Raw genomic sequence first — 72,089 nt, forward strand, 5'->3', positions numbered from 1 at the left:
TAAATGTTATTTCTGTGTCTGTGTCTGTGTTTGTTTCGTCTCTTGGAACATATTCTGCCCGGGGACCCTATCTTTATCTGGGATGTCACGAAGCCCGATATGCTTCTAAGTCAATTCTAGAACATTACAATGGAAGAAGTGCTTCCAAAGAAATTATGAAAATAAAATGGAACATTGGTACTCAAAATTTTTAAATGTTGTACAAAATAGACTATTGCAGAAAAATGTCCTGTCTATCTACACGTAGAAATATGCAAGATAACATACTAGCAAACAAATCTTGAATATTAAAAACAGTACATAAAGACAAAAAGGAGTTTATGTTTAATACTTAAGAGTAATTTAACAGTAGGAAATTTCATGATAGTATTTATCATTTTCATGAAGATAAATAGAACAGTCACATGATTGTGTTCATAGATGCAAAAATGTCCATTTAGCAGAATTTAACATACAATACTCTTTATTTGAAACCATCAAAATGAGGAATTAAAAGATCTTTTCAAACTGACAAAACGGTCTTTTTCATTCTTATGAAAAACCTGAGAGAGATTAATACTATTTTCAGAAACAATACAAAAAAGCACAATATTCTATAAAAAGTCTATAGTGTTCATTGAATTTGCAGTGAGCTTTACTGAAGGCAATTGAAGGCATATGAAGAAACAAGAACAAATATGTAAGACTCAATTTGTATATGATATGATCATGTGTTTGGAAACACAGGTGAATTGGTAGAAAATACCTAATACAAACATAGTTCAGCAGACTAATTCAATATAATATTGATGCACAAAACAGTAGCCTTTCTAAGTATTATTGACAATTATCCATGAATATCAGGTGTGAAGAATACAATTAATGTATAACATACATTTTAAAAGTAAAAAAAAATTACCTATGAAGAAATATAATTAAAATTTTGCAGTCTATTTGAGGTAAAAAAATAAAGAATTCCAGAAATATATGAATGAAGACTTAAACAAATGAAAAGTTGCATCTTATTCTTAGATAGAAAAACTCAATAAGGTAAAGAAGTCATTTATCCTTAAACTCATTTCAGCTTTGTATTTGATTTCATAATAGATTATGTTAGTTTCTTTAAGTTAGCATTAAGTTTGCAAAGTCCACATGGAAGAACAAACACGTAAGAATAGCCAAAATCCCTGAGAAACACAATGAATGTGTCTGGTCCTATGATAAATTAAAACACATTACTAAATAAAATATTCCATAATTAGAGCAGTATGGTGTTGATGCAAGAATGGGCAAACAGACCAGGACAGTAGAAAATTCAGGAATCTAGCAAAGTGCATAAGACAAGATATGCAATAAAAACTACAGAAGGGGGAGCCTTTATTAATACTTGGTGTTTGGGAGCTGCATATTCCTAATAAAGGTGAACATGAATTCCTTCTTTACATGCTATAGTAAAATAAATGGCAAAGGAGAAATCTAAATGGCAAAAACCAAAATATACAAATAGTAGAAGAAAATATGGATAAATATTTTTATAAGTTGTCATAAATCTGGTATATGACTGAAACGAGAAAATGTTAATAAAAGATTGATAAAGCATATAATAGAAAGCAAGATTACTGTGTATAGCAGGAAGCACCATAAATCAAGTAAAAAGGAAAATGCCAAATTGGACATCTTTTGCAACTTATATAACAGACAAAAGGAGGCACACATCTGTTTGTTCTAGAAAACAAGAAAGCTCTCGAAACATGGTTTCATGGTATAAGGAAAAAGGAGGCAATGTGAAGGTTCCCTCACTGACCTAAGATGGGATAATTTGAGCTCAAAAAGAAACTTAGATGGCAGTGTATAAAATTTCATCAAAAACACAAAAAGTAATGTTAGGAAAATATCCACTTACAAGTTTTGTTTGTTTTCTGGAGCCACACGATCATTATTGTGACAACTGATAAAGAATCAAGGTTTTATCTTTCATTTCCTGATAGGCTAGTTTTTTTCTCTTTTGTTTACTCTGTTGCTAGATCTAGAATACCATGGCAGATCTTCCTGCCTCAGACTCTTGAGTAGCTGGGACTATAGTTTCACACCAGCACACCTTTTCTGTAGAAACAGTATCTTGCTATATTGCTCAGTTAGGTCTTGAACTCCTGGCCTCAAGCAATTCTGCCTCAGCCTCCCAAAATGTTACCATGCCAGGTGTTAGCCACCATGCCTGGCCCTAATAGGCTGATTTTAAATAGAATGATGAGCTCATGAGAAAATGCAATTCTTAATAGTAGAGTGAGAACTAATATATTTAAAGGATATAATAGAAAACTGCTATTTGGCAACCCTCAGTAAAATAAATGAAATTACAAAAATACTAATCAAAAAATGCTAAACAATTATATGAAAGAAACAAGCAGACATTACTTGGACCCATAGATCGACTTTAACATAAACAAATGCGGAAAAACCAGATGTGTATCCAAATGTGCTTTCTGAATCTAGCTGGGCTGGAAGCTTAAAATACAAAGAGACTTTGAGTGATTTCATACCAAAATCAAAAATATACTCCATTAGTAATATTATATTGATTACCTAGAAAAACAATATGTTAGATATATTTGGTTAAATAAATTATTACAATCAAATGCACGTGTTTCTTTGCCTTTTCTTTTATGTTGCTACTAGAAAGTTTAAAATGACACAGGTGGCTCATAATTTCTTTCTACTGGGCATTGCAGCCTGAGAGGATCACCTCCTTCTTTAAAATTTAGGCTGCCTCTTCAAAAGACCAGAGGCCAAGAAGGTTAGAAAATCTGAAATATAAAAATAATTTGGTCACACAGGGAAAACGACTTTTCACCGTTCACCCTGCCTTCAAGGGCTGAGTCTACACATAAACTCGCCATCAAATTGGTACTAACTGATCAACACTATGATGCTCACATGGTAGTCATATTCTCCAGGGATTATAGGGTTTGAGGGGGCAAACCCACAACTAATGGTCACAGACACGGTGAGCATTGTAGAGGGGAAGGGCATTCCTCTAAACCTCGCTTGGGTGAGGCAAAGACATAAAATGTAACCGGAAGATATTTGCACTTCAGTGTTCATTGCAGCATTATTCACAATGGCTAAAATGTGGAATAAGCTTAAGTGTTTATCAAGGGACGAATGGATGAGGAAGATGTGGTGTATGTAGACAATAGAATATTGTTTACCCATGAGAAGGAAGGAAATTTTGTCATTTGCAGAAACATGGATGGATGTGGAGGACATTGTTTTGGGTGAAGTAAACCAGGCACAGAAAGACAAGCGTTGCACTTTCACACTCATATATGGGACCTAAAATAAAAAAATTGATCTCAAGAAGGTAGTGAGTGGAATGGGGGCTACTAGAGATTAGTAAGTGTGGTGGGAAGGGGTAATGAAGAGGTGTTGGTGATGGGGTAATTTTGTTGAATAGAAGGAAAAAGTTCTGGTGTTCAATAGTGCAATGGGGCAACTGTAGTTAACAATAATTTATTATATTTCAGAATAGCTAGAAGCTTTCAAATACTCCCCACATAAAACAATGATAAATGTTTCAGGTGAATCATGTCCCAATTACCCTGATTTGATCATTGTATATGCTTGTATCAAAATATAACATGTACTCCATGAATATGTACAATTATTATGTATCAATAAAAAATTCATCAAAAATAAAAAATAAAAATAATTTTAAGGCCGGGCGCGGTGGCTCACGCCTGTAATCCTAGCACTCTGGGAGGCTGAGGCAGGCCGATCATTTGAGCTCAGGAGTTCCATTTGAGCTCAGGAGTTCCAGACCAGCCTGAGCAAGAGCGAGACCCCGTCTCTACTAAAAATAGAAAGAAATGATCTGGCCAACTAAAATATATATAGAAAAAAAAATTAGCCGGGCATGGTGGCTCATGCCTGTAGTCCCAGCTACTCGGGAGGCTGAGGCAGTAGGATCGCTTAAGCCCAGGAGTTTGAGGTTGCTGTGAGCTAGGCTGATGCCTCGGCACTCACTCTAGCCCGGGCAACGAAGCAAGACTCTGTCTCAAAAAAAAAAATAATAATAATAATTTTACTATACTGTTTCCTATTTTGAATATCATATATATTATACATAAATGGATATAACCATATCTACAAGGTTAAATGCAAACATCTTCAAGGAAGGGGCAGGTCCCAGCAGAGAGAGGAAGCTCTGGTCACAGCCATGAATGTGTGGGATCCCATCGCCTGTCACTCAGGGCCCAAAAGGGCGGGCTTGGGGCCTTATTCAGTGCGGGCCCCGCTGCGGGAACCGTCCGATCAGGCGGGCAGCGGAAGGGGCGGGGCCTTCCGCCATCTTGGCGGGGCCTGTTTCTCTTGCATCAGGCCGCCAAGCGTCCTCCGTGTGCGCTGCTCCTTCGCCATTGCCCCGGGAGGTCGGGGTGGCTCTGCTGCAGCTTCTCCTCTGGGGGTTCCTGGAAGGTCTCCGTGGAGGATGGCGGGACACCCCAGAACCCAGGAACTGGTGAGTGTGCGGGCCGGGTGTCCTGAGGGCGCGAGGGCTGGTTGGAACCCGCTGGAAGTGGCCGTGGCGGCCCTAGGCTCCCCACAGCCAGCCGCGTTGTCTGCGGCTCTGAGTCCCCGCTGGTACAGCTCGGTCCTCGGTCCCCTACAGCCAAAGGGTGGCGCTGGGCCTGGGCCGGCAGCCGGAGCCCGGGCGTCCCGTCCGTCCGCTGGGGCGTGTTTGGCCCCGCGGGAGCCTCGTGTGGGCAGGTCTGCGCCCGCGGCCCCGCGCCTTCCTCAGGGTGCGGTGAGGACGCAGGAGGGTCGTCCCGGGAGGATCGTCGCTCGGTGTGCGGGGGCTCGTGCGTGGGGGGAGCTACGGTCATTGGGTCCCCAGTCCTCCTAGCACTGAAAATTAAACTAAGGCGCTGTTAAAACATTAAAGAGTTTATAAGGGCAAACGGCAATTTATGAATCCGGAAGCAGCCAGCAATGGTTTGTGCCTTGGGGCCCCCTGGGGGCCTTGCAGGGAAGGCTTTTATAAGGTGCGTGAAGAAGGAAACCTAATTCAATAATTGGTTACAGTTTTGTAGTCATCTTTTTTGGACTATGACAATGGCTATTTTCTGGTTCTGTAATCAGAGGTGCTGTTGCATGTAACTAGTTCTTCGTGGTTGGTTAAGCCTGAATTTTGCTTCGCACTAAGGTAGTAATTTATGAAAAATACATTTGAGTTATATTTCTGTATTAGGTAGGAACTCAGGGCACTAGAGTCACTTCAGTCTAATTGTCTCCTATTTAGTTATTTTAAAAGTCCACAGAGGGACTATTTCCTATGTTTTTTAGATATATGGCACGCAGAATCTCAAAACCAACACTATGCCCCCATTGTTAACTCTTCTAGGGCTTACAGTAAAATCCTAAATTTCCAGTTCTTTCCCCAGATTCCCAAATGCCAGCTTCCCCTCACAATTAAAAAAATTATCAATTATTTTTTTTTGTGTGTTGTCCAAGGGGAAAGACTATTTTAATTGTTTATTATTATTTCACAAAAAAGTAATTGTCTTTTAAGAACATTTGTTTTCTCTTGCTGAAAATTTCAGATCAGAGAAAATCAGAGAATATTCACTTGACACCCCTTTGTAAAACCTCTTTGTGCCTCTCTTTTATCTTTCCTAGGCACAGACATCTTACCAGGATGTCTTTAGGTTGAGTTTCTTCTCTGGAGACTTTACAGGGTGACGTGTCCTTAGCCACCCTCCTGTTTTTTTCTGGTCATGGATTCCACAGCTATCTGAGGATGACCAAGGACACCCACAGAAGCCATGTGTCCTGGAGTGTCTAGTGAATATCATCAGCCCTGGGTCACCTCCTTGCACAGGACAGCCTGAGGTATGGGGCTGGAGCCTATGGGGACCAACTTGTTGGATGTCCTGGGGTTGAGAGAGTCTTCTGGTGTACCTTTCACCTGAAAAGCTAACCCCTTGAGACTTTAATATTTTCTCCTCCCAGCCCTAGTTTTCATTTCTTGGAGACACATTGGTGGCCAACCAATCAGTTGCTGGTTTTAAGGGAAAAAGACAAAAATGATTCCTGTTCTTTGGATTTTCTAACACTTGTGAGGGATAAAACTATCCCCAAGGACAAGAAAAACTCTCCCCAGTGAGCTGGTACAAGAACCTGCAAAACCAGTGGCACTTCAGGCACTCAGTGTGGTGCAGGAATGATGCAGTGGCTACTGGGAGGGTGGTCTTTGAGCACTATGGTGAGCAGGCTGAATGTGGGAGTGTGTCCCAAGTGATAGGATGGCCTGACTTGACACTTGAGTCAGACAGAACTGTGTTTCTGTCATCATTGCTCTTCCCTGGGTGTGTCACTTTGTTCACTCATTGCAACTTCGGTTTTTCATTAACAGTAAAATCAATTTTGGTAGTCCAGCTAGAAAAATAAAAAATACTTTCAGAGAGGTATGAAAGTGGTGAGTTTCAGAAAATAAAAACTACTCATATATTCCATTTGTTAAAAATTATTATTTACCTATTTTCTTTGCTAGAGTGAGTGTAGTAAGTTTCTCAGGTCTAGTTTTGGTTTGTTGTTTGTTTGTTTGTTTTAGCAGAGTTTCAATCTTTTGCACAGGCTAGAGAGGTCAGTGGCATGATTATAGCTCACTGCAGCCCTCAGTGACTAGGCTCAAACAATCCTCCTGCCTCGGCCTCCTTAATAGTAGAACTATAGGTATGTGGCATCATGCTGGATAATTTTTCAACATTTTTTTGTAGAGACAGGTCTCACTATGTTGCTCAGACTGGTCTCAAACACCTGGCCTGAGGCAATCCTCCCACCTTGGGCTCCCAAAATGGTAGAATTACAGGTGCGAGCCACCACTCACTCTGGCCTCACTGTGGTGGCTCTTATTTAGAGATATGTCTTATTTGGAGGTAATTTTCAATAGAATTTCAGGACTTTGTTTTGGGAATGCTACTCAGGGAAGGAAATAGTAAAAATCTCTTCCATTTCTGTTGCAGAAAAATTAATATATTTCCACAAGAAAGTGCAGCAGAAAAATTGGGGAATTACAAAGATTTACCCAGGCATCAGTTTCTCTCTTGTGCTTGGTGGAAAACTTGTGACAGTGGGTAATTCTGTTCTGTATCCTGTTAGCTGGATGTTGGAGTTCAATGATAAATGCTAGGAGATAGGATTTGGCAATTCCTAGAAGTATTCACACATGATTGTTTACAAAATGATTTTTACCATGAAGATAACAATTAAATGACCTGTTTATTTTCTGAAATGGCTAGATACTTTTGGTTTTCCTGTTAAGGTATAAAATTTAAATGCCTTACACTTTCTGTGATATTATAATAGATACACTCTTTGTTTCTCTCCATGACTCCTGGCTCTCACCTCCTGTAAGCCTTGGTATTTGCTAAATGACTAGAGCAATAAGAATTTCTTTTCTTTAAATATTTCGTCTTTTGTTTTTGGTTCCTGAAGGAGCTCCTGAATGATAAGGTAAAAGGCAGTCTTTTGTTATTCACAATAAGCCTTTCAAACCCACCTTAGCTTACATTCCTGTGTGGTTTGTTTTTTAAAGCCCCTAGAAACCACTGGATGGGAGGCTTGTTGACAAGGGAAGCAGCCATGTGCTTAGAGGGATGGAATTTTCAGTCTCACCCCCAACCTTTGGGCTGAAGGTTAAGTTGATTGAAAATGGCCTATTGTTAAGTTAGTTATGCCCATGAAATGAAACTTCAATTTAAAAAAAAAAAGGACAGGGTTTGGGCAGCTTCCAAACAGCTGAACACATGGTAGTTTCTGGAAGGTGATGAGCGTAGCAAGGACTCAAAAGCTCTGCACCCCTTCCCCCATAACTTGCTGTATGTATGTCTTCATTGGGCTGTTTCTGTATATCTTTTAATATATCATTCATAATAAACTGGTAAATATAATTGCTTCCCTGAGTTTTTTCAGGTGGTATAGCAAGTGAATCAAATCTACAAAGGGAGTCATAGAACTGTGGATGGAATAACCCAAACTCTGAAATGTTTGAAAGAAGTCTATTCTGAGCCAAATTTGTGGACATGGCCTGGAGTCACTCTCAAGAAGCCTTGAGCAAGTTGACTTGCTGTAGTGGCTTATAGTTTGGTTTTATATGTTTCATAGAGGCAGGGGTTACAGATAAAGTCATAAGTCAATACGTGGGAGGCATACATTGGTTTGGCCCCAAAAGGTGGGACATCTAGGGTGGGGACAGCTTACAGGTTATAGGTGGGTTTAAAGATTCTTTTGCTGAGATAGTTAGGCTTTATCTAAAAGACCAGAAAGGAAATGCTTAATTTAAGGTAAAGGTGTGAACACTCTGGGAGGTCCAGACAGGAGAATCCTTCAAGTTAAGATAAGGATCTGCTAGGATGCTTGAGTTAAGATGGGGGGTTTTCTATCTTTTAGGTGATGCTAATGCTATACCAGAGTCAGGTTGGGAAGTAAACCACACTATATTTGGTTCACAAAACCTGCTTACTGGGATTTTACCATTTGTGAGGATGACTCATCAGGCCACCTTAGGAAGGAATTTTGAGCAAAAGAACAGATCCAGAGTTCAGTCCTCAGACCTGTTATTTGAAGCTAGTTAGTCAGAGGTTTTAGAGGCCTGGATTTGCAACTGGTGTCTGAAGTAGGGACAGTTTTGTAAAACTGAGTCCTCCTTCTGTGTGATTTGATGCTATGTCCAAGTAGATGGTGTCACAATTTAACTGTATTTGGAGATATTTAGCTGGCGTCCCCTGCAAAATTGATTGCTTCTGTGGTGGTAGGGTGAAATTGTACATTTTTTGTCAGAGAAGTCTTCTGTGCTGATTGATGTTGTGTGAGAGAAGAGAAAAAACACTTGTGGTTTGAGATGTTTTCCTTCAGAGTTTGCTTCCCTTTTATAAACATAAAATCTGAATGTTAGTGATTTTGCTGGATTCTTGAAACACTGGGTATTTTCTCATTTGCAATTAACTGAATAACCCTGACTGAGAAGCAGAGACAGAAGCCCAGTGACTTGAAGCCAAAGCCAGTCTTCAGTTTGCAAGAGGAGGTCATTGAAGGCCCAATTATTTCTTCTGGGGAGCCACCCTGGGAGGTGTCCCAGCCTGTTCACAATATCATGGAAGGAGCCCTTTATCCTGAGAAGCTATAGAGCCCTGGAAATCTGGGGATCCAGAGGAAAGTTTGGTCGGGTTTGGGATGGAAGGAGTGTGTGATGCCTTATCTATGATTGCAACTATCATTATCTTGGGGCTATTTTTATACATTGACAAATGAAGCAAATTCAGATTTATGTGGGTAGTGACTTTATTGTAAAGTAGTATTGCAATATGAGAAAAGCACCAAATAGAAGATCTACAAGCAGGCCGTGCGTAGCGCACGCCTGTAATCCTAGCACTCTGGGAGGCTTAGGCAGGTGGATTGCTCGAGGTCAGGAGTTCAAGACCAGCCTGAGCAAGAGCGAGACCCCATCTCTACTAAAAATAGAAAGAAATTATCTGGCCAACTAAAAAATATATATAGAAAAAATTAGCCGGGCATGGTGGCGCATGCCTGTAGCCCCAGCTACTGGGGAGGCTGAGGCAGTAGGATCGCTTAAGCCCAGTAGTTTGAGGTTGCTGTGAGCTAGGCTGACGCCATGGCACTCACTCTAGCCTGGGCAACAGAGCGAGACTCTGTCTCAAAAAAAAAAAGATCTATAAGCTTCTTTCCCAGGCAGGAGTAAATATGTTTGGAAGACACGTGGGAGAGGGAAGGCAGAATATGGGGTAGCAAAATCAGAAACTGATTTACCTAGTATTCATACTATTCTTAGAAGGGGTGCAGAGGGGGGTTGTCTGCTGGCTAAGGCTGAGGGGGAACCAATTTCAGGGTCCTGGCAGAAAGAGAGTAACTTAAGCTGTATTGCCTTAACAAGTATTCTGTTCAGACCAGTGAAACCAACATTGTTTATCTTATTGTTTTTGAGACAAACATGGAAATCTGTAGAGCTTGTGTCTGGCTTTATGGAAGGTAAAAGAGGGAGCATCATCTAAGTCATAATGGGAAAGGTGGATTTTTTTCAGTGAGGTGCTCTGGAAGAACAAAAATGTTTGTGGTTTCTTTAATCACAGCTGTTTTCCAGGTATACTTTCCAGCCCCATCTTACCCCACCACTTTCCCTTGCCCTACACTTCTCTTCCATTTTTCCCTTCCTAAGTGTAGCAATTTTAGTAAATTTGTAAATGTACTTAAAGTGTTTTACTGAGTTCCATGAATAGTTACATCAAATTATTCAATGTCAGATGGGGATTATGGGAACCCCTGGTTTATAGGCAGTTGTTCAGAAGTGTAGATGGGCCCTCAGGGCTTGTAAATGGTGCCTTAAGTGTGAGCCCTGTTGTGGGACCAGGCCCTGAAGCTGTGGGTTCTGTGCTATCTCCAGATGGTGTCAGGATTGAATTGCTGTCCCACCAATTAGTGTTGGAGAATTGATTGGTGCTCAGGAAATTCCAAACATTTTGGTGTTAGAAGCGTTGTCAGAATAATGACACATAAGTCAAAACCTTAAACTGACTGCTGGTGAGTGATCACTGGCGAAAATTGAGAAACTGGAAGAGGGAGCATTTTCATCTTGTGAGGAGGGGCAGTAGGATGTGTGGAGCTCCCAGAATTAAGTGTCCAGAATTAAAAAGCTTCTCAGGTTTCTCTGGCTCATTACCTAATAGTGAGCCACACTAGGCTGTATCTCCACCATAGGAGTGGAGTGGTCCCCAAGTTTGAAAATGTGTTCGACCTACTGAATATAGGGTTCCTTGTGAACTGTGAATGAAACAGGCTGCTTGTCTGAGCTGTTTCCCTTTTGTTTCCTTTATAAAATCTTGCTACCATATAATTCCAGTTTTCCCAAGTATTTGTGAATTTTATTCCATGATTTGAGTGTAAGATTCTTATTTTCTTGCTGGAAAATCAGAGTGGATTGAGTGATATGATCTGAAGAAGTAAAGAGTATTCTTACAATAAATAGTTTAATGCAGAATTTAAGTAACAAGACTATGAACATCCAGGTACAGAAACAGCCTCAGGCAGCTGTGGTGTGCCCCCTGATCTCACCTCCCTTCTGCACCCAGAGGCCACTGCCATCCTCAATCTTTTTGTGACTCTTTTAGCTTAAATATCTATCATGAAGCAGAGGATGGCTCCGTTTTGCCTCTGAGTTCTCATGATTTAATGTTACCTTTAATATTCTGTTAATATCGTGCTCCAAATGTTTTTCTGTGGCTTCTGTGTCTCAGTTTGTGGCACACACACTGCTGTCTGAGGCTGTGGGGGTCACCCAATTTGCTCACACATTCCACTGTTAATGGAACTTTGTTTCAAGTTCAGTTTTTGATGTTGTAGACAAGGCCATTTTTGGTGTTGTTCCCCAGGTATTAACACTTTGTAAGTTTTTGAACCTAAAGGAAGAAACGGAGGCACAAAATATAATTTTGAAGAGTTTACCTGAGCCAGAGTAAGTACAGACCAAAGTAACCTTGGCTATGATATCCTTTTGATATTTGTTATAAGCAGGTTTTTAAAGGCAAAAGGGGGGATATGGAGTTGGCAAATGCAAACTTGTTTGTCAGGAATTCTTATTAATTTACACAAGCATTGATTAGTGATTGGCTGTAAATTGTTGAAGTATGCAGTGAGTTATGATGTTCAGCATGTGGTATATTAAATGGTTGATTTATAGCTACTTGTGTCAGTCTAGAGGCCACACAGAGTAAGCAGTTTCTAGAGATGATTAATTAGCTTAATACTCAGGATGGGGAGTGGAACATGACTGCCGCCTGATTTCTGTGCTTCTCTGAGCCTGATGATTTAGAGGAGGCTTGCATTTTTCAGACAAAAAGTTTCTTTTCTTTCATATTTCTCCCCTTTAATCAAAATATTTCACTTCAGGAGCTCTGTGGCTCCAAGTCTCAGTATCTAGGTGTCCGTCATCACCAGGTATTCCCATTCTTAGACAGTCCTGTCCCACACTGGGAAAGGGGGAAGAGGATGTAGCTTAGTGAGATATTTTAAGAGCACCCAAAAGCAAAATTGAAATGGCATCACAGAGTGCCAAGAGTGAGACTTCAGTCCAGTCGTTGGTTTATATAGCTGCTGTTGCTTGTTTTATTATGTCTAATCTTTGGAATACCATGATTTTGATTTTCTTGGAAGAAGTAAAACCATGAGATACATAGCATTAATAATTTGAATAGTAGAAAGTTAATGCTCATAAGGATGATCAAAAGAGGATTTGTATGCCAGAACAACAACAAAAACCTATTCCATTCTGGGCAGGTAAAAACATCAGGAAGAAAATAAAATCTAGGTTCTTTCTTAGAGACTTTTCTTTGAAAGTGTCATCTTTTATGATTTTTCATAGATTAATTTTTATTTCATGAGAAATATTTATGTATACATGAGAGGTATTTGGCACAGTACATGTCTCCTTGTCTAGGTAATATATAATCTAAAGCAATGTGATGTCTAATACAACTTCTGCCAGTAAATCAGTTGCTTTTTGTTGATGTGTGATAGAGGGAGCACTATGACCCACCAGCAATTTTTCCTAAGGTTATAGGAAGATGTCTATTTATGTGTTCCTGGGAAGTGGCACCTTGTTAAGGCAAAAGCACTCTAAATTTCATGTAGCTATCTTCTTGATGGACAGGCAGGCAATTGATAGTTTTCTCTAAAATAGAGTCTCCATCTATAATAGATAGGTGGTCATTCCTAGGGAAAAATTTGAGGTAAATAGTCTAGTGTTGGGTTTTGTCAGAGCCATTTTTAGATGGAGGGGTGACAAAATTTTATAAGAGATATTGACCTTTAATTTAGCAGCACAGGGATTGGTCAGCAATACCTGATATGGTTTCTACCACCAGGGATAGAGGGAATGTTTTTTTGATGGTATTTTCAATAATTATAATTTCTAGGTTGAAGTCGTGATAATGAAGAATATCACTTTTAAGGAGATCTTGTTTATGTGCTACTTAATGCAGGTGGATGGGCTTTTATGTTGTTATTTTGAAAGGAGAAAGCTAATGTTTTCCAAAGGGGGTAGAACATTTTTTTTTATCAGAGTCTCGCTCTGTCACTCGGGCTAGAGTGCCATGGTGTCAGCCTAGCTCACAGCAAACTGAAACTCCTGGGGTCAAGCAATCCTCCTACCTCAGCCTCCTGAGTAGCTGGGACTGACTATAGGTGTCCAACACTGTGCCTGGCTAATTTCTATTTTTGGTAGAAACAGGGTCTCACTCTTGGCTCAGGCTGGTCTCAAACTCCTGACCTCAAGTGATCCTCCTGCCTCAGCCTCCCAGACTGGTAGGATTATAGGTGGGAGCCCCCACACCTGGTCTAGAACATATATTAAACATACCAGTAGGAGAGCATTAGTCCCGAGAAGGTTAAAAGTTTCTGTAAACTTTGTCAGTTGATGTCGTAGTACCTACCTCATTTATATATTGTATTGGTCTGGAGGACTGAGGGTAGTGTTCACAATAGAAATGCTGAGAAATTGGTCACATGTTGCAAATATACTGAATTATCTGACCAGTAAAAGGAGTTTCTCAGTCTCTGTGAAGCTCAGAAGGAAATCCCCAGGAAGGAATAGGAACTAAGAAATTTGTTCAGTTTCTTTCTTTCTTCTTTTTTTTATAGTTTACTGAAAAGGTGAAGCAAACACGTTTATTATCTCCAATTAATACTTCATGAAAATCTTGTTTACATGAGAAAGCCAAATTTTACTCGTTAATTTCTTATTAATATTAAAGCTAATTTCAATAAAACTTTATACATAAATCTGTCCAATCTAAATCAGTTTTGGCCACACAAGATAAGATTTCTGTCACCTTTTATAATCTCTTATATTTCCATTCTCTTATTTCTCTAACTTTCTATACCCACTGAGTTTATCGCTTTCACTTTTTTCTTGTATTATTTCAATTGAGTTCAACCTTTAAATAACTTCTAAACTGGGCAAAGTTACTTTTTTTAACCAGAAATCACATCCTTGTGTATATTTCAATAACCTGTTGCACACACAAAACCATACATCTTATTGTATTTATACACACTCCATGTAGAACTGTTTCTCTTTTCTCTGGTTTTATATACCATATGTTAGTAAGAATTTTAAGTCTTAGTAACTTTAACTCATAGTGAAGACATAAGCCGTAGCGAAGTTTAACAGTGGCTCACCTACTATTAATTTATGAATATGTATTTTATAATGCTTAGAAGAATAGCCTTTGTAATGGAATAATTTTTCAATGTAGAAAAGAACATATTTACTAACATATCTAAATATATTTTATCTGTGAAATAAGAAAGCAAATGTATATAAGCTTAAACTCATATTTAGTAATTAATGCCTTAGCATTATATCTTATTTGGAAATGATCTATATATTCAATGAATATTCATCATTTAATTTACCATTGCAAAACTCTAAGAGTATAGTTACCAAAAATATTTGAAAAACATTTTTAAATAAACATTATGAAACATAATTATTATTTTAGGTTCATTTATTAATTTCCATTCCATTTATGTCTGCTTTATTCATTGTTAACAATTATGTTTGTAAAATCTCATGAGAGATAAGAAAAATCTAGCCATCATCTAAGGTTGAACTTTTTATTATAACCATTTTTATGCTACCCTGTTAGGCAAGTATTATATAAGCAATAACCTTAAAGTTAAGTAAATGAGTATTTTGCTGATATATCAGAAGACATGATGGTTTTTATTAAACTAAACATATTAAACTAGTCATATTCACCAAAATATTTACCCATCGTGTGAAATTGGAAAATATTTGTTATTTATTTAATTATGAGTACTCATTCATTTTTAGGTTAATTATGTACCATGTAGACACAAGTATAAATGTATGCATACATGTAGACACAATGTATAACTTACACATGTACACATGCATGTATGTAAAAGAAGAGAATGTGGAGTTAAAGGTAAAAGAGAGTAGAACTTTAGACCATGGAGGAGGGGTGATGGGAGACAGTGAGTGATTTGACAGGAGGCAGAACTCAGGTCATGATGCCAATGATGGGGAGCGGCACTTGCATGAACTTGAGGAAGTCATTTCCTTTCCAGGCCTGTTTCCTTTTTCACTGAGAGCCTTTCCACTCCCTTGTCCTTCTAGTAGTCATGAACTTCAAACTCTCTGATTTGGTGTCCACTCCCTTTAACTATTTTTACTGAGCTTTCCTATATTCTCCCTTCTGCCAAGGGGGAAACGGAACTGTGAGATGTATTTTCTTTTACGGGAGAAATTGATATGTAGTGTAATTATTCCTTATGTGTTTTTTGGTCTGTAAACGGGTTTAGAGTTACCTATGCTTGTATTTTAAATGTACGTTAGGAAAATCCATAGAAGCTTTCAAAATAAATAACGCTTTTGTTTACATAAAAGTAGGAATACCTTTAGTATCATAGTAGGCTTATTGTGGGCTTAATGTTCTCTTATCTGAGAGGCTTCATTAGTATTCACAAATAATTGCAAAATACACCAAACAAATGAGAATGATTACCATGAAATCAGGTTTCTGACTTATTTTTTTGCAATTAGTGGGAAAGCATCATGTGTCTATTCATATTATGGAGACTGGGGAAATTCTTTTTAAAGTGTAAACCAGATTATACATCTTCAAGAATTAGTCAGTAGGACTTCTTGAAAAGATATTGTAAAAATAAGTAAAATTAAGTTTGAAAACATTGGACCAGGTATGTCTACAGATTTGGGGCCCAAAAAGGCCACAGTGTGGAAAGTACCAGATTTTGTTAGAAAAGAATGATTCTTATGTTCGTTTTTCTCCAAGTCATAAAGGAGAGATTTTTTTGTTTGTTTCCACTTCCTACTTCACAGAAGGAGCAAGTTTTTAACAAGAGGCTATGTGCATTGGGGCATATAGGTTGTGTTAAAATAGATGAGGTGCTACATGCATTGGAGCAGGTGAGTGAGGGATGGTGAGTCTTGCAACAGGAAGTCTGGACAGGGACCTTTGGAATCTCAACTCCTTTGTCTTGCAGAAAATCTGCCCTTTGGGGGAAACAACTCAAAAAGGCTAAGTAGTTAAAAGTTACAGAGTTCTCTTTTTCAGGCCACACCGGACTGAGAATCTATTATAAAACGAGAGGAAGAGGAGTATAAAAACATATGGAGATCATTGAAATTTGTTCACAGATCCAGTTATTATACATTAGCATAGAGATTTATTTTTGAGATCATCTGAATATTAGCATTTTCAATGATACTTTTATATTTTGTATCTAGTTTAAAATGGGCTTCCATTCTCCATGGAAATGAACATTGTCTCCCATATCATCAGGTCATAACCATAACTACAGCTTTTTTTGTATATTCTCTTAAATCATCTGAAAGATTTGAGGAAATAATCTTATTTTATATTTTCTGAGTTGATACACAAGTCTCTGGACACCATGTAATAATCTAACTTTTATCATACATTTCAAATGTGCCTTTTATCAGACACTCCCATTTACGTTAAGTGCATTTTGTCATACATCTTATGGATGGATGGATAGACAATAAATAAACAGATCATATGTATATATAAAGAGGTATCTGCTTAGACAATGCTGTTTTCACAGTCATGAACAATGATCACTGTTTCATCTCCTGAACTAACTTAATATAACAACACTTTACATCTTCAAGTATGTTTGCATTTCAATATGATACACATATATATTATATGTTTTTAATGAAATTTAATCTTATTTTATTAGAAATTCAGTACCTATTTTGACATTTTTGATTAACTTCAAGTTGTCTTGTGCTGACTTTATTCCGTTTTTTTGTCTGATATACTACATCATAGAAACACATTTCTATACTTGTATGTTTGGCATGAGTTTCTAGAACCTGGAAATTACATCATTTTAATGTCTGGTACAAATAGAATATGTATACTCCACCAAAGATCTCTTACTAGTGTACTGTGCTTTAAAGTCATGACAACTAAACTTTTCTCTTTGTGGTTATCTTGATATGATAGATAGTTTTCATTCACTTTAGTTTGCTTTTAGTAATGTTGTGTCTGCATCCATTGGCTTCTAATATTAATTTGTCCTATTATAGTTCATGCTAATTTTATTCACTTGGTTAAGGTTGTCTCTAATAAATTTTTCCACTGTAGAGTTAATTATTTTTCTCTTAACTACTAATAGGTAACTTTTGAGGATTTATCAACTGATGTGCATAAACTATCACATTTAATCTGGAAGCTCCCTTTCTGTTTAGATTTTCTTTGTACATAGCTTGCTTTCGAAAATGAAGGCACTCATATTTATTTTCTAGTCAGATGAACTGGAGTAAAGCCAGGCTCTGCCACTTACTGGACGTTTGAAAGACATTCATTCCTCTTGGCCCAGAAGCATTGACGTCACTAGTGAGCTTGTTAGAAATTCAGGTCTCACTCCAAATCTCCTGAGTCAAAATCCTGCATTGTTGCACATATTAAAGTCTGAGAGGTACCTTTTACCTCAGCATGACTTTTCCATCTGAAATATATACACAACTTATCCTGCATGATGTAATGTAGAACTTTAAAATGTAAATGTCTGTTTACATTTTTGGTGCCTTGAGTTGTATAGTGTATCATCCAGAAAACTATAGTACCTACACTGGATTTGTTGATCTTATGTCAGTTTCATTCCTCAGAGTTACGGAATACATTACAGAATATTTTTGTGTTAAAAATTGTCTTTTTGAACAACTCCAGTCACTCATATAATTAAGAAACTGTTATCTTCCGTCTCTCATTTCACCTGGAGCCAAATTAAGAACTCTTCCCATAGCCACTTTGCAAATATGTGTTTTTCTTTCAGGGACTGTTGACATTCCGGGATGTGACCATAGAATTTTCTCCAGAAGAGTGGGCATGCCTGGGCACTGTTCAGCGGAATTTGTATAGAGATGTGATGTTAGAGAACTGCAGAAACCTGGTCTCCCTCGGTGAGGATAACTTCAATACACAATTTCTATTCCACACTAAGGATTTCGTATCCTTCCTTTGTAGGAAGTTTTCTGGGAGTTTCTGCTCTGTATGAATTAATTTTAGATCTTTGGTTCCAAGGAAATCTTGGGGATTTGTTGTATAGGAAAAATCTTCAAGATGTTTTATCTTGACTTTAATCTTACTCATTCTTGAGCTGATCTGTATCCTTCATTCTAGATTAGTGGTAATTTCAGAAATTTAGTGGCAATTTCAGAAATTTAGTGACATAAAATAGTATCTACACCTTAAAATTAAATTTCCACCATCAGTTTTTGATTCACTAGTGCTGGGTAATAGAGATAACAACCCACACATTTTCTTTTCTTTTCTTTTAGTTTTGTTTTATTTTGCTTTTGTGGCAGAGTCTTGCTCTGTCACCCTGGCTAGAGTGCAGTGGTGTCAACATAGGTTATTGCAACCTCAAACTCTTGGGATCAAATGATCCCCCTGCTTCACCCTCACTATTTGCTGGGACTATAGATGTGTGCTACCATGCCTGGCTAATCTTTTTAATTTTAGTAGGGATGGGGTCTCGCTCTTGCTCAGGCTGGTCTCAAACTCCTGACCTCAAGTGATTGTCTTACCTTGGCCTCACAGAGTGCTAGGATTACAGGCATGAGCCAACACACCTGGTCAAGACCCACAAATTTTAAATATTTCCTAAATATTCTAAAGTTTCCATCAAGGAATGGTAGTTTTTGATTAATTTTCTAAAATCTTATATAATGTTCTCTCTTTTGTACTGAGCACAATGCTAGGTTGGTAATTGAAAAATCCTAGCAAGAGTGATATCATTTTTTCTCTCATAAAACAGGTCTTGCTGTCTTTAAACCACACCTGATCACCTGTCTGGAGCAAAGGAAAGGGCTCTGGAATGTGAAGAGGCATGGAACTGTAGCAGAACACCCAGGTAGGTGGGAGTGAATGAAGCAGATGACACAGGTGAGAGGTCAAGGAGAAAGGCAGACTTTAAATTGTGGTTTGAGCAGTTCTGCTCCAATGGAAATGGTTTCTGAGAAGCCTGTGTTTCTTTCTCTTAATCTCAGATATTGGCATCTCTGGCCTTTGTTCTTAAGTTATCTAAGGACTTGACTTAGTGATCTTCAGTGATGTTCCTTCACATTTACAGTGAGAGTCAGAGTCCTTTTCAGAGTCAGAGTCCATAATAAGGGACCACAGGATGTGACTGCTCTTCCATTACTTTTCAAGAGATGGGAATATGTGTGTATTTCTGAGGAACTCTATGACAGACTATTTTTTAATTTCCCTTTTTGCATCATATCTGAAAATGTCTTAATGTAGTGGTGGTATTGGTATTTGGTTCAGAAATCCCATAACACCGCAAGCAAGTGTGTTTTCTGCTTTATTGTTTCATATCCTATGGAAGTGTTTAATGTGATTCTATAGAAATTCATACTCAGTAACATTACCAGAACACTAAGTATCTCCATAAATAAAACCTAATGTTATTTTACTTCTAAATTCTGTTTTAGTGTATACTGTGATTAATAGTAAACTCTACACACCCAAATTCCTCAACTTTAATATAGTTCAATATATCTCCTCCCTACATTTCTTAAATATTCTGTCATTGGGCACCTTAGAATATTGCTCAGCCTACATTCAACTTCTGCATTTTACCTTTTTTTCCCCAATTTTAAATAATCTTTACCATCTTCTTTATTTCTCAATAACTATCATTTTATAATTTTCTCTTGTTTAGTGTGAAGGTTACTGGGACTGTGTCATTCATATATATGTATACACATTTATATATATGTGTATATATGTCTGTGATATGGACTTTCTTCACAAATAAAAGTTGTATAAGTATAAAATTATTGTATACAATATAGTGACTTGATATGTTTGTCCATTGTGAAATGATTGGTACATTCAAGTTAATGGACATATCTAACACTTCACAGTTACCTTTTGGTAGTCAGAACACTTAAGGTCTACTGTCATAGCAGATTTTGAAGATAAAAACCATTATTATTAGCTATAGTCACAATGGTATGCATTAGGTCCACAAAACTTATTCATCATATTATATAAATGAATGTTTGTACCTTTTGAACAATATCTCCTCATTTCCCCCACCTCAGGCCCTGGTAACCACCTTTGCACCTTCTGCTTCTATCAGTACAACCTTTTTAGATTCCCCATATAAGAGAGATCATGCAATATTTGTCTTTCTGCACCTGACTTATTTCAGCTAGTGCAATGTCCTTCCTGTCCATCTATGTTGTTGAAATGGTTGAATAATATTTTTATAACCAAATAATATGCTATTGTATATATATACCACATTTTCTTTGTCCATTCAGCATTCACAAACATTTAAGTTATTTTCATTTATTGGAATCTTTGAATAATTCTGCAATGAACTTAGAAGTGCATGTATTTATTTGAGATGCTGATTTTATTTCCTTTGATTATATACACAGAAGTGGGATTGCTAAATTGTACAGTAATTCTATTGATTTTTATTATTTTTTAAAGATCCTCCACACTTGCTTTAAAAATGAATCTACCAGTTTACAACTCACCAAGAGTGATTTCTTTTTCTTCACATCATTGTCAAAACTTGTTTTGTTTTTTATATTAGCCATCCTAACAAGTATGAATGAAGTGATATCTCATTATGATTTTGATTTGTAATTCCCTGATAACTGGTGATGTTGAGCACCTTTTCACATACCTGTGGGCAACTTGTATGTATTCATTGGGAAAATATCAGTTCAGTCTTAGGCCTATTTTTCAACCAGTTATTACAGTCATTATTATTATTGTTTTGGTCTTGATTTATATTTCTTATATAATTTGGATATTAACTTCTTATCAGACATATGCTTTACAAATGTTTTCTCCCATCCTATAAATATTTTATTGTTTGCTGTTCAAAAGCATTTTAATTTGATGGAGTCCAACTTGTTTATCTTTCTTTTTGTTTTTATACTTTTGGTGCCGTTTTCAAAAAATCCATTACCAATATCAATATCAAGAAGGTAAATTTTTGGCCAGGCAGGGTGGCTCAGGCCTGTAGTCCTAGCACTGTGGGAGGGTGAGGCAGGCGGATTGTTTGAGCTCAGGAGCTCCATACCAGCCTGAGCAAGAGCAAGACCCCGTCTCTACTAAAAATAGAAAGAAATTATAGGGACAGCTAAAAACTAGCTGGGCATGGTGGCACATGCCTTTAGTCCTAGCTACTTGGGAGGCTGAGGCAGAGGGATTGCTTGAGCCCAGGAGTTTGAGATTGCTGTGAGCTTGACATCACGGCACTCTAGCCCGGGCAACAGAGCAAGACTCTGTCAAAAAAAAAAAGGTTTTTCATACATTTGCTTTTTAGATTCTCAAGTATTCATATCTTACACAAGTCTTCATTTTATTTTGTGTTAATTTGGGGGCATAGTGTAAGATTAATCATCCAATTTTTTTCTTTTGACTGTGGATATCCAGTTTGTATCACCCATTATTGGAGAGACTATAGTTTCTACATTGTGTATTCCTGTTGTGTCTGTGAAAGATTAGTTGACCTTGTAAGCATGGGTTGATTTCTGGGCTCTCTATTCTGTTCCATTGGTGTTGTGTCATTTTTAATATACATACCATTCTGATTTTATTGCTATAGTTTTGAAATATATTTCAAAATCAGAAAATACGATGCTTTCAGCTTTGTTTTTCCTCAAGATTACTTCAGCTATTCAAAGTCTATTATAGTTTGGCCAAGCATGGTGGCTCATGGCTGTAATCCTATCACTCATGGAGGCTGAGGTGAGAGATCATTCGAGGTCAGGAGTTCTAGAGCAGCCTGAGCAAGAGTCAGACCCCATCTGTACTAAAAATAGAAAAGATTAGCCGGAGACTGAAAATATTAATAGAAAAAAGTTAGCCAGGCATGGTGGTGCATGCCTATAGACCCAGCTACTCAGGAGACTGAGGCAGGAGGATTGCTTGAGCCCAGGAGTTTGACAATGCTGTGAGGTGGGCTGATACCATGGCACTCTAGCCTGGGCAACAGAGCAAGACTGTTTCTAGAAAAAAAAGAAGAAGAAGAAGAAAAGAAAACAAAGTCTATTGTACTTCCATAAAAGTGTTAACATGGTGTTTTTTATATTTATAGGAAATTCCATCAAAATTTTGAAAGGGAGTTAACTGAATCTATAGAACACATTGGATTTTATATGGCACTCTAAAAATATTTATTTTTCCAATCTATAAACATGCGATATTTTTACATTTATTTGTATCTTTTCAATTTCTCTCATCAATATCTTGTATTCTTTTAGTGCAAAGCTTTTTTGTCCTGATAAAATTAATTGCTGAAAATTAATATTTTGATATTGTACATGAGATTTTTTTCTTTTTTTATTTGTTAATGTATGGATTCACTGATATTTATATGTTAATTTAATATTTTGCTCACTGCACTTCATCTGAGTGCATATTTTAAACAGTTTTTTCATGTACTATTTATAGTCTTCTGTATATAAGATCATGTCATCTACAAATAGTGACGATTTTACTTCTTTCTTTATTTGGACAGCTTTTTTTTTTTTTTTTTTTTCATTTTCTTCCCTAATACTTCTGCCTAGGATTTCCAATACTGTGTTAAACTAGAGGCATTGAAAATGGGTATAATATAAACTTGCATTGTTATCTGTGCATTTGAAGGAACACACATCTCTTCTAGTTTTTATAAGCGAGTTTCAGCAAGTAAAGATCTTCATTTTGGGGTACCAGGCTTATGGGGTCTCCTGTGGGTTTTTAGATCAGAGGAGTTGTAACTGGGTTACAATTCTGCTGCTGGGTATGCAGTTAGGTCTTCCTTGAGTGTCGCCCTGTTACCAGGGGCTTGGGTAGTTGTGAATTCTGTCTTATTCATAAGCAGGCTGGATTGCCTTCATGACTTTGATCTGTAGGGCAGAGACTTGCAGTTGTGTCTGCCTGGGGTGGACCTGACATCAGGTGTATGGATGAGTGTGGCTCCCACTGAGAAGTTTTCTCCATTTCACTGCATAGGCACTTGGGTGGGCAGAACTGGGCAATAACTGTGTCTAAGAGGGCTGGAATTGGTCACAGAACTGCTTCAGAGACCACAGTGAGTACCAAGTTGTGCAGGCTTGTCTCCATGACCACAAGTGGGTATCTCTGTCTCTCCCCAGTTCTCTTGATAGGCAAGAGTACCACTAGATCATGGCTGGGAGAAGTTGGAGATGCCTACATGGTCACTTCAGAATTCTCAGTGGGACCAAGTTGACTGGGCTATTTCCTGATCTGTAGCCAAGAACAGGGGTCCTCAAGTTTGTCACCTGAATTAGGGCCTGTCTTTTTAAAATTGCCTTCCTTGTTCCATGGATTTGGCAGCTTTGGAATCCTCCTCCCTGGATCCCAAAACTCTGATAAAAGCACTTTTCTTTAGATATGCTATCGCTATATCACCCAGGCTAGTTTTAAACTGCTAGACTGGAGTGATCTTGTTACCTCGGCCTTTCAGTAGCTAAGAGTACTAGCATGAGCCACTGTGCTGGGCTGTCATAAATGTACTTTTTTCAATGTATGGCTGCAAAATGTTTGTTGCTGAAGGGATATAAAGAAGCAGGGGACTTCATGTTCCACCATCTTGCTAATTTCACATTCTCTATGTATTTTCACTTTCTGTTTTGTTCTATATTAAAGTTTTTGTAATTTTAGATGCAAATATTCAGAACAATATACTAGAATTTCACATCATGCAAGCTGTAAATTAGATAATTAGTAGGCATCCCATATTTACTAAAACATTCACTTGAAAGTTTAAGTCTACTGTTGGCAAAAGGGAATCATTAGAATTGTCATCTACTTTTCTTAATTTTTCAGTTGCTACTGGCTCCCTCTGGTATTTTTCCTAAGTGTATAAGTGAGATCTCTGCTAGATAATAATCTTTAGTCCTGGGGATCAATAATCCTTTCCTACTTGGAGAGTTGTTATTTATTATTGACAAACTTTATGCCCTAAATCTAGTAGTTACAAAAGATATGGTTGGAGAATATAGGTGAGTCAAAAGAAAATTTGAACTACCATGTTTGCCACGTTTCAGTCTTACGTCTTTGTGAAGACTTTCCTAACTGTAACCTATGCTATTCTCTTTTCCAAACTTCTCTTGTTATTATAGTTCAACCTCAGAAATGTGAACATTTACATGTTCTCCAATTATCTCATCTATAGTGTGTCTTCTAACTGGATAAAACAAGTAAGAATCAGATCTTATATTTAAAAATATTTCCAACTTTGATTACAGACTCAATTAATAATTGTTTGTATATAAAGTCAAGGAAGTAGACTTTTATAAAAGATTGTAAAACATACACATACAGGGTTCAATAATCAAGTATGGATGTACGCAGAAAAGATCATTTTATCTTTTCTGAAAAACGGTTAAAGATAAAATTCTTTTTTATCCTTTCCATTTATTCTTGACAAATAATGCCACACAGTTATTTTTCTTTCATATTTTCATGAGTGCTTCATTTTTAAAAGGAATTGGTAATCAATCTCCCAAAATAATGACATAAATAAGAATTTATAGTCATAGTGCAAATCCCATAAGCTTTCTCTCAACTACACTCCTTAGATTTAAGAAAACAAAACTTATGATAATTTACAAAGCAAAACAATGGGAAGACAATCGTTTGGGTAAATTGATCCCTCTATTGTAGGAGAACATACTATGGAAATAAAAATAGCATGGACTCTGGGTTCCCATTCTGATTTGCCAGTTACTGTGATGGGTCCTCAACAAATTCCCTACACTTGTTTTATTCCTTATCTATCAAATGGGGAAAATATACATTTTGTAGGGTTTTTAGAAAGGTTAAAGGTAAAAATGCACATAAAGCACCTAGCATATGGAAGTTACTTAAAATTAGTTCCCTGTTCTTCCCTCATTGGACAGTATTCTTTCTCTTCTCTTCTTCTTTTCTAAATCAAATTCAAAAAAAGTATGCCTCATTTTCCCCCCACTAGTTTTCATTCTATCTCCCTGTGTTTTTCTCATCACTCTCTAAGTCTAACTTGTTCTTTTCCTCCCTATCTTTTAAACTCTCTTCCACGCTGTTTACAGCACCCATAAGGAATGATTTTTAACTAACCTTACTGATTTCATTTAATCTATTCAGTAAATCATCTCACCCAAAGAGCAAATGAACCTGTAGATGAAATAAGGCAAACTGGAAGAAGTATACTCCATAAGTGGGTTAAGTCCCAGATCCAGGCAATACTTCTTATTTACTCTTCCCATGTACAACCCATAACTTCTCCCCATGGGCCTCTATATCAACCTCAAGATAATTACACTCCTGCCTCAAAATAAAATGAAATACTCTTTGTGCCCTAAACATCCCAGTTGTATCTAAGTTGGATGAATGTATCATGTTGTGTCTTGAATCACTTTATATATATTTAATCATCTCACAGTAACCCAAGTTGAAAAAGTCAGTTTGGTTTCTCATAAATGAATATGGAAGTGCTGAGGAAAGCAAAAAGAACTATATTCTTATTAATGAACATGTTGTCTCAGGTTTTCTCAATATGTTTTATCAAGAGAAGCTAGTAGGCAAGAGAATGAAATATAGACAACTACAGGAAAATTTTTTTTTTCTTTTGCTGGTGATGGCACTAAATTCTTTATTTTTTTATTTTTTTTTTTATTTCAGCTTATCATGGGGGTACAAAAGCTCAGGTTATATATATTGCCCATGTCCTGCCCATCCCCCTGAGTCAGAGCCTCAAGCGTGTCCATTCCCCAGACAGTGCGCCTGGCACTCACCATGTAGTCATACCTCCATCCTCTCCCCCCACTCCCCGCCTCAATCTGATATCCAGTTGGTATCATTCCCCAATGTGCATTTAGGTGATGATCAGCAAAACCAATTTTCTGGCGAGTACATGTGCTGCTTGTTTTTCTGTTCTTGGGATACTTCACTTAATATAATGGGTTCCAACTCTCTCCAGGAGAACCAAAGAGATGTCGTATCACCGTTATTTCTTATACCTGAATAATACTCCAGGGTATACATATACCACAATTTACTAATCCATTCGTGAATTGGTGGGCATTTGGGTTGTTTCCACATCTTTGCAATTGTGAGTTGTGCTGCCATAAACATTCGGGTGTAGGTGTCTTTTCTATAGAATGACTTTTGTTCTTCTGGGTAGATGCGCAATAATGGGATTGCTGGATCGAATGGTAGGTCTACTTGAATCTGTTTAAGGTATCTCCATTTTGTTTTCCATAGGGGTTGCACTAGTTTACAGTCCCACCAGCAGTGTATGAGTGTTCCCGTCTCTCCGCATCCAGGCCAACATATACTGTTTTGGGACTTTTTGATAAAGGCCATTCTCACTGGGGTTAAGTGGTATCTCATTGTGGTTTTGATGTGCATTTCCCTGATGATTAGAGATGTTGAACATTTTTTCATGTTTGTTAGCCATTTTTATATCTTCTTTTGAAGAATTTCTATTCATGTTCTTTGCCCACTTTTTGATATGGTTGTTCAATTTTTTCTTACTGATTTTCCTGAGTTCTAAATATATTCTTGTTATCAGTCCTTTATCTGATGTGTACTATGTGAATATTTTTTCCCATTCTGTAGGTTGTCTATTTACTCTCATGACTGTTTCTTTGGCTGTGCAGAAGCTTTTTAATTTGATCAGGTCCCATTTATTTATTTTTGTTGTTGCTGTGATTGCCTTAGGGGTCTTCTCCATAAATTCTTTGCCTAGGCCAATGTCTGTAAGAGTCTTTCCTACATTTTCTTCTAGGATTCTAATAGTTTCCCTCCTAAGGTTTAAGTCTGTTATCCACCGTGATTTGATTTTTGTGAGAGGTGCAAGCTGTGGGTCCTGTTTTAGTCTTCTACATGTGACTATCCAGTTTTCCCAGCACCATTTATTAAATAAGGAATCTTCCCCAGAGTGTGTTTTTGTCTGCTTTCTCCAAGATTAGATGGCTAGATGAGGATGGTTTTATATTTGGATTTTCTGTTCTGTTCCACTGGTTGTTTCCCTACACTTGTGCCAATACCAAGCAGTTTTAATAATCACAGCTTTGTAGTATAGTTTGAAGTCTGGCAAATTAATACCTCCCATTTTGTTTTTGTTGCTTAAAATTGCTTTTGCTCAACGGGGTCTTCTCTGGTTCCATACAAAGCACAAAATTATTCTTTTTATATTTGTGAAAAATGATGTTGGTAATTTAATAGGGATTGCATTGAATCTGTAGGTAACTTTGGGCAGTATAGACATTTTAACAATGTTGATTCTTCCGATCCATGAGCATGGTATGGTTTTCCACCTATTTACATGTTCTGCAATTTCATTCCTCAGTGTTTCATAGTTCTCCCTATAGAGGTCGTTTACCTCCTTAGTTAAATATATTGCTAGGTATTTTATTTTCTTTGTTGCTATTTTGAAGAGTATTTAGTCCTTAATTTGGTTCTCCATTTGACAGTTATTGGCATATATGAATGCCTCTGATTTGTGTGTATTGATTTTGTATCCTGAGAATTTACTGAATTCATTGATCAATTCCAGGAGTCTCTTGGTTGAATCCTTGGAGTTTTCTACATATAACGTCATATCATCAGCAAAGAGTGAGAGTTTGGTCTCTTCTTTCCCTATTTGGACTCCCTTGATTCTGCACTCTTGCCTGATAGCTCTCGCAAGGACTTCCAATACTATGTTGAAAAGTAATGGGGACAGTGGGCAGCCTTGTCTGGTTCCAGTTTGAAGTGGGAATGCTTTCAGTTTTTCCCCATTCAGTATGATGTTGGCTGTGGGTTTGTCATATACGGCTTGTATCATTTTTAGGTAGGCCCCGTCTATGCCTATTTTGTTAAGTGTTCTTATCATAAAAAGGTGTTGAATTTTGTCAAATGCTTTTTCTGCATCTATTGAGAGGATCATATGATCTTTATTTTTGCCTCTATTTCTGTGGTGAATTACATTTAGAGATTTTCGTATGTTAAACCATGCCTGCATCTCTGGGATGAAGCCCACTTGGTCATGATGGAGTATTTCTTTGATAAGCACTTGGATTCGATTTGCTAGGATTTTATTGAGAATTTTTGCATCTGTATTCATAAGGGATATTGGTCTGTAGTTTGTTTGTTGCATCCTTTCCTGGTTTTGGTATTAAAATTATGTTGGCTTGGTAAAATGTGTTGGGGAGAATTCCATCCTTCTCGATATTGGAGAATAGTTTATGTAGGATGGGCACCAGTTCTTCTTTGTAGGTATGGTAAAATTCAGGTGTGAACCCATCTGGTCCAGGGCTTTTCTTTTGGGGAAGGTTTTTTATTGCTGTTTCAATTTCAGATCTAGATATTGGTCTATTCAGGAATTCTATTTCTTCCTGGTTGAGCCTGGGAAGGCTGTATGTTTCTAAAAATTTGTCCATTTCCTCCTCATTTTCCAATGTATGCATAAAGATTTTTGTAAAATTCATAGATGATGTCATGTATCTCTGTGGCATCGGTCATGATTTCTCCTTTCATGTTAATGATGGAGGTTATTAGAGTTTTTTCTTTTCTGCTCTTGGTTAGCCTAGCCAGAGGTGTGTCAATCTTGTTTATTTTTTCAAAGAACAAACTTTTTGTTTTATTAATCTCTCTTATGGTTTGTTTATTGTCCTTTTCATTCAATTCTGATTTGATCTTAATAATTTCTCTCCTTCTGCTGGGTTTGGGGTCGGTCTGTTCTTCCTTCTCCAGCTCTTTGAGTCTATTTATTAGATTGTCTATTTTTAAGTTTTCTGTCTTTTTGATATAGGCATTTATGGAAATAAATTTTCCTCTCAGGACTGCTTTAGCTGTGTCCCATAGATTTTCATTAGTTGTGTCTCCTTTGTCGTTTAATTCAAAGAATCTTTTTATTTCAGACTTGGTTTCTTCCTTTATAAAGTAATCATTCAGGAGAAGGTTGTTTAGCTTCCATAACTTTGAGTAGGAATGAGAATTTCTGTTAGGGTTCATTATTACTTTTATTCCACTGTGATCTGAGAAGATGCATGGTATAATTTCTATTTTTTTAAATTTTTTAAGACATGCTTTATGTCCTAGGATATGGTCAGTCTTGGACAATGTCCCGTGAGCTGATGAGAAGAAAGTATATTCAGTGGATTTTGGGTAGAATGTCCTGTAGATGTCAGTCAGGCCCATTTATTCTAGCATTCTATTTAAGTCCATTATTTCTCTGTTTATTTTATGTTTGGAGGATCTGTCCTGTACTGTCAGCGGCGTGTTAAAGTCTCTGACTATTAAAGTGCTGTTATCTACCATTTTGTTCAAATCAAGTAGGGTTTGCTTTATGAATCTGGGTGCACCTAAGTTGGGTGCATATATATTAAGTATAGTTATGTCTTCTTGTTGAATTGTACCCTACACCAGTATATAGTAGCCATCTTTGTTTTTCATTGCTTTTATTTATTTAAAAACTAAGTTATCGGAGATTAAAACCGCCATGCCAGCTTTCTTTTGGCTTCCATTTGCTTGAAATATCGATTTCCACCCTTTCATTTTCAGTCTAAATGCATCCTTGCAGGTTAGATGAGTTTCCTGAAGACAGCAGATACTTGGTTTTTATTTTTTTAACCATTGGGCCAGTCTATGTCTCTTGAGTGGGGGATTCAATCCATTCACATTTAATGAGAGAATTGATAAGTGAGACTGATTTCTGTTCCTCATGTTGGGTTGAATTTCATTATTCTGTTTTCTCACTTGAGCCATTGTGATAACTGGGTTTTTATCTTCTCTTGAGTAGTTTTATGTTCGTGGGTCTTTCTTGTGCTGGTCCGTGTGTAGCTCTGTTTTGAGTACTACTTGGAGAGCTGGTCTTGTCTTGGTGAATTCTCTGAGTTTTTGTTTATCTGAGAATGTCTTAATTTCACCTTCATATATAAAGCTGAGCTTAGCTGGGTATAAGATTCTAGGCTGGGCATTATTTTGTTTCAGAAGAGTGAGAATGGGGCCCCAGTCTCTTCTTGCTTGTAAGGTTTCAGTTGAGAAATCTGGCGTAATTCGGATGGATTTTCCTTTGTATGTTACTTGTTTCTTTCTCCTTACAGCTGGAAGAAGGGTCTCTTTAGTGGAAATTTTGGTCAGTCTGATAACTGCATGACGTGTTTTCTTCCTATTTGGTATGAATCTCCCAGGTGTTTGAGCTCTTGAACCTGTATATCTAGAGTTTTGGCAAGGCCTGGGAAATTTTCCTCAATTATCTCTTCAAATAGCTTATCCAACTGTTGCTTATTGTCTTCTTCACCCTCAGGAATGCCGATAACTCTCACGTTAGGCTTCTTCACATAATCTCACATTTCTTATAGATTCTGGTCTTTTCTCTTATTTCTTTGCTCTATCTCTGTGACTGACTTATTTAATTGGAAAGTGTTATCTTAGTTCTCTGAGATTCTTTCTTCTGTTTGATCTACCCTGCTCTTGACACTTTCCACTGTGTTGTAGCTCCCTGAATAAATTCTTCATTTCCAGGAGTTCAGTTTGGTTTTTCTTCAATGTTTCAATTTCTTTAGTGAATTTTTCTTCCAAGTCCTTGATCTTTTTTGTGGTTTGTGTTGGTTATCCATTTTTTCTTCCATAATATTCAGCTTATTTATGATCCATGTTTGAAATTCTTCCTGTGACATGTTGCTATTTCGAGTCTGGTTTGTGTCAATTGGTAGAGAACTAGTAATCCTCTTTGAGGGCAAGGTTTCAGCTTGATTCTTTGTATTCTCAGAGTTCTTTCACTGAGCCCTTCCCATCTTCTTTCAGCTTTAGCCTGGATAGAGGCACGTCTTACGCGGTGATCTTGGGCTGTGCAGCAGCCCAGGTAAGCTGCCTTCTCTGTCAGTATTGGGAACCCTTCATGTGTTGTTCAGGATTTTGCTACCTCAGCTGGGGGGCTGCTCCTGTTGGGTCCAGCCCCAGAGAATTAGTTTGACCCAAAACCAGTTTGAGAGTCCCGTCACTGGGCTGTTCTGATTGCAGACGGAAAGTGACTTTTTCCTTGCCTCTTCCTCTGTGGAGGTGGTTTCTGCCTCTCTCTGCGCGAAAGATAGTGGCTAGGGGGAGGAGGCGGTGCCCTCATTCGCCCTGCGCCCCGGCTTCTGCAGCTCCCAGGGGCGATGTTCCGCCCCGCCCCAGTGTCTGCAAGGTCCATGCTCCACTCCCTCACGACTGGGGAAGCACTCAGTGTTCACGCAAAGGCGGAGCTCCTAGTGGGGGGCCATGGACTAGGGGAGGGAGCCGCACAGGGTGCTGCCCAGTTCCCAATCGCTCCGCAGTGGCTAGGCTCTGGACCCCGACAATGGTGGCTGCCCGCCTGGCGGTTGCTGGTGCTGCGGGCGAATGTTCAGGGTTCAGCATTGGTGGGAGGAACCAGGGATTGAGGGAGCCCAGCTGCCCACGTAAAGGAGACAGTTTGGCATCCCCCAGGTGTCTTTGATTGCAGCCTAGCGCAAACCCTCTCCCGCCAGTTGCAGTCCACCCACAGAGCTCTGGGGTCCAAAATGCCTCCCACTATTGTCTTCTCTCCACAGAGCCTCACGTGTCCCATGGTGATTCTGCACTGGCTTCAGGCAGATCCCTAATTGAGTGGGTGTGGAGGTCAGTGGGGAAACAAGCCACTTTCCTGTGGGGCTGAACCCCCCTCACTCGCTGGTGAGGCAGGTACAGCCGTCCCATGCTCCCTTCTGTATTGTCTGTCCCGCACTCTCCAGATTTTCACAATCTGATTTCCCGTTCACCTCAGTCTTTTCTTGCTCTCTGTGTCCCACGCTGATTTTCTGTGGATTCACACCGTTGTTCTTGTGGGGGAGCAATACTCTAGCATTGTGGCAGACTGAGATCCATGCTTTCCTCTCCAGGAGCACAAATCCAGGAGGTCAGCACCACTCTGCCATCTTTCAGCCTCAGGAAAAATTTTTGATTTCACATTTTCTCTCTATTTGGCTTCAGCTGTGACTTTGCTGGGAGTGGAGATGGATGCCATCAGAGCTCAAAAATGAGCATAACTTTGTTAACAATGTGCCTCTTAATTTTTAGATTTCTGATGTGTCCACTACCAACAAATTTTTTTTACCCTACAGTGTGCCTTTGATAGTATACAGCTCTATTCCTCAAATAGCAAGTATGTTATCCAAGTTCGGAGATACAATTGAGGAATTAACATGAAAACCACGTTTCCTCAATAAATCAGAAACTGCTAATTAAGCCTCCAGAGCCTATGAAAAGACACCAAAGTGATGCTACTCAGTCACCAATCTAAAGAGAGAAGTTTGACTCAAAGTATAAATGAAACTAACTATATAAATATATTTATAAATATTTATAGAGTTATATACTTACACATAAGCACTTACAGAGACTTAGAAAAAATGTAAGAAAATTAAATCAAAAGGACTCACTGAAGAATAAACAGAATTTTCTCGATCTTCTTGAAGAAATTAATAACTCATTCTTTAGGGAGGATCCCTCAAAATCCAGTCATTAGAAACCATATTCTGTAATTGTGTACGAGCAACATGTAGACTCTTCCCCTACCCCAATTGCCTAGTTGCCAAAACAGGAATCTTAAAGTAGATGGGAACTTAAAGGTCTCTGTGCAGTAGCAATTTATGTTCCTCAAGTAGAAGATTCAATCTAAAGCCCCAATTGACAAAATAGGTACATTCCATATTATGATTTTACAACAAAATTAAAGTTCTGATTTTGTCACCAGAATTAGTAATACCCCTTCAGAGGGCCCTATTTTAAACATAAGAACTGGGCATCTATATAGTGAAACGGGTATGCAAATAGTATTATACAGATTCAAGATGACTTCTTCTAAAGAATACTGAAAAAAACCTTTCACTAACTACAATTTGAATGTGGCTTTTTTTGTCAAAAGAAACTTACAGCATCTGAAGATTACTGGTCATCTCCACGATCCTCCTTCATTATGTTTTCTTATGAATTGAGTTTAAAGATCTTGCCCTCAGAGAGGCTTTCAGTTTTGATACCTTTTAAAAGAAAACACTATTTTTCAGGAATTATGCTCTTTTAGTCAACAGGGACTTTTAGAGACCATTCCAACCAGGAGGAAAGAGTGAATCATTTTTTCTAACCAAAGGAACTTGGTTAGCAACTCTCAGCTGCACATTTTCTTTTTCCCCAGGGGCATATCTAGTGTGCCTTAAAGAACATAGGACAATCAATAACCAGAGTGGTTACAATTACAAGCCACAGTTGTGCATGATTATTGACCAGCTGCCTTCCTAGGATCACTGGACTCAGACAGTGGAGGGGTCAAAGGAGCTAATATGTTGTACTGGCAGAACGGCAAGCACCTTCCTTTTCCAGTCACCACAGTTTGCTCAGTAGATGTTCATTGTAGGACCAGCAGTGTCAATATAGGTAATAGCGTAATAATAAAGAAAACTGTCTGAGGCAAGGACACTGAAAGCTACCCATGCTACACACTCCACATTTAACACTCACTCTGCCAATAACAGATGCCATGGAAATAATTCTTAAAGCTGGGAAGATGGAAATCCTTTAAAAAAAATTTAAATATGATTACTAATGATAAGTGATGCTTTTTCTATGTAAACCAAAGCCTAGATGTTTTGTTATATGATATTTCCTACATTAAGAACAAAAGAAAACAAAATATGTTAGAGAATTTCTTCTCCCTACTGAAAATGGGAAGTTACAAAAAAAGGGAGTTTGTTCATGTGCTGAATTAGCCATTCTTGTGCCAAAGGAGTCTGGAGAGTAACATTGGATCCCCAAGAAGTGCTGTGCCAGAGACCACTTATTGGAACACACATTTCCTGTTGATAGTTCTAGGAGAGATCTCATCCTTACACTTCTATTTGGTCACCATATTAGGTAAGAAAAATGTAAGCTGGGGGTGGCGGAAGAAAAGAGAAAAGATAAAAAGAGGTAGAAAGAGACTGATCGTAGGAGAGAACAAGAAATAAAAAAAGAAGGCACGTGACTTGTATGCCCAACTTTGGCTCTATGGTCCTATGAGCCAAAATGCATACTAAGTGATATGGTATCACAGGAAAAGGGAAAAAAGGGGTAAACTGAGAGAGTTCAGCCCATGGTGTTAATTTCTTTCCTGTACAAAGACAGTCTTTTAAGGACAAAGTTCTGCCTCTTGTAATATAATGTCATAGTCCAGATGAGATAGTTTCCTTGGAGGGAAGTTGGTGAGAAGTTCATCATGTTCATTCGGATATCCTTTACATTGGACATGCTTCACCAAAGCTAGCAGTTTAGCTTGCTCTGGATGAATGGTGTCTCCCCTTTTTTGATGTGGATACCACAACATCAGCTGTGCTTTTGGTGCATTTGCATCTACCCTTTCCACTCTATTCCATCTGATTTTTCAGGTGACATCTCTAGTATATCTGAATTCACAACTAATAATGCTTGGTGGTTTGTGGCTGTTCCAGGCTCACTTCTGGCAGGGGGCTGATTTAATGGCCTTCTGTTCTCTTTTCTGTGCCCCAAATCTTTATGGGGAGACTCTCTGGACTTGGCAGGGTTTTCTACATTATCTTATTCATTGGAGCCACAAACATATGAATTCCTCACTGCCAGAAGAAAGTTCAGATTCAGATTCTTCATCAGGGTGGCTACCGTGTTTTGTCTGTATTGAATCAAAATGTGTCTCTTGCAAGGAGCCTCTGATGGAAGCTTCTAGCTGGATGGATGTCTTCACTTGCATCTATAAGACTCTCTGAATGGGCACATTTTTGGGGAGACTGCTAGAAAGTCCATCCAGTTGCCCATGTTCACCTAGAAATCCTGTCACTTGGTCCATGAAAGAAGATATATCTAATTGGTGGCACTCTGTTAGCTTCTGACCTGTCCATGGGTCCAAAACGGAAATGGGAAATCCCCTAGTTTATACAACTGTATGTATTACATCTCTGGGCTGCTTCACTGTCATGATAAACCTATCCTGGCTGATTTTCAATGATTATTTTGTCTTGTCTGGGTGAGTAGTCATGCAAATAGTCTTAAATTTACCATGTATTAATATTTGTTGATGAATCTATATTATCTTGGTGTGGGAGAAGCACTTTTGTGATTTGAATGTAATTTTTGAAAAGCTTGACAACTATGTTAGTTATTCTTTTAAAAAAATTTAATTGACAAAACATAAAATATACCATCTTAAGTTTATTTACATGTACATTTCAGGAGTAGTAAGTATATTTACATTGCTATGCACAAGATCTCTAGAAATGTACATCTTGTAAAACTAAAACTCAATACCTATTAAATAACCCTCTCTCCAGCCCTTGACAAACTTCATTCTACTTTCTATTTCTATGAGTTTGACTACTTAAGATACATCATATTAAGTGTAATCATACACTATCTAACATTGTTACTGGCTTATTTCAGTTAACATAATAGCCTGAAGGTTTGCTTTTATCATAGAATGTGCCAAGATTTTCCTTTTTCTTTTTTTTTTCTGTGATTTTTTAGGACAGGCTCTCATTCTGATGCCTGGGGTAGAGTGCAGTGTGTCATAATAGCTCACTGCAACTTCAAACACCTGGGCTCAAGTGGTTTTTCCTTCATCGGCCTCATGAATATCTGGAACAGTAGGTGCATGTGACTATGTTTAGCTAATTTTTCTATTTTTTTTGTAAAGACGGGGTCTCACTACGTTGCTAAGGCTGGCCTTGAACTCCTGGCCTCAAACAATTCTCCTGCCTTGGCCTCTCAAAGGGCTAGGATTACAGGCATGAGCTACTGCACCTGGCCTAAGATTTTCTTTTTGGATGCTAAATAACATTGCGTTGTCTATATACCATATTTTTTTAATGTATTCATCAATTGAAGGGCATCTGGGTTGCTTATGCCTCTTGGCTTTTGTAAATAATGCTGAAATGAACATGGGTGGACACATACCACTTCCAGATTCTGCATTGCATACTTTGGATAGATACCCAGAGATGGGATTTCTGTATCATAAGCTAATTTTAATTTTTAATTATTTAAGGAACCCTTATACGTTTTTCAAAGTGTCTGCATTATTTTTCAACACCAATATTTCAAAAGGGTTCCGATTTCTATACATCTTTGACAAGGTTTTTATATCACCCATTCTGAGTGTGAGGTGATATTTCAATGTGATTTTGCTTTGCATTACTCTAAAAATTATTAATTTTGAGTATCCTTTCAAATGTTTGTTGGCCATTTGTGTATCTTCTTTGGGAAACTATCAGTTAAATTCCTTGTCCATTTTTTGATCAAGTTATTAACTTTTTATTGTTTAATTTTCAGAGTTATTTATATTAATATATTCTGAATATTAACTCCTATAATGTGAATGTTTTACAAATATTTTTACCCATTTAGTATGTGGCATGCTCTCTCCACTAAATCTTTCCTTTGATGTATAGAAATTCTGAAATTTGCTGAAGTCCCATTGTTCTCGTTTTCTTTGTTGCTTTTGCATGTGATGTGATATTCAAGAAAACTGTGCCAATACTAATGTCATGATGGTTTTTCCTATATATTCTTCTAAGGGTTTTATTAGTTATATTTCTTCTATGTATTTAATCTATTTAAATTTTTTTTATATCACAAGGGATTGATCCAACTTTATTTTTTATGTGGATAATCCAGTTTTCAACACCATTTGTTGAAGAGACTCCCCTTTCCCTATTGTGTGGTCATGGCCAGCTTGTGGAAAATCATTTGATCATATACACAAGGATTTATTTCTGGCCTCTCTTTTCTTTTCCTTGATCTTCTTACCTGTCTTAGTGCCGGCACCACATTGCTTTTATTTTTGTGGCTTTGTAATATGTTTTGAAATCACGATGTGTATTGTCTCTGTGTTCTTCTTTTGAAAGGATATTTGGCTAGTCGTAGTTGCTAAACAAATTTTAGAATTGTTGCAAAAAATGTACCAATGGGATTTTGATAGATACAATATTGAATTTGTTCATCACTCTGGGTAGTATTGACATCTTAATATCAAATTATCTGATCCCTGGGCTAGAATATATTCAAGAAAGTGTTTAATTTCCACATCTTTTTGGATTTGTCAGTTTTTTTTTTCTGCTTTTTATTTGTGGTTTTATTTCATTTGGGTCAGAAAAGATACACTGTATGATTTTGGTCATCTCAAATTTGATTAGACTCATTATGTGTCCTAATGGAAGGCACCAGGTGAAACTGAAAATATTGTACATTTTGCTGCTTTTCCACTGGAGAAATCTGTACATGTCTGTTGGGTCTAATTTGTGTATTATAGTCACGTTTTCTATTTTCTTATTGATCTATCTGATTTTTCTATTTGTTATTGAAAGTGGAGTCTTAAAGTAAACAGTGACCATGTTGCTGTATATTTCTTGCTTCATTTCTGCCAATATTTGCTTCATATACTTGAAATCCCTGATGTTGTGTATACATGTAATGTACATTTTATACAATATAAATTATATAACATATATAATGTATATGTGTTTATATATTTTTATATATATAGCATACATATTATATGTGTTTTATGTATATTATATACATTACTGTTAGAGATTCCTGGTAAGTGGACCTATGCTGTCATTTTTTAACATCAATTTTTGTTTCTCGTGACAGTTTTGACCTAAAGTGTATTTTATCTAATATAATTATGGGCACTGCACCCACTTGTGGTTACTATTTGTATGTTTTTTTTTTTTTTCATTCTTTATTTTCAGCCTACTTGACTCCTTAGAGTTAAAATAAGTCTCTTGTGGACATGATATTGTAGAAACTCTATTATTCTTAATCTATTCAGCCATATTATCTTCTTTAGATTTAAGAGTTTAATCCATGTATATTTAAAGTAGTTACTGAAAGAAATAAAGTTACTCTTCATGTCTTCTAGACATCCCTCATTTCTTCTCTTAGAGCCTTCATTTTTGTTTTGCTGATTTGCAGTTACATGCTTTGGTTCCACTCTCCTCTCTCATTTTCTTTAGTAGAAATTTTTTCTTTTCTTTCTTTTCTTTTTTTTTGAGACAGAGTCTTGCTCAGTAGCTCCAGGTAGGATGCTTAGAATGCAGTGGTATCATCATAGCTCACTGCACCCTCAAACTCCTGATATTAAGTGATTCTGCCACCTCAGACTCCCTAGTAGCTGCAACTCCAAACTTGTAACACAACACATGGCTAATTTTCATATTTTTGGTAGAGATGGAGTCTTGCTCTTGCTCAGGCTGGTCTCAAACTGCTGAGATCAAGCAGTCTTCTTGCCTCAGCCTCCCAGGGTGCTAGGATTACAGGCGTGAGGTGCCACACCTGGCCATGACTTCTGTAGATAATTTCTTTCTAAACACCTTGAGAACTAAAGAGTACAGGCCGGGTGAGGTTGCTTATGCCTATAATCCTAGCACTCTGGGAGGCCGAGCCGAGAAGACTGAGCTCAGGTGTTCGAGACCAGCCTGAGCAAGAGAAAAACCCCATCTCTACTAAAAATAGAAAGGAATTATATGGACAGCTAAAAATGTATATAGAAAAATTAGCCAGGCATGATGGCACATGCCTATAGTCCCAGGTACTCGGGAGGCTGAGGCACAAGGATCGCTTGAGCCCAGGAGTTTGAGGTTGCTGTGAGCTATGATGATGCCAAGGTACTCTAGCCAGGCAACAGAGTGAGACTCTGTCTCAAAAAAAAAAAAAGAAAAAGAAAAGAAAAAGAAAGAGTACGGGTACATCTTAAAGTTATAACAATATAGTTTAGTGTCATAACAAGTTAATTTTAATTTTATTGAAAAACCATACCTCTTTATATCCCTCACTTTGTTATTAATGTGACAAATTATATCATTTTATATTGATCATGTATTAATAGAGAACTTTTAGAAGATCTAAAATAATATGCTTGAATTTATATGTTTTATAAAAACATAATTAGGTAATTAGTACGCACACCACATTTACTAAACTGATTGGTTTGTATGTTTCAGTTTACTGCATGTAAATAGCATTTCCATCCACTGAAATCAACCTCTAACTGCATGATAATATAATTTATTCCTAATTGTTCATTTTATGCATCAGTTTCACAACACATTTTACAATGTTGTTTCTGTATTTAGAAATGTAAGACTTTTTTTTCTGAAAGCTGGATTGCTGTAGCCTTTCACTTTTGTGTAAGAAAAGTACCAATATACTAATAAGAAAGAAGCTTCTCTAGTATCATTTAAATGCCTAATGATTAAATTTTCTTATCAATGCTTTTTATGAATGACAATAATGTGTTTTGTGAAATATTACTGCTCTAAAGTAGGCCACCTCACATCAGTCAACTAAGTTTTTAGGTTTATCTATATATTATAATTTTGTATGACAGTATTTGACTCTGTATACTTTAAGACATGATGGGCAAAAGTCAAAGATAAATCACTTACGTATCTATTGTCAATGTAATTTTCTTTGTGTTTGCTCGCCCACATAAATATTACTCCTATTTTCTTTATGAATAATATATTTTTTTTTTGGTTGGTGGTCAATGGTTATTTTATCCTGTCTAGGTAAATAGTCATAAAATCTTAATTTCAAAATGTATTTATTGATGAATATATATAAACTTTGTGTGAAATATTTGTGTGATTTGAACACAATTTTTGAATAGCTTCAAAAATCTATTTCTGGTATTATTTATTTTTGATGTAAAAACACATAACATTTAGAATCTTTAATATTTTAATTAGAGTTTAGTCATGTTAAGTATATTGACATTGTTATGCAATGTATATCTCTAGAATGTTTTTATCTTGCAAAGCTAAAACTCAATATACGTAAAACAGCTACCTGTTTTCTGTATTTTCTGGTCTTTTACCAACATTATTGTATTTTATTTTGTTTGTAAAGCTGTAACTACTTTAGATATTTTATATAACTGGATTCATGAAGTTTCTGTTTTGAGGGATGGATTGGCTTATTTCATTTACCATGTCAAGATTTATCTTTATAGTAGATGTTACAAGACATCCTGCTTTTTTTTTTTTTAAAGAGATAAGTAAAGAGGCTTTATTGGGTCACTCCTGGGTCAGGATAATGGGTCCCAAGAGAGGGGCCCGGGTGAGATTCTTGGGTCCCAGGAGAGAAGATTTCCTGCTTTTTAAAAGCTGAGTAATACTCCATTATTTTTATATCCCAAATTATACTTATTTGTTTGTTTTGTGAGACAAGTTTGGGTTGTTTTCACCTATTGGCTTTTGTGAATAATTCTGTAATAAATATGGATGTGCAAATAAGTCTTCATTTGACCTTACATGCAAGGGTTTTTTGTCTGTCCTGGATATTGTTTCCTTGGTTTACATTGTCTGCCTTTATGCCAGTAAAACTGCTTTGATTATTGTACCTTTGTAACATGTCTTGAAATCAGAAAGTGTGATGCCTCCAACATTGTTTCTTTTTTTGAAGGTTGTTGGCTCTTCATGGTACTTTGCCTTCCATATAATTTTTGAATTGCTTCTTCTTTGTTTGCATAATATGACCTTGATAATTTTAAAGAGATTGCGTTGAATTTGTACATTAGTTTGGGCAGCATGGACATCTTCACAATATTCAGACTTCCAACCCTTGATTAAGACCATACTCAAAATTGTGCCAATTAAGTTTCATTTATTTGTAGATGTTCTGGTTTTCCTTTTGTTATTGATTTCTAGTTTCATTCCATTTTGGTTATAAATAATAGTTCGTAAGATTTTAATTTTTAAAAATTAGTAAAGAATTGTTTTGTGGCCAAAAGTTCTATCCAGGGGAATTTTTTATGAGCTATTGAGAAGATTGTGTATTCTGTTGTTGTGTGGAGTGTTTTCTGTATGTCTATTAGGTATAATTGTTGTATAATGCTGTCAGTTATTCCCTTGTTAATATTATATCTTACATTATAATTTATTGCTGAAAGTGAGGTTATTGAAACATCCTAGCATTATTATATTGCTGTGTATTTCTTCCTTCAATTCTGTCAATGTTTGCTTTACATATTTGGCAAGCCTGAATTTACACACACACACAATGTGCGTATATATATTTAATATTTTATATATATTACATATATAATATATAAATAAATCATAGGTTCTCAGTGAATCAACACTTATTTAATGTCCTTCTGTGTCTTTTGTGACAGTTTTGACTTAAAGCATAGTGTATAAAATAGGACAAGTTTTCCCTCAAAATACATTGTACCTATTTGTGATCTCCCGTGCTCTCATTTGATTAATATTTGCATGCAGTATCTTTTTTTGTCCTGCCAATTTTAGTCCACTTTTGTTGTTTGATGTAAGGTGAGTCTTTTGGAAACAGTACATAGTTGGATCTTTTTTTTTTATTTTCCTAAATCCCTATCTTTATTCAATTTACATCTTTCGATTGCAAAGTTTTGTCTATGAATGTTTACATAATTTTTTGAAAGGAAAGCACTTACTATTGGCATTTTATTAAATGTTTTCTTTGATTCTTGCAGCTATTTTACCCACTCTTCCTGGCTTCCTTTGTATCTCACTGATTTTTGTAGTTATATTCTTTGACTCTTTTCATATCCTTTTAGTGTATCTGTATAATAGGTATTTTCATGGTGGTTACCATGGCAATTATACGAATCTTAGAGTTAAAACAACATATTTTAAAGTGGTAATAACTTAATTTTAGTTGCATTTAAAAATCTGTCCTCATTACATCTGTCCTCAATTTTGTTATTGGTATCACTAATTATATCTTGATATATTCTATACCTATTAACAGAGTTTTATTATTATTTTTCTGTTTTTGTTTTCAAATTTTATGCCATGATTAAAAGTGTTTTCTGCACCATTATTTTAATGCTACAGAATCTTACCTAGGTGTGCTTGTACGTCTTTCCAAGAGATTTATTTATTTTCTTATGATTTTGTGTTGTTTTCTAGCATTTTTAAATTTTTAATGAAAGGGAGTCCTTTTGGCATTTCTTGTGGAAAAAGTCTAGTGATAATAAAGTTTTTCAGCACAGAGTTATCTTGAGAAGTCTCTATTTTTCTTCTCTTAGAAGGGCAGTTTTGTTGAATAGTGTTTTTCTTTGAAGTTCTCCTTTCAGCATTTTGACTATATCACCCAACTCTTTTTCTGGCATGCAAGATTTCTATTGAAAAACTCACTAATCTCATAGGAGCATGCTTATAGATGACACATCACTTTTCTCTTGCTGTTTTGAAGATTCTCTTCTTTCATGTGATTTTCGTAACTTTGCTTATAATCTGTCTTGTTAGAGCTCACTTTGTGCTTACCCTAGCTGAAGTATGCTAAAATTTTAATTTTTTATGGCTTTTTTTCTTATATTTGAAGATATCTCAGTCATTTTTTACTGTATTATTCAGCTCCACAATGTATGTTTTCTATGGTTTTATTTTTTGTGATATTGTCCTTTTCCTGATTTTATTTAGCTGTTTGTATTGTTCCCACTGGGCTCATTCAGCCTCATTGAGATGGTTACTTTCAATATTTTCAGGTAACTTCCACCTCTCCATTTCTTTTTGGCTGATTCCTGGTCATTTATTTTGTTTCTTTAATTGGCACCTTTCACAAAGTTTATAAAGTGCCTTTGTCCTGGGGGACTCTGACGCCAGTTGACTTTCCTAGATATTTAAGGAACCTCAAATCCATTTTGAGGACTTTCTTTTTTTCTTTTCTTTCTTTCTTTTTTTGAGACAGAGTCTCACTCTGTTTCCTGGGATAGAGTGCTGTAGTGTCACCTAGCTCACAGCAACCTCAAACTCCTTGGCTCAAGCAATCCTTTTGTCTCAGCCTCCTGAGTAGCTGGGACTACAGGCATGCACCACCATGCGCAGCTAATTTTTCTCTGTATATATTTTTAGTTGTCCATATAATTTCTTTCTATTTTTAGTAGAGACAGGGTCTTGCTCTTGCTCAGACAGTTCTCGAACTCCTGAGCCCAAACGATCCACCTGCCTCGGCCTCCCAGAGTGCCAGGATTACAGGTGTGAGCCACTGTGCCTGGCCCATTCTGAGGATTTTCTTTTGAGGAATTGTGTCTAATTGTGTGTTTACTTTCTAGTTAAAGTAATTTCACCACATTTCATCTAAAGAACCTGTCATCATTTGCAACACCTCTTCTCTGTTTGTGGTACTGAAGGCTCTCTGTTGCTGTAATGACTTTTTACCTTTGGTTTCAGTATGCCTAGTCTGTCTTTGAAACTATAGCACTATTCCTTTCAGCACTCTGTGTTATGAGACACAGAAAATGGGGTCTTTGGAAGGACCCCCCAAACCCAGAATGATGGACACCGATATTACAATTTTTTTCTCTATTGAAGGAGAAGCTGGCAGTTGGGATTTTACTTCTATATACAACATGCTGTATTAAGGAGGAAAGGCCATGGTAGACAAATATAACAAACATTTCTTCCCTTTCCATATGGCTCTTGGTGTTGTGTTCTCCTGGTGTGTTGGAAGCTCTTACCTGGTTTTTAGAATTCCCACAAAAGCGATTTGGTCAGTATGGTTTTGTTACCTTTTTTTTTGTATCTAAAACAGAATTATAGGATCTATATTGTATTATGCCATTTTGCTAATGTCATTGGTATAATTTTAAATATTAAATTTATAATATATATTGATCAAATTGTAAAAAAAGAAATAAGTGGGATGATTTGTTATTTTTGAAATTTCTTTCAGCTGTGCCCTCTCATTCCACCCAGGACCATTTGCCAGAGCAAGGGATCAACGTTTCATTTGAAAATGTGGTACTAAGAAGATATGAAAAGTGTGGCCTTGAGAATTTAAACTTAATGAAAGACTGGGAAATTGTGAGTGAGTGTAAGGAGGAGAAAGGATGTAATGATGGACTTCACCAACATTCAACAACTACCCATGCTAAAATCTTCCAATGTCATAAGTGTTTGAAAGTCTGTAAAAAATTGTCAAATCTAAATAAACATAAGATAAGGCATACTGTAGAGAAATGTGTTAAATGTAAAAAATATGGGGAAGCATTTAACCAATGCTCACACATTACTGAACATAAGAGAATTCATAATGGAGAGAAACCTTACAATTTTGAAGAATGTGACAAAATCTTTAAATCTTGCTCAAGTGGTTCTAATCATAAGATAATTTTTACGGGTCAGAAATGGTATAAATGTGAAAATTATGGTAAAGCTTTTAACCATAATTTAAATGTTTCTACACATAACAGAATTCATACTGAAGAAAATCTCTACAAATGTCAAAAATGTGGCAAAGCCTTTGCCCGGTACTCATACCTTACAAAACATAAGAGAATTCATACTGGAGAAAAACCCTACAAATGTGAAGAATGTGGCAAAGCCTTTGGCCAGTGCTCACATCTTGCTGAACATAAGAGAATTCATACTGGAGAAAAACCCTACAAATGTGAAGAATGTGGCAAAACCTTCACCCAGTGCTCAGGCCTTAGTACACATAAGAGAATTCATACTGGAGAAAAACCCTACAAATGTGAAGAATGTGGCAAAGCCTTTACCCAGTGCTCACACCTCACTGAACACATGAGATTGCATACTGAAGAGAAACCCTATAACTGTGAAGAATGTGGCAAAGCCTTTATTCAGTGCTCAGACCTTAGAAAACACAAGAGAATGCATACTGGAGAAAAACCTTACAAATGTAAAGAATGTGGCAAAGCCTTTAGCCAGTGTTCATACCTTACTGAACATAAGAGAATTCATACTGGAGAGCAACCCTACAAATGTGAAGAATGTGGCAAAGCCTTTTCCTGGCACTCGAAATTTTATTTACATAAGAGAATGCATACTGGAGAAAAATCTTACAAATGTAAAGAATGTGGCAAAGCCTTTGCCCAGTGTTCATACCTTAGTGAACATAAGAAAATTCATACTGGAGAGAAACCCTACAACTGTGAAGAATGTGGCAAAGCCTTTAGAAGGCGCCCAGACCTTAGTATACATAAGAGAATTCATACTGGAGAAAAACCCTACAAATGTGAAGAATGTGGCAAAGCCTTTACCCAGTGCTCACACCTCACTCAACATAAGAGAATGCATACTGAAGAGAAACCCTATAACTGTGAAGAATGTGGCAAAGCCTTTAGCCAGTGCTCAGACCTTAGTAAACATAAGAGAATTCATACCGGAGCGTAATCCTACAAATGTTAAGAATGTGGCAAAGCCTTTGCCTGGCACTCGAAATTTTATTTACATAAGAGAATTCATACTTGAGAGAAACCCTACAAATGTAAAGAATGTGGCAAAGCCTTTACCTGGTGCTCAGACCTTAGCAAACATAAGAGAATTCATACTGGAGAGAAACCCTACAAATGTGAAGACTGTGGCAAAACCTATGCCTCGTACTCAAACCTTCATATACATAAACGAATTCATACTGGAGAGAAACCCTACAAATGTGAAGAATGTGGCAAAGCCTTTGCCCAGTGCTCACACCTTAGTTCTCATAAGAGAGTTAGTATAAGAGAAAACCTACAAATGTGAAGAATATAGTAAAGTCTTTAAATATTGCCCTAGCTTTTCTTATCACAAGATAATTAATTCATATAGTAGAGAAGCCCTGCAAATGTGCAGAATGTGGGAGCTATGCTCATGTTTCTAAACATAAGATTATACATACTGGAGAGAAACCTTATGAAAGTGAACAATGTGGCAAAACCATTAACTGGTGCTTAAATATTTGTAAACATAACAAAATTCATACCAGAGAGAAAACATGCAAATGTTAAGAATGCAAAAAAGCCTTTACCTGGTCCACTTCCCTTACTGTACATTAGAGAAGTCATACCTGAGAAAAGTCCTACCAAGGTAAGAAAAGTGTGAAAGCTTGCTCACATATTAACCTGCCATCAGAGAGTCATTCTGGCTAATGGCGATATAGGTGTGACAACTGTCAAAATTCCTTTCAGAAAATAAAAGTCTTAGAGTGTACCAGAGTGTTTATACAGAGAAAAAAATCACAACTATTAAGAGTGGTACAACGCTTTCTATTGCAGATCTTCTTGTGCATTGGAAAATTTATACTGACATGAAACCATATATCAACTGCTCAAACTTTAAGTTCAGAGAACTTGGATTTGAGATTAACTCTACAAATGTAATGAATGCAAAAAACATTTGTTCATAAAACACAGTTTGTAAAACAGAACTTGTACTTTACAGGTGCCATAATGTGAAAAACACTAATAAAAATCAAGTCTAAGGCTATCAGGATTCACAGTAGAAAGCACTAAGGCACAAATATTATCAGACATTACCCTAAAGCAGTGTGTAGATTATATAGATTAATTTAACATTAAAATTGTTAGATAATTTAAGTATATGTATGTTTAAAAGGAGCATAAAATTGATTTTTTATCTCACAGAATGTGGACAAGTTACTAACTCTCCAAGATTCAGTTTCTTTATCTGTGAAATGGATCAACTATGGTTCTCTTCCCATAGGTATTGAGGTGTTAAATACAGTAAATACTAGCTCTTGTTGTGCTCCATGTTGTGTTTTTTTCTATGGACTATTAAGTAGACAGATGATGGCTTATGGTAGGGAAAGGAGAAAGATTAAGTTCAAGCCAAAATTTCCAAGGTGAAGTGTAAGAGGTAAAGATCAGAGATGGTGCTGAGGTACAAGAAGGAATGTCAAAGGCCTTCCATTTTAACTGTGTCCTCATGCATATGTGTAAATATGAAAGATGAACCAGCTGATCTCATTCATTGTTCCTTCTAGCTATGATATTGTCAAAATAGAGGGGAGAATGGAAATGTCATCCAAAGCCAAACACAAATGTCCACATTGGATCCAATTTTACACACAAAGGCCCAGGAGTATGGAAGTATAAGAGAGATAAATTCTTAGTGGTAGGATTGTGAGTTAATATAGTTTCTTCATTAATTTTTTTCTCTTTTCTAATTTTCTTTTTTTTTTTAAGATGGAGTCTCATTCTGTTTCACAGGCTAGAGTGCCGTGGCATCAGCCTAGCTCACAGCAACCTCAAACTCCTTGGCTCAAGTGATCCTACTGCCTCAGCCTCCTGAGTAGCTGGGACTACAAGCATGTGCCACCATGCCTGGCTAAATTTTTTTCTATATATTTTTAGTTGTCCAGCTAATTTCTTTCTACTTTTAGTAGAGACGGGGTCTCGCTCTTGCTCAGGCTGGTCTCGAACTCCTGAGCTCAAGTGATCCTCCTGCCTTGGCGTTGCAGAGTGCTAGGATTACAGGCGTGAGCCACCATGCCCGGACTTCTTTTCTAATGTTCTGTAATAAGTTTGTCAATCAGAACAAAGTACTTTACAAAATATATCAATTTCTTCATATTTTTATCCACAAATTTAGGGTTATAAAGAAGGACAAAAAGGAAGCAATAAAGGAAGGGAAAAAGGAAAGAAGGAAAGAGAAAACACACCCCAAGCTGACACACGTTCTCAGAATAAGAAACCAGAAATCATTTGGGTACTGTTTCTGATGCACAAGGCCTAAGCCAGAAGAGCATGTTCAGATGGGACAAAGATATCATAGATTGCAAATAATTCTGTGACATTGTCTAGTTTTATTGTTTTTCAGCCCTTCCCTCAGTTCCTTACCATTTCTCTTTTTTTAGCTAAAGCTGATTTAATCTTCCTTTTAATATTTCATCTTGTTAATAAAACCCTGCATAAAAGAATGGGAATAAAAGGGTTTTCTTCTCACATTTTCTTAATTTCAAAAACTAGCCTGTATTGAATGATCGCTTGATCCGGAATTTGGTATACCAACAGTTATTAGCATTCTGAGCAGGAATCTTTGTTTCAAGAATATAAGTACTGCAAATATTTGGCAGTGGAATTCCATTTTTTGATTGGTCTTTAGAGAATTAGTTGTTAAAAAGCCTCAAAGGTACAAGAATATACAGAGAGAACTGTTTGTAACATTTAGAAATTGGAACAGATGAAAAAAGTTAATTGGGGATTAAGCCTTATAAATCATCCACATTAATTTATGCTTTGTGATCATTTAAAATTGAAATATATCTGCAGTTACAGAACAAGTTGCATAGTATGATCCAACATGTATTTGAACAACAATATATGTGTGAGTATCTGTGTACAGGTCTATAAAAATAGTTCTTCAGAAATAAAGAAAACATTTATGTTTGTGTTATATATATGTTAGCTTTCCTCCTTTAACAATTAGCAGGTATGTTCAAATTTTTAAAAGAGAGGTCCATGGTCTTGATCTTTAAACTACAATGCTTTGTGTGGGGACAAAAATGACTTTATTTTAGATGCTAATCCACCATGCAGCTTCTGACCAGCCCTGAGTCCAGGAATGCCTCAGAAATGTCTAGTTGACATATTTCTCTTTATGTAGAAACACCTATTCAATGTAGTGTTACCTCTCATCCAAAAGAACCCTGACGCTGCAAACATTACACACTGTGATGTCCATAGACAGCTGCACATTCCTTTCAGAGCATGTATACTTTTCCCCCAAGACATTACTACATGCCCTGGGTCTGGGAGTTTGAGGTCTGAAGAGTGTCTTGTGGCCTCCCTAGACCAAGCTTCTGTCCAGAAATTTCCATCATAATTCACCCTTTACAGACAAACTGGATTTATTATCCTCATTCTTTGGTTTCTTGGCTCCTTTAGTATTTGCATGTACAACCTTTTCATGGAACATCTTGACACCTCCCTCCACAACTTTTCAATATTTCCCCTGGAAGTTTCTGTGTTGGCTGAGAGCACAGATGCAAAGAATCACCACAGTCTCCAAGGTAGAGGTAAAGCTTTCATCTTAACCTTGCTGGGCACAACCCTGGGCTCCTGAGCAGACTGACTGTGACCTTGAATATGAATTCTGGAGTCTGGTTGGCCTACCTGGGTTTCATGTTCTTTATGAAATCCTTGGCCTTTTCCAGGTGAATCTTCAGTGTTTCCTGGTGGCTTTGCTGCCTCATCTGGTCCAAGAGCTCATTGAGATGAACCTCGGGGACTGGCAGCTGCCCTCACTACAAGAGGAAGCAGAAGTGAGTCACCATATCTTGTAGATAATAAATGACATGCAGAGACCCTGTCACTGGAAATGAAGCCCAGGTTTCCAGAAAGGCCCAGTGTTGTTTTTTTTTTCCCCCCCTGCCTATAATAGGGGCTGAAACTCTGCTTACACACTTGTTCTTTCAGGGCCAGGACTCAGCAATCTCCTGTCTGGAATGTTCTTCCCTGCATACCTTGCACTCCCAAGACCCAGCTCAGGGACACTCACACCACCTGGTCAGTCCCCTGCCACATTTTCCCATGGCACCTGCTCCTCACTCTCCTTATCAGTCATACGCAAAATCAGATGCTGGATGTGTCCTCACCCACACCCCAGTCTGTGTCATCTTCTGCAGAGTTGTGTGACTGCCAGAGACAGATGCCCCATACCCACCCCATCAGCCTATTGATCTGTCTCTCACACACATGATTTTCCAGACATGATTTGTTCCCAGCACACAGCTGAGACCAGGATGGGAACAAATTTCTTCTACTTCTCATCCAGTCTCATGACCAAGATAAACCTGTTTCCCATCAGCACAAGATTTACAGCTTAAGCTTTTACATTTGGGTCTAGGATGTGTTTTGAGTTAATTTTTGTTTCTGGCATGAAATATGGATCACAGTTCTCATCACTTTATTTTTCTTTTTGCATCTGAATCTTGGTTGGATACATGGACCACAGTGCTGGTCCCTCTGGGCTGATGACTTCCTGGGTGTGGCCCAGCCCTCATCCCCCTTGAGGATGCCCCAGTGTGGGGCCTGCACCTGCTTCTCACACTGCGCTTCTGCCCATGCTGCTGTGTCTTCCACTCAGGCTCCAGCTCCTGCAGCGACAGCACACTGGTGCCTCCCAGAGTCACGCAGGCTCCTGAGAGTAGCTGAAGGGGTCAGGGCTTTACCACACCGTCCACTTCACCAGGGCCTGTAGGGATTTCTGCAGTGGCATAACCCAGAGAAGGAGCCTGGAGGGCTGAACTGCCCAGGGTTGAGGAGGATGGCCTCACTGGCCATTGATGGGCTCATTCAAAGGCCAGTGGAGGCCCCACATCTCAAGTACTTATTGTCACTACCAGGGCACCATCCCTCAAGGTCAGCTTCTGGGCCCCACCTTGGCTCATGCCCCTCCCTTTGGGGTAGTGTTTCTGTTCTACCCAAGGACACATCCTGATCTGGCTGCCCCTGAAGTTCCGTCTCTCAACTTGTCCCATCAGGCATTGATGTGACTGAGGGAAAGAAGGTGGAGTTTTGTTAGTATAAAAAAGAATGACCAGCCCTAGAAACCAGCCTGAGCTCTCAGGGGGGCTATACTGACCTCTGGGTCATCTCTCCTTTAGCACTCACTGACTCACAGCATGTGGGCCGAAAGGCAACACTGTTGTTAAATCCACACTCCACCTCCCTACCATTTACAAAATATATATGTGTGTCATAATCTGGGTCGTGGGTCTGCAAACTGTGGCCTGAGTGCCAGATTGGCCCTCTGCCTACTTTTGTGTGGCTCTGTCAGCTAAGCACAAATGTTACATTTATAAATGGTTGAAAAAATCAAAATAACATTTAATGATGTGAAAGTGATATGAAATTCAAATTTAGGTGTCCACAGACAAGTAGTTATTGCAGCACAGCCACAGCCATTCACATCTGCACTGTCTAGAGCTGCTTTTAGTGCTTTGAGTGGTTGCAACAGAGACCTGAGGGCCCTCAGAATCTAAAATATTTACTACCTTGGTCTTGACAGGAAATATTTGCCAACCCCTGCTGTAGAGGGGAGCATCGTGAGGTGGGGACTCCTTGCTCTGGTGTGGCCCTGCAGTGCCCTGAGTCAGCAGGGCCTCCAGAGCACTCACTGCCTGGGATTCTTCTGATTGTCAAGTGAGGCTGGAAGGAGGCACCAGAATGAGCCTGTAGCCCAGTGTAGAGGGACTGCTGTGACAGGGGCTCCTGTGACTAGGGTGGTTGGATACACTAGTGACACTCAGGCTGGGTCCCCCAGGCGTCCACTCTGCTCACAGCCCAGCGACCAAGATCCCCCCTCTCAGCCTGGCTCCCCGGCTGCATTGGTCCCAGGTTCCAGCTCCTGCTCCTGCCCTGGAAGAAGGACGCCCTCCCCACCCCACCTCTCCCTCCTCCCAGGGGAAGCCTTTGCCATCCAGCAGTTGGGTCCCAGCAGAGGGGACACCAGGGCAGAGCCTGCTCAGGGCTGGGGACTGGATCTTCACTCCAGGGTCTGGCCCTGCCCACTGAGCTCCGCCCCCACCGCATCCCTAAGAATCTCAGGGAAGCCCTCACCGCGGTGGGGAGTCCGCCTTCCTGGGCAGGAGCTGTGCTCTGCCCACCCGCGCTCTCACTGGGTCCCCCTTAGTCACAGTAGCCTTGTCTGCCGGATGAGATAACCCAGCCTCAGAGAAGGGAAGGAACTTGCTAGAAGCCACAACATGTGGAAATTGGTGTGGCGAGGATCTCAGCCTGAAACCCGAACTGAGAAACTGCAGCCCTCACAGTCCTAAACCGCGTGCTGCACAGACTCTACCTTGCCGCCCCTCGGACTTGGATTTCTATTTTGTGCAGAACTTTGAAACGGGCTCAGGGGCCAGCACGGAGTGCCAGGGGCCGGCAGGCTGTCCGGGAGAATCTGCAGAAGCCAGGGTGGGGTGTGGCCTGGGTGGGGGTCAATCAGCCCAGCCCTTCAGCGGGAGGCCCCCTGGGGACACGGTTTCCTTCCCCTCCCCAAGGCTTTGCTTATGAGGTTGCCGCGGCCCTAAAGAACCGCCCCGACTGCCCCAAAAGCCACAAAGCAGCCGGCAGAGCTGCGTGGCTCAAGGTCTTTCCAAGCTCTGTCCCCTCATCCCCGTGTGGGGTGGGGGCTCCCGCTTTGCAGCCCTGGTGGAATCCGTGGGAATCCATGTCAGGGTGGCACAGCGTGGGGACAGCAGCCCGGCCTGCAGCACTGTGCAGCGCTGGGGCAGCTCTATTTATAGCGGGAAGCATCACAATAACCCTGTGCTGTGATTCCACTAAATCAATACTGTAAAGAACTATGCCAGGGACAGAGTGTCCAGGGTGAAGTCTGAGGTGAGCTGAGAGCCACAACTTTATCACACACAGGCTTCCTGAAGGAGGAAATGTTGAGCTGAACCTGAGGACTGGACAGGATCACTGGGAGGGGGCCTCAGGAGGGAGCAGCTTCAGAATGCTGAGGCCAGTGAGCACCAGGGGTATGTGAGGAAGGGAGAAAAGCCATGATGGAGGCTGAAGGGTGTGTGTAGGGTGTTGGGGGCCAGAGAGGAGACATCAGGCCACCCCCATGTTCTCCTTGAGTCCACAGGGAGTGGTGCCCACCTTGCAATGGGGCACATGGGCAGTCACCTCTGCCAGGTCTTCTCATACTGCAAGGGGATCCGCATCCTGCAGTCCATGTGGTGGGGAGGAAGCTCCTCCCCAGCAAAGTGCCTACATTTTGCCTGCAGCAAAAATAATGGACTCTTATGCCAAAACTTAACCTTACTCTTAAAATTTAAGACTGGTGAGTTTCCTTTCAATTTTATTCTCTCTTGAATACCTCTCTCTCCCTCTCATCCTCTCTCTCTGCCCCCTCCCTCCCTCCCTCCCTCTGTAGTATATATTTCTCTGGGGAAGCAAGCTCCAATCTTTTGAGCTTCCCTATTTTAGACCCATGTGGCAAAGAATGAAAGGGTCATCCTGACCAATAGACAGAAAGGAATTCAGGCCTCATCCCAAACTGATATACACCAACAACGCTCCCGATTGAGCTGCGGAGCCACTTCTCTCCCCGTTGAGCCTCAGTTGAGACCACAGCCCAGCCTCATAAAACACATTGAGGTAGAGACCCCCAGCTAAGCCGTGACCAGATTCCTGGTCCACAAAAGTAGGGACACAATACACAGTTGGAGTTTGAAGCCACTCCATTTTGAGATAATGTTGTCAGAGAGCAGCAGATAATGTCAGCCTGTCAGGCCACAGCGTCTGACCCTGCCCTCTTCCCTCCCATGTCATCTCCCAGGCTTGCCACAGCCACATCAGCTGCCTTTCTAATCTCCTCTGGCCACACTTCTTTCTGTCTGCACACTCTGCACGAGGGGTGCCTTCTCCCCAACACACTGTATCAGTGTTCTCCAGAGTGAGAGAATCAATAAAATATAGACAGATATATAAGAGAGATTTATTGTGGGAATTGGTTCAAGTGATTATGGATACCAACTAGTAGCACAACATGCCCTCTGCAAGCTGGGGAACCAGTAGAGCCAGTGGTGTAGCCCAGTCCCTGTCCAAAGGTCTGAGAAGAAGGGAAGCCAATGGTGTAACTGCCAGTCCAAGGCCAAAGGCCTGAGAACCAACGGGGGCTGCTGGTGTAAGTCCCAGAGTCCAAAGGCCTGAGAACCAGGACCTCTGATGTTCAACGGTAGGAAAATATAAATGACCCACATCTAGAAGAGAAAATTCACCTTCCTTTACATTTTCATTCTATTTGGGCCCTCAACAGATTGGATGATGCCTGCCCTAATGGAGACGGTGGGTCTCCTTGCTTAGTCTACCAACTCAAATGCTAATCTCGTCAGTAAACACCCTCACGGACACAGCCAGACATAAGATTTCCCAGCCATCTCAGCATCCCTTAAAGCACTGCAGTGAGCACATAAAATAACTTTTACAGTCTACATCTTGTAACCTTGGTATTCATGTGTATCTCCTTAAGCCATACTTAATCTATAAGTAAAAACAATAACAAGGTCATGGTTCCATCTACTATGATACAACTATCCTGTGTACAACTGAAAACCCAATTATCACTTCCCCAGAAGAAGAGGTAAAGTTGTTGAGTGCAGTTTACTTTTCTCCTGATAACCTGTAATTTAAATACTACGATGTAAAATTAACAATACTTAAGCAATGATATAGGCTTGGTGCAGTGGTTCACATCTGTAACCCCAGCACTTTGGGAGGCCTTAGCAGGAGGATCACTTGAGTCCAGGAGTTTGAGACCAGCCTGGTCGTCACAGTGAGACCCTCTTCTCGAAAAAATTTTTAAAAGGCCAGGTGCGGGGGTGCTTAGCTGAAGCCCCAGAAACACAGGATGCTGAGACAGGAGGATTGCTTGGGGACAGAAATTTGTGTCTATAGTGAGTTATGATAGTGCTACTGCACAGTCCAGCCTGAGTGACAGAACAAGACACCATCACAAAAAAATACTGAGATGAGACAATACATCATATATTGCTTAAAAAGGGAATAACAACAAAAGGAGGACAAATATTTGCATAACATGTGCATATAAATTCACACATGTATTCATAATGACACACAAAAAGAATGCTCATGACAATCATAGTCCTCCTTTCTGTAACTGATACCATGACTGTACCTGGCATCTATAACTAGTTTCTTCACTACTCACTGTGCATTTTTTTTTTTTACCCTCACCAAGAACCTCAGATGCTCATAGTTCTTTACCTGGTGGGGTGGACCAGTTCTTTATTCCGGAGGTGACTGGGCCATTTGTAGTCCTGCCTGGACTGAGTTTCCATTAACCATAATCACAGGCCATGGTAATACTCACAGAAGCTCTGAGACATCTCCTGTGTTACAGACGTACTCTTCGTTTCCTCCAGTGTGGGGCAGCAGTCCTGTTGCTGCTTGGTAGTCAGCACCAATCACCAAGCCAGCACCATCACTCCCTCTTTTATTGTCAATTCAGAAGCATAAGGAGCCCAAGTGGCCAGGTGCAGTCTTAACCTCCAGTTCAGTAAAATCATAGTGTCTCCTTGTAGGAGCATTCCTCTATGGCTAGTACTTTTATGCCAGAAGAGTCTAAAATTATGGAAATAGAAAACAAATGTTTGGCTGGTGGGTTCCAGGGTAATACTGAGTGGTGCCACTCCCATTTCCACCCCTTGATTCCTGCACCCAGGCATCTTCAGTATAAGACAAATGACACCATGTACTGTTTGCTGATTAACAACATGTACAGCCTTCTGGAGAACCTTCCCCAGCCATGCAAGAATTGCCACCTAGTTTGTTCTGTAACCAGGTCTTAAAAATGTGTTTCCACCATTCTATCAAGCCAGCTGCTTCAGGATGGTGGGGACATGGCAAGACCCTGAATTGTATGAGCATGTGCTCACTGCCACATTTATCTGGCTGTGAAGTGATTCTTTGGTGCGAAGCAATGTTGCATGGGATATCATGATAATGGAGTAGGCATTCTGTGAGTCCATTAATGGTAGTTTTGACAGAAGCATTGTGTGCAGGGAAGGCAAATCCATATGCAGAGTAAATGCCTATTTCTGTAAGGACAAAATGCCGTTCTTTCCATGACTGAAGTGGCACAATGCAATCAACCTGCCACGAGAAACCTGGCTGATGACCCAGGGGAATAGTGCCATATTTGGGGCTCAGTATTGGTCTCTGCTGCTGACAGACTGTGCTTTCAGGGGTGGTCAGAGCCAGGTTGGCTGGGTGAGTGAAAGTGCACCTTCCCAAACCCAAATATAACCTTCATCCCTGCCACCATGGCCACATTTTTTAAGATTCTTACGGGCAATGATGAAGGGGCTGGAATAGAACCTGAGCAGTATCTACAGAATGGGTCGTCCTATCCACTTTGTCATTAGTCCTTCTCTGCTTTCACCCTTTGGTGGGCACTAACATGGGCAACATATATCTTCAGTTTTCTTGCCCATTTGGAGATATCTATTTTCATAGCTCTTCCCCAAATTTATTTGTCAACACTTTTTCTAATAATGTTGCTTCCAAGTGCTTGTCCCTCCAGCCAAAACTTTAGACACAGCCCATGAACTGGTATATAAATGCACATCTGGCCACTTATCTTTCCAAACAAAGTGAACAACCAGGGACACTGCTTAAAGTCCTGCTCACTGGAAGGAATAATCTTCAAAAATGTCTTTCAGGGATGTCCCAGAGAGGGGCTATAGTCCTAAACTGTCCACTTTTTGGTAATATCTGTATATATTGCAGAACCATCTGTGAAGCAGACCTGAGTCTCCTCTTCCTCTGTTAACTGATCATCGGGAACTCCCCATGAGCCCACAGGGGCTGGGAGAGAGAAGACAGTGTAGCAGGTTTGGGGACCATGGCATTTGGACCACTTTTTCATGTGACTTACTTGTGCCTTCAGGGTGTACTGAGGCTCAATCATGTGCACACCACTTTCATTTGATCATGGGGTGGTGCTCTGCAAGTACAACTTTATGGCTTGGTGGATCAGATTACAGCCTGCACACAATGGACATCTGAAGTCATGTGGCAAGTAGGTGGCCCATGGATAATGCTTCAGTACCTACTAAGGCTGAGTAGCAGGGCAAGAGCTGTTTCTCTAAAGAGGGGTAGTTATCTGCAGGGGATGGCAGGGGTTTGTTCTAATATCCTGAGGGTCTTAGCTGTTCTTCACCTATAGGGGCCTGGTAAAGGCTGAAAACACTATTGTTAAGTGTTACTGATGCTTCAAACACAGTTAGATTTGATAGGTTTTATGGCCCAAGTGGCAGAGCAGCTTGCATGGCAGCCTGGACCTGATACAGGGGCTTCTATTCTGGGCTCACTAAAAACTAGCAGCATTTGGAGCCACTCAGTAAGTGGGCTGGAGCTACACACCCAAATGAAGAATATATTGCCCCCAAAATCCAAAAAAAAAAAAAAAAAAAAAAAGCACACTGGGTGCTGTGTCTCTTATTTGATTGTAGGAGGCTTCAGATACAACCACTTATCACTCACCTTAGAAGGCCCATCTCAGCACACCCCACACCAATGGGCCACTAACAGTTTTACTGAGGAAGAAGGTCTCTGAATTTTAAGCAGATTTATCGTCCACGTCCTGACACATAGATAACAACAAGTTTAGGGTAGTTTCTACTTCTTGCACACTAGGTTCACTGAGCATAATATCATCAATGAAATGGTCCAGTGTGATACATTGTGAAAGGAAAAGGTGATCGAGGTCCCTCTGAACTGCGTTATGACACAGGGCTGGAGAGTTGATATGTCCCTGAGGGAGGACAGTGAAGGTGTAGTGCTGCCCATCCCAGCTGAAAGCAAACTGCTTCTGATGGGCCTTACTGACAGGCATCAAGAAAGACACGTCAGCCAGAGCAATAGCTGCAGAGCAGGTACATGCAATATGCTAATTTCCTCAAGAATTATTCCACATCTCTTACAGCTACATCTATTACAGCCATTTATGCTATCAGCATCACCATTTGTTTAAGCCAAAAATAATCCAGTGTTATTCTCCAACAGTCATCTGATTTCTACACAGGCCATAGAGAAAAGTTTCATGGAGATGCAGTGTGCATCCACCCTGCATCTCTTAAGTTCTTGACACCAATGGCACTAATCTCTTCAATCTCTCCAGAAATGCAGAATTACTTTTGCTTTACTATTTTCCTAGGCAGAGGTAGTTCTAGTGGTATCTTCTTGGCCATTCCTACCATAATAGCTCCCACTCCCCAGGTCAGGGCACAAATGTGAAAATTCTGTCAGCTGCTGAGTATGTCTATTCCAATGATGTATTCTGGAACTGGGAAAATAACCACAGGTTGGGTTCTGGGACACACTGGCCTCACTGTGAGATGGTCCTAAGCAAAAACTCCATGCATAATCTGCTCTCCTTAAGTTCTTACTGTGACAAGTGGCCACACTGATATTTAGGATTTTCAAAATTAATGTCAGTTCACAGCCAGTGACCAGTAGGTCCTGAGAGATCTGCTTGTTTACTTTTCCCCAATGCACAGTCACTTTGATAAAAGAATGTTGGCCTCTTCAGGAAAAGCTGTGAAAAGAATTAACTATATAAATTTTTGGCAGTGTAACTGGGTCCTACCTCAAGGAGACTTGGCTTTCCCATCTTTTAAAGGGTTTGGGGTCTGTAAGCTGGCTCGAGCCTGCAGAGACCATGGTTTTCTCTTTCATGATTCAGTTACACTTTTTATTACTCAGCTTAGCAGTTTGCTTACATGAATAAGAATTTCTGAATTTCTTAAAGAGCTGCAGCTCAGGTTCTTGTCATGGCCATTGATATTCTATTGCAGTTTTCTACTCATCATTCCTTGGCCCCAGGAGTCCACAACTCTGCAGCTCCATTAAAGTGTTCAAGTGCTATGAAGTCCACCCTGCCTTCTGCATCTCCTTCCAGTCTGAGATCCACAGGATGCCACCGTTGCCCATCTTAGCTCCAAGTGAAGGAAGACAAAATCAGCCCTTAGGGCAGCCCACAGACAGGTTCAACATTTCAAATATATTCTATTCTCCTTCTGTCCTTGTACAGGGAATCAAGAATTGGTCAGCTTCCTGCAGTCCATGCTGTGCTGTGCAAGGAAGGTGGTGGGGAAGGATGAGTAAAAACCCCATGAAATTTTCTACTATGTTGCATATGGCTTTTACTTGAGTGGACATTGGCTTGTTTGCTGTAAATTTTTGTCTAGGTTACAGACTCCCTATAAAGTTTATTCAGTCAATTGTTTGTTTGAATGTTCATGTGGGGGAATGAAGCCTGGTGCTAACTAGTCTTCTGTCTTGAAGGTGTCACTCTCAGAGTTATTCTTATCTTGATGGTGATGTCATTATAGCTTCTTAACAATCAGTGAGTTGCAGCAGTGTGTCTTTTATAAATTGATATTACTTATTTCATTATTGTGGCTTAATAAAAACAAATAGTGTTCTGTCCCTTGATATGCCTTGCAAACTTCTGTTTTTATTTCATGTGTGTAATCTCTAAAATCAGCTTTTATATTATATCTGTCACTGTTATCAGTCTAGTAATGCATTCTCTTTCCTTATATATAGTTCTATTCTTCCATTCTGTACCTTCTTGAGGTAACTTTATCAGTGCCTGTCAGGGAATTTGTTTATAATTTGTAGTATTCCAAGTATATAGATTTGCATGGCAGTGGTTGGAAGAATCAGAAAAAATAGAGGAATGATGCTTTGGAGCAATTGATAATTCTCTAAGTTCTAGAGTGCTTTACTTTAGTGAGAACAAAATTAATATATATTCCATTCTTACCACTCATATTTAGTTTGTGAGACAAATGATATACACTATTCAAAGTAAATTAGGGAACTCTGCCATTTGACTTGGGATTTTATCATGTGGCACACTAAACCATCCTCCTCTTTTGCCTCGATATGTAGGTAGAGAGGAAGAAGAATTTTTGTAAGAAAATATAAAATATAACAATTTAAAATGATAATTGTGTCAATAGATGAAATTTTTTAATCAGAGGAGTTAATATTTACCAAGAAAATTCAATATATTAGGTATTATTCCAAGCCAATTTCACATATAGCGTAATGTAAGAGTTATACTGTATAACACAAAGATTCATGCAAGAAAGAAATTGAAATATTTATAATTGAAATATTTGTATTCACTTAGAAGAGACATTCTTCTAAGTGAATTATCACAAGAATGGAAAAACAAACACCACATGTACCAACCATTAAATTGGAACTAATTGATCAATACTTATGTGCACCTATGGAAATAACATTTATCAGAAATCAAACAGGTGGGAGGGGGAGAAAGGACAGGTAAATTCACACGTAACAGGTACAATGCACACTATCTGGGTGATGGGCACACTTTGGCTCAAATTGTACACAAGCAATTTATTTAACCAAAACGTTCGTACCCCCATAATATTCTGAAATAAATTTCAAAAGGAAATATCCTACTGTATGCTTCCTTGTTTCAGAAACATGCAAATATAACTAATAAATATATGCACTTGATACCTTAAAGAAAGAAATATTTATGATACTGTTAGATAACATTAAAGCAATGATAAAGGTTAACTGTTTTGACTATAACAAGTAAGTATAAAGGGTGTTAGTAACTTTATTAGTAAGTTTTACTAGTTATGCAGATAAGCAAATAGAGAGCATTTTAAACCAGAGAGCACAGGATACACATTACTTTCAAATATGAGAGAAAATATTTAGAGACGGAAATGTTTTTGGCCTCAGAATACCATTAACTTACTGAAAACAAAATCATATTTTCTAGGTACCATGAATGACAGCAGAAACTATCAGTTGAAGAGTAACCAGCAAGTAAGATTTAAACATGTGCATATTTCAATTAAAATTCTTTTTAAAAACTGCTTAGTCAAGTGAAAAACCCAAACTGATGTTACCTTTTAAGTACCAGAAAAATGTTAAGAAGAAATCATGGTGCCGGGAGTCAAAGATCCTGAACTCAGGTAATTAATCCTATCAACTACAAGAGTATTGTTACAGAAAAGCAGTAATTATGTATACATAGTTTTCACAAAGGGTAAGGAATAACTCCAGAAATCTGTGCAAAGCATAAGAAAACTTTTCAATATGAAAGAGAAATTATCCCGCTCTACAAATATCAATGCCATATGATATAATGTAAGAGGGTGAGGTGACGAACCAAATCAAGAAAATCAATGTTTATCATAAAATTCTGTTTTATTCCAAAAAAACTGTGAAGTATTTTGCCTATGTACATTGTGCATATTATGCTTTAAAATTACTACATAGTCTAAAAATCTCTACAATTCACACAGCAAAAAAATAATCAAGAGGTGACAAGGATCCTTATAATGCCCCACAGAGTTGAAACCCAAATGTGGCAGCACAGGTGCCAACAGTGTTTACATAGTTTAAACGTGTCATTCCACACATCTTAATTAAACCAGGTGGCAGAGCCTGTGCTACTTACGTTATTTAACTGATAGCAAAAGAATGTACTTCTTAGGCAATTATTTTCATAATCAATCTGTTAAAAATTGATGAACTTTTTGCCATATAGTTTGGAAAACATTGATTATCCTTTTATCAGAACTGAGTAGCACCAAAGGACTCACTGTGACATAGACGTTGACCACAAGCCTCTGGCTACCCAAGAGAACTGGGTCATATGCCCATAACAAGGCAGAGGAGGATGAGATGATAAGGTCCACCCAGTACATGACCACAGAGAAAGTCACCAGTAGAAAGATGGTGTGGGTGGCCCTTTTCTCTGGGCAGGCTCGTGGGGAGAGGCTGGTGCTGTGAATGTCCTGGTATTGGCTCTGCACAAGAGAATCACCATGTAGGCACTTGGGAAAGGCATAACTCCTAATAGAAGGACATCCCTGGATCCTGACAGACTGACAATCAAGCCCCTAATGATGTAGCTCATGGGTCAGAGGGAGCAGTACTGTGCGAGTTTCTAGAGGCTGCCTGCAGTTTTGGCTCCTGTCTTCCTACCACTTGCAAAGCCAGCAGAGGCTGGTCGCATTGTTCTCACATTCGTCAGACACTGAGTCTCTCACCTCCTGATTACACATTTCAGGACCTTGGTGATTACATTGGGCCCCTGTGGATAACCCAAGGTAATCTCCCTTTCTTAAAGTTAGCTGATTCGCAGTCCTCATTGCATCTGCAACCTTAATTCTTCTCTGTCACACTGCCTAATATATTCACAGAAGCTCAGGACTAGAAGAAGGGATTAGGATGTGAACGTCTTTGTGGGCCATTTTTCTGCCAACCACAAGTCCCTTTAACAATATTTCCTCAAAATTATCCTGCTCTTCCCAGTTTACCTTCTATTCCAGATAATCCTTACAGAAGCTTTCTAGACTCAGGAGGAAATCACTGACATCTGTCTCTCAATTATATGGAGAATAATCCCCACAATTCTCCATTTTCCAACATCTGGGAAGTAGGATCAAAATAATCATCTGGTGCCTCTTCCTTGAAGCTCCACTACATATGGCAAATTTTACCATTACTTATTCAAGTCATATTCTATGGATATAAACATATTTTTTCAATCCATCTTTTAGAAAAGCTCATCTGTAAGAATCTAATAAAAAAAGCACCCATCTGTCTTTCCATTTCTCTTCTGAGGTTAATGAATGTTTTTGTTTAAAAGTAACGTATAGCTTTGTAGCCCCAAAATACAAACTAAAAATAAAATGTTCACAGTTATTGTGCTTGGCTTATATTCAGAAATGCATGGTTGAGGCAGAAAACTTCTCTAAAACAAATGAATATATATGTGTTTATAATGGAAAATTTACACAGTGATTAAGTGTTACTCTTTCTACCAAAGCTTAATATACCTAAGGTACACATTTACCTCAGGTGCCAGAACCAAAAATAGTTTTCACCAACATACATCTCACCCTCAGCACACTTTTCTACATTCATGCTGAACCCAGGAGAAGCAGCAGGATAATATTGTGTTATAGGCACAGTGATCTCCACTTCTTAAAGATGACATTCCAGTGTCAGTAAAACAATATTTGGGCAGTGGTCACTAATGTATGTATAATTATTTTGCAACTATATGTCTGAATCATATTGTTAATATATAGTAATTATTATACAAGCCATGCAACAAAGAGATAATAAAAATTATTAGATAACTGTACACGGATAAGAATTTTATTTTCTTATGTCTTCTCAAGGGACATACGACCCACTTCCTCAGACGCATGTTCTCTCTCTGAAAGTGACTATCGCATCCTGCGAAGGATTCCATTCTGAGACTCTTGAGAGAGGTGGGGCAAAGTCTGGATGGGAAAGGCCCATCATCTCATAGACCAGGACTGCCAGATAAAATAAGGGAGAAAAGCTAAATATAAAATTAATATAATTAATAAATTTATTATAAGTATGTCCTAATATTGAAATATTGCATACAACTATGCAAATATTGAATACTTATACAATGAAATTATCTTTGTGTTCCTAAAATTAAAACCTACCTGTGTGTATTATTATTTGCTTAAATTGGCTTTCCTATCCATGGGAGAATCATGGGATTTGTAATAATATGATACAGAACTCTGAGAAATGAAATACACAAAATCATAGAAGCCATAAATGCTGGTCAGAATGTAAAAGAGAATTGGATTTTAACTGACTCATTAAAATCTGACAAGTATGAATGCAAATCTTAGCACTCACAGTGAAAAGTATTACCCAGGCTGTCCTGGGGCTGAGGGTGAAGCCCGTAGCACACTCAGAAGAAACATAATGCAGAAGTTCATCCTCACTATACTGGAGTCTACCTTAGGCTATTTAAAATACAGTAATCCTCAAAGTATATACATAACCATGGAGAGTCCTTGTGAAATAGCACCACTTAATGGAGCAGGTACAAAAGACTGTGGGTTATATCAGTCACCTGATGATAACAAGTGTAATAAAAAGAAGCTATTTACAAAAATCCAAATGTTGTTTTGGGAGAAAAAAAATGATATGTTGGGGAAAATGAAGTTTGATAAAATGCATTTTCTCACCTGTATTATAACATCTAGTTTTTAAAGTTGTGTTATTTTATAAAAGATACAATATTCTAAACAGATCTGTTTTACTGGGCTCACCTTAGATAGTATTATGTAATGTAATCACAAAATAATATGTTTTCTTTTATATTAACAAAAAATGTAATTTTTGTCATCAATTTTATCGTATTCTAGAAAAAGGCTTATAAAACCTATGATTGATTTTAAACAGCATAAAGTTAGTATGAAACTTGCAGGTGAAAATACTAAAGGTTAGTTTGGCTCAATGGTAAGAGCTGATAATCTGTGAAATGCAGCAGATAATTTTATGGAAGGAAAACACCTTTCCTTCTAGCTCAGTTTGTAGGGAAACACATCTATGAAATTTGCAAATGTCAAAAAAATACATAGGAAGAGCACAGTATATTCTTGAATAACTGAAAGGAAACTGCTATTCTTTGGCAACTGAACTTAGTGGAGGGTGTATGGGGAGAAAATACTGGCGATGTGGATATTCACAATTGGGAGACCTTCGGTTCTCACTCTCCTGAGAAAAAGCAAAGGCAGGAGAAATGTCACTGAGAGGTCAGAGTCAGAAAGGCAAGGTGTAGCTTGATTAAAAATCATGTGCTATGGATTTTGAGAAGCTCTAAAAAGTGATATTTTGAGTGAATTTTTCTCACTGCTGGAACTGATCAAATATGAGCAAAAATAAGTTTTTTAAAAGGCTTACAGAGTCTTTTACCATCACATCACTCTGCATCACAGTAATGTGAAGCTGACAATTAAAATAATGGTCTAAAGTATCGCTTTTCTAGGGCAATGAAGACTGTGCCCTCTGTCTTGCAGGCACCCTGTCAGGATCAGTGGTGGTTGGCCCTCTCCACAGTCCCCTTCCTAAATGAATGGGATGTAGAACTTTGAACAGAACTGCTTTTAAGACGATCTCAAATTCTCTGGTGTTCTGAGATACAGAGGTTTTCTGTTGACCCATGGGGTTTTGATGGCCTCATGGCCACAAATGGACAATCACTGTTATCATTTTATTTTCTTTTCCATATTTAAGTAATCCTGACTCTGTACTCTCTGTTTTTCACCTTAAAGTTACTTAGGTACTACAAGATACTATTTCTACTAAGTGTAGAAAACTTTAAGCACTGGTAATGAAAAAGCAATTAAATTGTAATTTATTGAGAATGTTCATGAATCATGTCTTTATGAGCAAATTACAACTTGAAACATTCTGAGGAAATAAAAGTATACTAACTTTACAGGATATTTTTATAATAAAACAATGTGATTTCCTTCAAATTTTGGCACTTCTGTTAATCTCATGACTAAACAATTATCCGCCATCTAATATATAAAATATTGTTGTAAGTTTTAGTTTATTCAGACAACCTAGACTCAAAACTAATGTTATTTTAAGAATATATCTCAACTCATGCTATATATTACCAGCTCTAATTTACCAAAGTTAGTTATTAATTCTGCAAAAGTTTGATAAATATTGAAAGGTGATATTTCCTAACAGTTATTTGATAGCTAGAAAATAAATTCATCTCTCATCAATTAGTATAAAACAATAAAAGAAAATAATGATCATTGTCATTAGCTAAAATGCCATTTTTGTAAAATGTCTTAAAATTATGTTATATTATAATTTTGAACAATCCTACAATATTTGAAAAATTTTAAAATAGGACTAAAGTAGAACTTTGAATTAGTTCAGATTTAGTGTGTTTAAAAGATAAAATTTCAGCTAATATGCACACAGAAGGTTAAAAAATCACATACAATTCCAATTGACCATCACAAAATTATAGATGCCCTTCAACAAAACTATTTTTATGTTCTCATATGTTGCATAAAATTGATCCTTCCATCTTGAAAAATATGTTTTATTTAATTGTGATTCACTGAGATATAAAATTGCATTTATGTGAAGACAATATCCAAAACACTTCATTGAGAAAATCATGCCTTATCCTACCATCATCTCAGAGTACATGCAACTTACCCATTAATTCCACAAAGACTTAGTGAATGGCAGGAAGGGATATTTCTAGAGAGTTTTATGAAAATAAAGAAATCCCCTATTAGCAATTACTATAATAGAAAACAAAATAATCTTTATGGTCATCTGATGAAATATAATTAATATAAATATTGAAAACATCTCATTTTATTACATCATAACTTTGGCAATAAAATATTGTAAATATACTAAAATATTCCAAACTTAAAAGAACAAAGACGTACAACTAAGTAATGTTGAATTCACTTAGATTTCTTGTATTTGAAAACGTAAAATCTTACCTAAGTACATGGAGTAAATTAAACTGATTAAAATTAGTAAATACAGTCAAACATAATTCTAATTCAAGTATATCACAAAATTATAAATTCCCTTTAAAAATCTATAAATTTATGGCCTCATATGATCCATGAAATTTATCTTTTTATCTGAAAATATCTACTGTATACAGCCACAATTTATTGTGAAATTATATGTAGTGAATTCTCCCACTACTTCACTGAGACAATCCTGCCTCATCCCACAACCCACCTGAATCTTGAGCGCTCGCAGTTAATGAAGCTGAGAAACAGACACTCACACAGCTGAGTCTTTGCAGTGAGTCTCTCTGTGTGAGATGAGGCCCCTAAGACATGGCTATATGGAAGGGGTGCCAATCAGCTCATCTCCCAAGTGGAGCAGAATTTCTATGTCACCTGTAAAACCAGGACAACCAGGCTTTGAGACTGTTAGAAAGGGAAGCCAACAAGAGAAAAACTAAAGCATGTCCATCCCCCAGATGGTGTGCACTGCACCTATTAGGTGTGTATATACCGATCCCCTCTTCCCCACTTCCATCTGTCTGATACCTGATGAATGTTATTACTATATATGCACTTAAGTGTTGATCAGTTAATACCAATTTGATGGTGAGTACATGTGGTGCTTATTTTTATATTCATAGGGTACTTCACTTAGTAGAATGGGCTCCAGCTCTATCCAGGGTAATATAAGAGGTGCTAGGTCACTGTTGTTTTTTGTGGTTGAGTACAACTCCATGGTACAATATACCACATTTTATTAATCCACTCATGTATTGATGGGCACGTGGGTTGTTTCTACATCTTTGCAATTGTGAATTGTGCTGCTACAAACATTCTAGTGCAGATGTCTTTTTTTATACAATGTCTTTTGTTCTTTTGGGTAGATTCCCAGTAATGGGATTGCTGAATCAAATGGTAGTTCTACTTGTATCTCTTTGAGGTATCTCCATATTGCTTTCCACAGAGGTTGTACTAGTTTGCAGTACCACCAGCAGTGTATGAGTTTTCCTATCTCTCCACATCCATGCCAACATTTATTGTTTTCAGACTTTTTGATAAAGGCCATTCTTGCTAGAGATAAGTGATATCTAATTGTGGTTTTGATTTGCATTTCCCCAATGATTAGAGATGTTGAGTATTTTTTCATGTTTCTTGGCCATTAGTCTATGTTCTTTTGAAAAATTTGTGTTCATATCCTTTGCTCACTTTCTGACAGGGTTGTTTGATTTTTTTCTTTTTTTGGCTGATATTCCTGAGTTCTATAAGGATTCCAGTTATCAGCTCTTTATTGGATGTGAATATTTTCTCCCATTTTGCAGGTTGTCTGTTTGCTCTCATGGTAGTTTCCTTGGCTGTACAAAAGCTTTTTAATAGGATTAGGGCCCATTTGTTTGGTTTTGTTGTTGCTGTGATTGCCTTTGGGGTCTTCTTCATAAATTCTTTGCCTAGGCCAATGTGTATAAGAGTTTTTTCAACATTTTCTTCTAGAATTCTTATAGTTTTATGCCTTAGGGTTAAGTCGGTTATCCAACATCAGTTGATTTTTGTGGGAGGTGAAAGGTGATGATCCAGTTCCAGTCTTCTACATGTGGCTATCCAATTTTTCCAGCACTACTTATTGAATAAGGATTTTTCCCCATTGTATGTTTTTGTCTGCTTCATCAAAGATTAGATGGTTATATGAGGATGGTTTTATATCTGGGTTCTCAGTTCTGTTCCATTTGTCTATGTCTCTGTTCTGGTGACAGTACCATGCTGTATCAGATACTATAGCCTTGTAGCATAGCTTGAAGTCTGGTAAATTGATGTCTCTCAATTTTTTCTTTTTGCTTAAGATTTCTTTTGCTCTATGGGGTCTTCTCTGGTTCCATACAAAGCATAGAATTGTTTTTTCTAGAGCTGAAAAAAATGATGTTGGTATTTTAATAGAGATTTCATTGAATCTGTAGATCACTTTGGGTAGTGTAGACATTGTAACAATGTTGATTCTGCTGACCCATGAGCATGCTATGGTTATCCACCACCTGTGTATGTCCTCTGCTCTTTCCTTACTCTTCTTTTTTCATTTGAGTCCTTTCCTGGCTTTGGTATCGAACTGATGTTGGCTTTGTAAAACAGGTCTGGGACGATTACTTTCTTCTCTATGTTGTGGAATAATTTCTGCAAAATGGGTACTTGTTAATCTTTGTAGGTCTGGTAAAATTTGAGTGTGAAACTATCTTGTCCAGGCCTTTTTTGTTGTTGTTGTTGGAAGATTTTTTTATTACAGCTTCAGTTTTGGTACATGATATTGAGCTGTTCAGGAATTCTACTTCTTCCTAATGGAGCCGTAGGCATTTAAGGTTATGAATTTTCCTCTTAGGACTACTTTAGCTGTATCCCACAGATTTTGATAACTTATGTCCCCTTTATCATTTAGTTAAGAGAAACATTTGATTTCCACCTTAATTTCCTCCTTCTCCTGACTATCATTCAGCAGTAGGTTGTTTACTTTCCATGACTTTGTGTAGAGATGGGTGTTTCTGCTGGAGTTGATTTCTAATTTTATTCTACTCTGGTCTAAGAAGATGTATGGTATAATTTATATTTTTTTCCATTTTTTGAGACATGTTTTGTGGCCTAGGATGTGATCAGTCTTAGAGAATGTCCCATGAGGTGATAAGAACCTATATTCAGTGGTTTTGGGGTAGAATGTTCTGTAAATGTGTGTTAGGCATGTTTGTTCTAGCATTCTGTTTAGGTCCATTGCCTTTGTGTTTATTTTATGTTTGGAGGATCTGTCCTTTTCTGTCAGAGGGGTGTTGAAGTCTTTATGGTGCTGCTGTTTATCATTTTCTTAGATCAAGTAGGATTTGCTTTATGAATCTGTGCACACTTGTGTTGGGTGTATAAATATTTATAATTGTTGTGTCTTCTTGAGTTTTCCCTTTATGATTATATAATGACCATCTTTTTCATTATTTTTGTTGATTTGAAGACTATGGTATCTGATATGAGAAATGCTGCACCAGCTTTCTGTTGGTTTCCATTTGCATGGAATATTGTTTTTCATGTCTTCACCTTGAGTCTGAATGAGTCCTTTTTGGTTAGATGTGTTTCCTGGAACAGCAGATACTTGGCTTGTATTTTTTAACCATTTATCCAGACTGTGTCTCTTGAGTGGGGAGTTCAAACCATTCACATTTATTGAAAGAATTGATAAATTGGGTGGATTTCTGTTCATCCTGTTGAGTTGGACTTTGTTTTATCTCTTGAGCCATTCTGGTATCTGGCCTTTGACCTGTAGCTTTTGGGCAATTTTACACTGGTGGGTGTCAGTTGTATTAATCCGTGTATAATACTGTTCTTAGTACTTCCTGAAGGGCAGGTCTTGTCTTAACAAATCCCTCAGTGTGTGCTTATCTGAGAAAGTCTTTTATTTCCCCTTCATATATAAAACTTAATTTTGGAGAATACAGAATTCTAGGCTGGCCATTATTATTATTATTTTTTTTTTTTTTTTTTTGAGAAGACTGAGAATGGGGCCCCATCACTTCTGACTTATACAGTCTCAGTTGAGAAGTTTGCGGTTAGTCTGATGGATTTTTCTTTGTAAGTTACCTGCTGTTTTCACCTTATGGCTCATAGAAGTACCTGTTTTGTGTTTATTTTGGCCAGTCTGATGATTATATGTCATGGTGTTTGTCTCTTTGTGATGAATCTCCCAGGAGTCCTTTGAGCTTTTGAGCCTGGATATCTGGATTTCTAGCAAGGCCAGAGAAATTTTCCTCATTCCCTGAAGTGGGTTTTGCAACCCTGTGTATTCCTCACCCTCAGGAATGCCTATGATTCTTATGTTTGGCCTCTTTACACAACTTCGTATTTCTTGTAGATTTTTCTTGCTCTTCTCATTTCTGTGCTGTATCTCTGTGACTGACTTGTTTAATTGAAAGATGTTACCTTCAGGCTCTGAGATTCTTTCTTCTTCCCGATATAACATATTCTAAATGCTTTCCACCATGTTTTGTAATTCCTTGAGTGAATTTTTCATTTCCAGATGTTCTGTTTCATTTTTCCTTAATAATTCAACTTCTTTCGTGCTTCTTTCATTCAGTCCTTGTAGTGTTTTTGTGGTTTCTCTGTGTTATGTTTCCATTTTATCTTGTATTTCATAGAGCTTCCTTGTAATCCATGTTTGAAATTCTTTATCTGTCATTTCAATATTCTGATTTTGGTTGGTATCCCTTGTTAGACAGCTGGTGTTCCCCCTTTGGGGGTGTCCTTTCACTCAGGTTCTTCATACTTCCAGAGTTCTGTCTCCAATTTCTTCTCATCTGGAGCTGCTGTTGCTTTTTACTTTTGGATTTTCCTGTGTTTAGATGGTGACATGCCCAATTTAATCTCTGAGTCAGTAGGTGGTGCTTGAGGGTGAGAATCAACCACACCCTGTATGATTGAGTTGGTAAATGTTATAAAGCACATGCAAATTGGCCTCTGTGTCAGTAGGTGGCACTTGCCAAAGGAATAAGCTGCAATATAGGTTTTGGGTCTTGTGATCGGCCGTGGTTCCCCAGGAGACAATCTCTAATGCCCCAGTTGGTGGATGGGGCCCTGGAACTTTCAGATGTGTCCCTTATTCTCCACCACAGAAGAAGCAGGTGGGGGAATGACACTGGGTGGTGCTGGGTAGGTTGACCTTGCCTTCAGGCTCCACTAATGCTGGCAAAGGATTTGCTTCAGAAGGGGCCAAAGTGCATTACACTCCTCTGGGTAAAGGTGCCAAGAAGGGGCTGAAGGGGCCCCACTCAACCAGAAAGTCTGCATGTGGAGGTGGGGCTGTCTGAGACCTGCAATCTGGCAGTCTGGAGCAGAGCTCCCTCCTTTCCACCCTCCCCTATCCCACGGTTTCTCCTGGGCCTCTGCTGGCAGCAGGACCTCAAGCTAGCCAAGCTCCCCTATGACTGATGCGGGCTGAGGGGTTCCCTGCCCTGGATCCCAGACTAAGGTGGGAGCATGCCCCTCCTGTGGGAGGAGGGGTACCCCAGAAGCATGCTACAGCTAGGACCACCCCTGCACTCTTCCTCCTGATCTGCCCCTACAGACACCCACACCACTCAAGACTAATTCACAAATATCCCCTCTGTGACCCTGGGCAATGTGATTCAGACCCGGGTGTACAGGATCTGGCCTGTGGGTCCATTCCTAGGGCCCCAGAAATGAATTCCTGACCATGCTAGGGAAAAGGATTGTGGTGCTAACTCACCCACATAGTGCCAAAGCTGGTTTGATGTCCTCCTCCATGTCAGAGAATGTCCCACTCTGATGGGGCTGTCAGGCAAGCAGCAGCAGGGAGTGCTGGCAGGCAGGGAGTTCACAGTCTGAGCACCACCTCAATCCTCTGCAGGACCTCAAAAATAAAGGTTGGAGGCCCACTCCCTGTGGAGGCCTCCATGTGGTGGCTCAATTGTCTCTCAGCAGCCATGGGTAGGAGAGGGGAAGGGGAGACACAGAGTGTGGGTGGAGGAAAGTCTGCAATCTGTTTTTCTCTGACACACTCTCTGGGAAGCAGTCCATCCAGAATGACTGAGTTCTGGAGTCATGCAGATCACCCAGGACCCCCTGGACCCCTGTCGCTCCTGCAGTCTGTACCAGAGTTGGGACATGTCTGTGTGGGAATGAGCAAGACAGAACCTGAGGAGTTCAAGCACCCTGGGGAGGAAAAAGGTGCACAATGGGTAGAGAAGCAATACGATGCCTTTTGTCCAGCTTGGGTCTGTGGTGCAGGGGGCACATTGGGGTTGCTGGGAGCCTGGTGACCTGTCTGCAAGAAGCTTTCTGCTCATTGGCAACAGCATTATCTATGCTCATGTGGACAGAAGTTCTCTCCAGAATCTTGGGAGCCCACCAACAGTCCAAGATGCAAACAAAGAGGAAATTAACAACTCCACCTACCCTTCTCACTGGTCTCTCAGCCTCTTGGTTCTTAATCACCACTGATACCTTTCTCCTTCCAGTTCTGCTTCATAAGCTGTTCCTGTGGAGTCTCCTGTAGGATCTGGCACCCTTTCGTTCATACCCTCATCCAGTCTTCATTGTCTGTTTGTTATTCTCTTTCATCCAGAACTTCTCCTTATTACTGAGATGCTCTGACTGGTGGTGTTTCTGGTCTGCTATCTTGGCTCCTCCACCTCTTTTATTTATTAGCAGAATTTTTTTTTTTAGTTTTGTACATATTGTAGCATATTTCAGGACTTCATTAAACTTTAAGCTGTATTATTGAATAATATTTTGATGTACACTTTTAATACAATCTTGACCAAGTTCAGTAGAATTTTTTACAGAAATAGTAAACACTATTTTAAA

General features: G+C 38.5%; 2 protein-coding genes and 1 pseudogene across 2 annotated transcripts; 2 read left to right on the plus strand and 1 right to left on the minus strand.

The window, feature by feature from the left end:
• Positions 1–4,134: 4,134 nt before the first annotated feature.
• Positions 4,135–44,824, plus strand: LOC123649046 (putative zinc finger protein 735; the record flags this gene model as incomplete). The annotated part of the gene is made up of 3 exons (XM_045566978.1): positions 4,135–4,495; positions 18,880–18,975; positions 43,788–44,824. Coding segments are annotated over exons 1-3 (1,494 nt in total), but the record flags the coding sequence as incomplete, so codon positions are not given.
• LOC123649363 lies at positions 34,201–36,041 on the minus strand (annotated as a pseudogene).
• Positions 44,825–44,906: 82 nt separating the features above from the next.
• Positions 44,907–45,578, plus strand: LOC123649047 (zinc finger protein 781-like; the record flags this gene model as incomplete). The annotated part of the gene is made up of 1 exon (XM_045566979.1): positions 44,907–45,578. A coding segment is annotated over one exon (672 nt), but the record flags the coding sequence as incomplete, so codon positions are not given.
• Positions 45,579–72,089: the final 26,511 nt, after the last annotated feature.

This window comes from Lemur catta, chromosome 13, assembly GCF_020740605.2.
Source record: "Lemur catta isolate mLemCat1 chromosome 13, mLemCat1.pri, whole genome shotgun sequence".
In the NCBI taxonomy this organism is placed as follows: Eukaryota; Metazoa; Chordata; class Mammalia; order Primates; family Lemuridae; genus Lemur; species Lemur catta.